Here is a 61258-nt window from a genome sequence, read left to right on the forward strand (position 1 = left end):
TGAAGACCTTCTCAAAATTCATGCTAAAAGGTATTTCTATTTAACTGTTTTAACTTTTTTTTATTCCATTATGTTCTCATTATTTAACATATACTGATTAACAAAAAAACTGGAAGGGAAATGCGGATCATTACAAAAGGAAAAAATCAACCATTCCAATGATGTATTTCAGAGTTGAGACTGTTGAAGATAAAAATTGGTTCTACACAATGGAGATCCCTGATCATTCATGGACAGACTCGGTTAGTATATTATTTTAACAATATTTCCTTTACAGTTGTAGCAATACTTAAAATACATATTATGTTACTTGTAAATACATATGCAGGTACACATATGTATTTTTACTATGTTTTTTATTATTTAACAAAGGATGTGTTAAACTTTAAATTGCATATGTATTTTATATAACATACACATGTTAAATTTAGTACACAAACAATTTAAATGTTCTAAGATTTGTGGTGTTAATTGTTGCAGCAAATTGATGTTTGCTTCTACTATTTGAGGAAGAAGTCGAAGTATGACCCCAACAAGTCTTACAAATTCAGCACAGTAGATTGCAACTTTATGAACATAATTAGGTCTGTTCATGATGTTTATTTTGTGGATGATCCAAACCTTACGGCGGGACGACAAGAGGCCCATCTTAATGAATACATCAATGGGCTCCGTATGCATGCTGTTGTGCCATGGTATACAGTGGAAGACATTTATATTTCAGTCAATATAAAGGAAAAACATCATTGGGTGCTAGTAATTTTATCCTTCTCAGAGAGGTGCATATTTTTATATGATTCATATGAATCATCTAGTCATTATCCGGCTATTCTTACTCAAATCAAGAAGTTAGCTGAGATTATCCCTTTGTGTCTCCAATCTTGTGATTTTTACAATAAGAAAGGAATTGATCTTCAAAATCATCCAAGATACAAAGAAAAAGATTACTCAGATCTGTTTGATGTGATATTTGAAGAGAATTTGCCTCAACAACCGAGTGAAAGCTTGTAATTTTTTAATTTACATATACCAAAATTTTATGTTTGTACAAGATATATTTTACTATTTAATCAAATTTTTTCTTTGTTTTTGTAGGAATTGTGGTGTCTTTATGGTTACATATGCAGATTGCCTTTCTTATGGTCATAAAATTTTTGTGACTGAGTTCGACCCCAACGCACTCTGTACAAGATATGCTGCACTTTTGTGGGACTATGGGATCCGAAAACAAGACGCAAATGCTCATAGTGATGTCGAAGCACCCTTGAGGCCTGCAAGGCAAAGTAAAATAACTAGTGCCACTGAAGTTTTTGATGTATGATGGTTGATGGATTTATTACTTTGTATAGTTGAGCAACTGATTTATGGATGTAGGTTGTCATTGTACAAACTAATTTTGATGTTTTGAAGTGGTTCTAATTATAGGTTTTAATAGTATTTATTTTTTAACTGAATGAAATTAATTCAGTTTCAAAGTTTAATTTGAGTATTTTATGCAGTACTACCTTTTACTGTTAGATTTAGTTTAAAAAAAATACATATGTAGTGTTCATATTATGCTTAAAATACATATGATGTATAAATCAAGTATTTTTAGCTTCAAAATACATATGCGATGTTAAGATTAAGCATTCCAAAAATACATCTGCACCATACCTAATATGTTTTTAATATGTTTTCATTTATTATCAATATAAATGCAAATTTGAATTAAATATAAACTTGTGTTTTTTAAGAAGTTCTATTTGTTATTGTGAGATTTAAGTTACAAAATAGATATGCAGTGTTGATATTTTGCTGAAAATACATATGCATTATAAATCAAATTTATATAACCTAAAAATACATATACATTGTCAATATTATGAATTTCAAAAAGATACACCTTGATCAAACCTAATATGTTTTTATTAATTATCATTATAAATGAGGATTAGAATTAAAGATAAATTTGAGTTTTTTATACAGTTATTCATTTTAGTGTGAGAGTTTAGTTACAAAATAAATATGCAGTGTTGATATTTTGCTAAAAAATACATATGGATTGGACATCAAATATATTTAGCCTAAAAATACATATGCAGTGTTAAGATTAAGCATTTCAAAAATACATATTGCTCATACATAATATGTATTTTGATATGTGTTCATTTAATATCATTGTAAATGAGAATTTTGATTAAAGATAAATTTGAGCTTTTTATGCATCTCTACATTAACTTTGTTAGATTTTAGTTACTAAATACATATGCAGTGTTGAAATTTACTTTAAAAATACATATGAATTAAACATCAACTGTATTTTTAGCATATTAATACATATGCAGTGCTAAGATTTTGCAATTCAAACATATATTTGCAGAATATGTCATATGTATTTAAATCTTTGAATAATTAAGAACCAAATACTTGTTTAGTTCATCAAAGTTACCAACTTTAACCTAAAATATTTATACAATGTGAAAAATACATATGAACTGTAGCATGAAAATACATATGCAGTATTCACATATTACTGTGTTCAATTGTCAAATGATGCATAAATGTATTATCTAAAATACAATAATTCATGATTATAAAAAATAAAAATAAAGTTTTAAGAAATAAAATGGAATAAGAAATGTATCATTTACGATATTTCCTACAAGAACGCCTATTTTGACCCATAGCCCCACAACCACCGCATGAGTTGATGTTCTTCTTTCCAAACATATCCCGGCCTTCTTTTCCATGATCCTTCTTTGCAGGTCTTCCTGGAGGTCTTTTGAATTTTGGAGGTAGTACTATTTTACCAAGTACACTCTCTGGAATTATCCATTCATCTATGTGTGGCAACGGGTAGATGGGAACATCATATGTCTTTAAAACAGTTTTTGGTTTAAATAAATCACAACAGTATGACCCCTTCTCAAAATTCTTTTTCTCCAACACCGCACAAGCATGGGCACATGGTATCTCATCTAGTTGAAATGCATTACATGAGCATTTTTTTCCTTGAGGAAAACAATGAAGTACTTTTGTTTATCATGTACCTTATACACATATTTTGTGGCTGGTACAACCTGATATAAAAATAAAAAGTTAAATGCAATGCTATAAAAAGATGAATTCCATATTCTATGATATGTTAGCACAGCAGCATTTTGCAAAAAAAATACATATGCAATAAAAATACATATGCAGAGTACATTTTTACTGAGCATCCAAATACATGGGCAGTGTTAATAATTTTTAATACAAAAAATACATATGCAGAATACATATGTATTTTTAAATGTTCAAATTTTTTATGTTGTATATCTTTTCATTAATTTACAACTGAATGGAAGGTATTTTCATATTTATGTTTTCATAATTATAAATTTCACAAATATAATAGGTCATACGAGTACACAAAGTCTCGTTCTCTTTAAGTATGTCATTAAACTTTCCAATGAGTGTTGTGAAGGTATATGGAGCCTGTTACCTATTTTTGCAATTTCATTTTGCAAAAAGTAATCGAACTGCCTCAAGAAATTCATGAATTGGCAGTTCTCTAGCTGAAACAAGTACTCCATTTATTGACTCCGCAATGTTTGAAGTCAAAGTCCACCCTCGGTGAACTGTTGCATAGGACCTAGCCCACTTTTCTTAACCAGTCAAATTTTAAATATTTCTTCACCCTAATATCAATTGCCTCAACTTTTTCCATTAATATGTGAAATTCTTACTTTGAATATGATTTGGCCATTGTATAAAAGATCTCTGAAAATACATCGTGTGACTTTCTGTAAAGTTTTTTCACATTTCTCCATAGATGCCACATACATGTATAATGTGGAACATCTGTGTACACATCACCAACAGCCTTTATGATGCTTGGATTCCTATCAGACACAACACACATGTTTTGTCTTTCCCCATATGCTTCCTTTAGATTCTCAAAGAACCACGTCCAGGATGCATCATTTTCAGAATCGAGCACACCATATGCTAAAGGAAATATATGACCTGTATATCTAAAAAAAATTGTGCAGTCAGATATAAATACATATACGAACTGCATATGTATTTATTTGAAATACAGGTAAATAAAACACTATATTTTATCAAAGAAATGTTATCAATTGCATATAATAAAATGTAGATGCACATCACTATCAAACATAATCAATTTTACATGTTTCATTCATGAAACTTTAAAAATATATGTAATTTTATACAGATATGTAGATATCAAGTGGAGATATGTATTTTCAAGAAATATACAGAAATATAAAAAAATACAACCAGTTATAAAATGTAATTATTATAAAATAATACTAACCTGCTCCATCCATTGTACATGCTGTTACAAATGCCCAGTATAAATTTCTCTCAGATGACTAGCATCAACAACAACGACTGATCTAAAATGATTGAATCCTGTAATGAATGCACGTAGAGCGATAAATACATACAAGAATGCATTATCATCTTTCTTCTTCATTATTATATGTGACTTCGGATAGGTAGTATTTAGTACATATAAGTATGATGGAAGTTTCCCGTAAAATGATGCTGACTTACCCCTCAACTCTTCAAACGTTCTTTCCCCAGCCCTCCACATAAAGTGTATGTCAAATCCATACTAAACTCTTCCTTCATGTCCTTTTTTATTTCCATTGGACTGTATTTTTGTTTGTGGTTTTTGAAATTTCTGTTTAACCATACCACCTATCAGCATACTAGTATCCTGCACCTTTGGATAGATCTTGTCCTTCACTGGGCTAGTATGTTGAGGTATGAATTCTCTTATTCTAAACATTCCAGATTCTCCCATGCCCGATGCACGCATTAAAAACTCGCAGTTTCTTAATTTGTAAAATAATGTATAACTCCATTAAACATGATTGAATACATTCAAAATACATATCGAAACTAATATTAAACAAGATCAGAGTGATATAGAATGTACGTACGTTTTCTTACTTGACCTTTTACTTCGCGTTTGAAACTTTTTCCTAATTGAATAGTCCTTCATGACTGACTTTAAAATAATTTTTTTCAATAAACCTGGTCTTCCTCAACATGTTTGTGATGTGGGTCTGATATAATCACCTCAACAGTATCCATCTCAAAATAATTTAATGCTTGTGCATCTTCAGAAACCACCAAAGCTTGTTCATTTGTTGTATTTATCACTGTTTGCAAGCTGTAACAGTTGGTTCTTCTTTCAGCAACACATATAGATGAACTTGCCAAGTTTCTCCCTACAACTTTCTCCAAAATGCTTACATATAAAGAAAGACAATTCATGTCTTGTATCTATTTTTTTTGTAAAATAAACACCTTTAAGCCCATATCATTATGTATTTTTATCTGCCCTGCATTAGCAGTTATTTGATATTCCACTAGAATACGTTTGTTGGTTAAATCCACACTTAAGTGAGATGCCAAAACATTGTGCAACTCAACAAATGTTGCTGATGTGCTCAATAGTATAGCATCAGTGACATATTTTTTGTAGTTTTTCCATACGTCCATCGACCAGAGTGTTTCACAAGGACTGGTATGTTTTCCATTTCTACTTGATTTAACCAAAAAAATAAATAAATATACATATTTTTCAAATGTCACTTGTTATAACACACATTTTTCAGCTTTAAACAAAAAAATTTTAAACTAAAATACAAACAAAGCAAAAGTTTTCAACCAAATAAAGAAACTACTGAATCAAACGGAAGTAAAACAGGTATACAAATATATTTTTACATATACAGTTATACTCTCAAATTCCGACAAGCACAACAAAAAAATACATTTGCAGTGTTAACATTAAGCATATCAAAAATACATATGCAGTGTTAACATTAAACTTAACAAAAATACATCTAGAGCATACCTAATTTGTATTTTGACATGTATCAATAGAATTTCATCACATTCAACAGCTGAATTCGATCATTCATTAAACTAGGATTTCAGAAAAAAATCTGACAAGGCCAACGAAAAAATACATATGCAGTGTTAACATTAAACATCAAAAAATACATTTGGAGCATACCTAATTTGTATTTTGATATGTGTCAATAGAATTTCATCACATTCAACAGCTAAATTCGATCATTCATTGAACTAGGATTTTAGAAAAAATTTCGACAAGCACAACAAAAAAATACATATGCAGTGTTAACATTAAGTATATCAAAAATACATATGCAGTGTTAAAATTAAACATAACAAAAATACATCTGGAGCATACCTAAGTTGTATTTTGATATGTGTCAATAGAATTTCATCATATTCAACAGCTGAATTCGATCATTCATTGAACTAGGATTTCAGAAAATAATTGAATAAAATTCAAATCAAAATTTGTTTAAAATATTCTACAAAGCATCACAATTTGTTCAATTGTTAAAACGATCAAAATAACAATAAACGATCCTCAAATAAATAGTCAAATACTAAAATCTTAATACATGAAACAACTTCTAAACTAAAATTTTGCAACAAATAGTTGGATTTCGAAGGTTTTTGTATATATGTTGAATTTACTCCTTCATTGATTCTAACTCGAAATTTATTTATAAATTTTTCATAAAAAATTTAACGGCGACAACAAAAAAACTAGATAGGAGCATCAGTAATGGTTGAAACAAAAAATCAAACCGAAAAACATTAATGATTATGTACCTTAAATAACAGTAATGGTTGAATTAGCAACTGACAGTTAAATTCGAACAAATTGAACTAAAGAATCTACAATTAAATTTTATTCAAATAAATTAATGCTTCCTTTCAAAACTGTTGTTGATTTCGAAGAAGATTCTGTCGAATTTGATTCAATAACAACAATGGTTGAATTTCAAAAACACGATTGAATTAGAAGAAATTGCTCACAAAAACAAACAGCAGATATTGTTTTTGCTATTTTTTTTGGATGAACTATTAATGGAGGATATTGAAAATTGAATTTTGTTTAGTGTTGTTACGCTATAACGGAAATCACGTGAATGAAGTTGTTTTAATGAAAAAGGAATCTACAAATTTAATTAATTGGTAATTATACCATATTTATCTCAACCAAGTTCAGTTATTTAAGGGAAGTAAAATTAGTTGTATATGTATTTTTATAGCAACGATTTTTAAAAATACAAAATACAAGTTGCTACAAGATGTAATTATGAAACTGTTGCTATAAAACTAACAATTAGGGCCTTAAGTATGCTATTTCTGAATTTTTCCCTTAAAAGAATCTATTGAAAGCCCACATAGAAATGATTTAAAAACAAAGCCCAAATTGAAGAAAAATTAATTTATACTTTACCGGGTAAAAATCCTTAAAATCACATTTAAGTCAAGGATTTGAAGTTTTTATAAAGATAAAACCATTAGGAAATGATGGAACAAAGATTTGAAAACTTATCCATTGAAGAAATCTCAAAAACCCGTATGAAATCGTCCAAAAACGAGCTCTCAAAGGTGAAATATGGTGAAAATGGGGCTTTTGGTCGAGAAGGGACTTAAATTTGTCCACGTAAGTAATGGCCTTCTCTAATGAGATGTTGAATTTTTGAAAAATGATCGTTTATAACAAATTAATCTTGGGGATCCCCTTTTAGGCCAATTTAACTAGTTTTCGAATGGAGGATCGAAATGACAAATAAAGGTTTAGGGCCCAGACTAATCATGCTACTAATCTAAAACTTTTATAAATGGATTTACATTATAGTGAATGTCTATCAAGATCTACCAAGATCTACTTTGATATCTATTAGGATTTGAAGCATCCATCTTTTACTCAGACTAGGAGTAAATTTTTCCTATAAATAGAGGGGTTTTGTTTATTGTATTGACAATCTTATGATCTCTCATCCCTCAAGAAAAGAAATAACAATTACTCTATCTATTCTCTCTACTCTTATTCTTTATTCTTTCTTATTTTATAACACGTTATCAGCACGAGACTCTAACAAATAAGGTGAGATTATAAAACTAAAGGTCAAGGTTAGTAATTCCTTATGTTATTTGTATTTTTCTATTAATGATATAATTATTATTGGATTTGAGGAAAACTAATTGGTTTGGAACCATTTATGTTTTAAATTTATTCCTCAAGAATAATATTATCAAAAGGGATGATAATATTTGGGTTCAAGTCCCATCGATTTATATCTAAGACGCCTTTATATCGATAAAATATTGAGTTTGAATCTCAATACACCATATTGATGATATTGTGATGGCTAAGGCAAAATAATGGGTATTGGGTGAGAAGTCATGAAATTCGACCCATTGAATATGCTCCATTTCATGAAGTGAATGTGGTAGCAATATATGATAAGTCTAAAATATGACAACTTACTTCATTCTTGAGTTGTATGTGGTAGAAGTGCATAATATGTCTGAAAGAAGACAAGTGATTAAATGCACGAATATAATAATAATCATCAAAAGTGATGATATTTTCACATCTTATATAATTATAAGATATGCTAGAGAAAAATTCTCTACATCATATGTATGCCTCAATTTGCTTCTGAAGTAGTAAAATCTTGAAAGAGGTTATAAGCTATCATAATTTTATAGGCTTAAGGCACGATTATATTCCATTCCTAGGGAATGAGAAACTTATTAATGCAAACGTGCACTTGATTGTGATTGTATCACAACTCACCTCCGAAAGAGGTTGAATAATTTTAAAATCTACTTCTAAAGTAGTAAATCTAAAATTTCTTCATGTAATAGTAAATCTGAAATTTACGAAAGAAAAAGTAAATATCATGGTAAACTTGGAGTTTACTAGAATAAAAGTTCATAAATTGATATGAACGATTATGATATCTCGAAGATGTGCATGTATTGAAGAACTAGAAGATTCTTCAAGAATTGTTTATGTCATTTGTTCTCATGACGAGTTGGTTGGACCAACTAATATTGGGATTGGATCACTTCAAATCTGAAAATTATAAAAGGTGAATAAGGGCTCGTTCACCTATCATGTGATATGTTGAAAAGATGCATCAATAAGATGATCACATATACATTCATGGTCAACCTACGTTTGACATTCATAAAGTTACTTGTTCAATATAAATTAAGCATAATTTTCAGATTGTGTAATCAAGATAATTCATCTTGATGGTGATGGTTTAGCATTGAATGTCTTCGATAAATATCTAAACCATTGTTAATGAGAACAAAACTTAATGTATTGGTCTGAAATATGATATATTGCAATAGCATTTGTATACATTAGATCAATAAATTATGATTATTTCTTCTCTCTCAATTGGTTCAAGGTCGGAAACTAATTATTCCATCTAATAATTTTGATGTGTGATATACGATTAATGAATATACCATAATGCACAACGATGAATTCCTCAAAGAAGTGGAGGATGTATGTTAGTTTTCCTAACATAAGGGGGAGATTATAAGCGCTATGAAATATGTTAGTAATTATCACCAGATCCTCATCCAAAAGATAATTCAAGTCAAATGCCGAAAGCATCTCATATTAAGCGCAAGTGCTCTTATTTTGTGTTGTTAAAGGACAGAGTCTATGCATGCGTGAAGCGTGGTAGACTAATCGGTTCCAAATGAAATAGTCCTTGAAAAATAAGAAGCAAATAATCATAATAAGAAGTCAATGAACTCTTGAAGAGCTTACAACATAACACTTCATGAACCTTATGTAAGGTTCATGTGCCTGAAAATAATGAAGTGATGAGATCTCAAAATGTTATGTCATATTGTGAACCAATACAAAATGATATATCATCAATATCTTTGACATAATATTGGCGCAATATTGTGAAAGATTACGAGGATCTGAATTCTACGTTTAATTAAGCATGCTGACGTAGAAACATTTATCAAGTGACATGAAAGGATGCATTTTGGCAAGCGTAAAACTTATTTGATTTGCAGTCCAGGCACTTGAAGATGTCACTCATAAAATGCTGAATATTGTCACTTGACAAAACTTATGTGAAAACTTTTAAGGATTCAAACTGCTTGAAGCATATAAAAGTTTTTGGGAAACTTATTTATAAGTCTTATATTGTATAAGCTTATTGCTTGAATATCATTGGAACTCTTGGAGAGTTTTCAAAGCAATAGATTATTTGCTGAAATTCAAAACATATTGAATTGGATTGGTTATGAAGCACCATATCTTAGTGCAATTGATGCACTCATGTACCTTACAAATACTACAAGACCTATAGCCTTTTCAGTCAATTTGTTAGCAAGGTATGTTTCTGCTCCTACTATGAGACATCAAAATAGGATAAAACACATGAGCTTGTTTTATTCTAAAGATTGCAGTCCCGATCTTATTGGTCATACTGATGATGAGTACTTATCTGACCCGCATAAAGCTAGATCTCAAATAGGCTATGTGTTTATATGTGGTGGTATTGCCATATCTTGAAGATATATAAAGTGGTCTATTGTAGCCACTTCATCGAATCATGTTGAGATAATAGCTATTCATGAAGCAAGCCGAGAATGTGTATGGTTGAGGTTCATGATACATATCATTCGAGAAAAATATGGTGTGAAATATGACAAGCTACCCACAATTTTATACAGAGATAATTCATCATACATAGCACATCTTAAGGGAGGATTCATAAATGGAGATAGAACGAAGCACATTTTTTCAAAGCTTTTCTACATACATGAGCTACAAAAGAATGATGATATTAATGTGCAACAGATTCGTTCAACTGACAATGTGACTGATTTATTCACCAAATCTTCTCCAATTGCAACTTTCAAGAAGATGCTGCACAAGATCGAGATGCAAAGGTCAAAGATGTTCTCATTAGAGGGAGTTAATACATGCTGTACTCTTTTTTCCTTACAAGGTTTTGTCCCACTGGGTTTCCCTTGTAAGGTTTTTAATGAGGCAGCCGAAATGCGTATTATTAGAGATGTGTACTCTTTTTCCTTCACTAGATTTTTTTTTCCTACTGGATTTTTTCTAATAAGGTTTTAACGAGGCACATTATCTACCAATTATACATTCAAGGGGGAGTGTTATAAATGTATTTACAGTGAATGTCTATCAAGATCTATCAAGATCTACTTTGATATTTATTAGGATTTGAAGCATCCGTCTTTTACTCAGACTAGGAGTAAATTTTCCATATAAATAGAGGGGTTTTGTTCATTGTATTGACAATCTCATGATCTCTCATCCTCAAGAAAAGAAATAACAATTACCCTATCTATTCTATCTACTCTTCTTCTTTATTCTTTCTTGTTTTATAACAAAATTGATATTTAAGATTTAAAACTATCAAAATCATCATTCGAGGCTCGAATCACAAAATATTGACTAAAGTCAAACTAACTACTTTTAAGGTTGTTCAATACCACAAATGCATTTAAAACACATCTATATGCATTGAAAACCGTGTCAAACATCTCAGAGCTCATAATAAAAGTAGAACAACTATTAGAAAGAATAAAATGGTCAAAACTCAAAATTTCTTAAAACCAATACGAAGTTCATTACATAAAGTTACTGAATTTGGATAAATTTGTGTCTTTGTAACACTATAGGTTATACCCTGGCTAGGTGGCTTACCTAATTAAGCTATTGTCTGATGTCTTTGCCACATTATGTGGAGCAGAATAATAAGTTGAGATGTGGAGCGGAATAATAAGTTGTGAATGGTCTAGATAGACATAAGATGCTCAAAGTAGTCATCCTCAAGCAATTTCTAATTAAAAGATTTTTTTTTCCACATGGTATTTGATATCCATATTGGAGTCTGATTAATTTGAATTCGCGTCAGAAAGTTCAGTTATGGAGGTAAAGTGCAGCCTACTCAAGGTGACTCCATATATCTGAGGCTCAAATTCGAGACCTCTTATTAAGAATGGAGGAGTACTTAATTCAAAGATTTTTATGCTAAATATATACAAACATCGAATATAAATTTTAAAACAAAAGTCTCGAATCAAAACAAGGATTAGTTTTTCTTTTAAAAAAAAAAAACTTCTTTTAAAGATAAAATAAACTTGTGTCTTCATGGGATAAAATGATATATTCTTTCCAGGGTGAGGTTATGAAGTCATGAACGTTTAATAAGGAGTAAACATACACTTTGGTTTTGGATACACAAAAAATGTCAGTAGAATACATATAGAGTATGAATGTTGACATAAAAAAGGATGATGATGCACAAAATAAATTGAAAGATAAAATCAATAGACTTATTCTCAAATTTTGTGGCTCAAAAATAAGAAGGAAAAACTACTTGTCTACCTTAGAGCAAGTACCAAGTGGAAAGTTAAAAAAGAAAAGTAAAAGAAAAGAATTTAGTAAAAGTAACATTAAAAGATTATTCAAAGTAATTGACGCGGCTTATAAAATTCATTTTCACCAAACATAGAATAGAAAATGGTTAATTTTGTGTGTACAATAAAAGATCATTCGTAGGGACAATATGACTTAGGTTGGAATAATGTTGGAATTTGCAGTGGTAGCCTTTGGTTGTCCTCTTATTCTTATCCTTCAAAATTTGCCCCCTTAGCTTCCCCAAACAACCCATGTGTTAAAAAAATAAAAAGTTGATCGGTTTATTAAAGTTTTCACTATATACATAGTTTAAGGAAGATTGAATTACAAGAGTTTATTGTACTTTGCATTACCTCACATTTCTGGAGACTATTTTTATGGTTTAAACTTATGATCTTCTGATCACATATCAACAACGTTATCAGTTACTAAAAAAAAGAAATAAATAAATTAATTGTAGTTACTGTATTTAAGAAATTTAAGCTTCTCACTTAATTGTTGTAGGAATGGTGACAAATTCCTCCAAAAATTTTCAAAGCTAATAAAACTCAAAAGTTTTAGCAATTAACTTGAAGGATCATTAGTTTTTTTTAAGAGTGGTAATAAGTTCTATGCACTTATTCTCTGTCCCTAAATCTGTAATTTGGGATAACAATGAAATTTATAGCTACGGATTAAGCGCACACAAATTTTAAGTGATCAAGGGCTAAATAGTAATTTCTTAGCTGTGAATGATTTGCTAATAAGAGCAATGGAAACTATGAATATGACAGATAATTGTAAAGTAAATAGGCAAAAGAAGAAAAGTATTTTTTATTGAATCAAAGAAAACTAAGTTGGCTAGCATCGTTATGCAGAGTTCGGAATGGATTGGCATCGTCATTTAGATGTGGTTGTATTAAAACCATGACCGATGTTGTCTCTGTTGAGCTGGATCTGACTAGATTTGATCATTTATATGTGGTTAATTATATATAATTCTTCTGAGCTTAATCAAAAGTTTTGAATTCGAGCTTGAAGTATGAAAAAATTTTGATAAAAAATATTTTTACACTTTAAACGGTCATAGATAACACGAATTCAAATAATCAAGGATCGAATAGACCTCTGATGACAAAATAATTGCATCATGCTTAGAGTATATATATGAAAAAATGACTTGAAAGTTATATTCTCGTTCGTATGTTGGGCTAATGAACGTCACCCCACTTGAAAGAGATATTAGTATCATTAATAAACATTAGTTGAAAAGAATTTTAAAACTAACACGTCGTTGATTTGGACTCTTCCTAAGAATTCTAAACTTTTTAAAGATCGTTTTAAGTTGACTTCGATTTCACTTGGGGGCGAACTTGAGCACCAAATTGAGTGCCAATAATTATTTGTAATATTACAAATAAAATTTTAAAAAAAATGGAAAAACTACCGGAATGATCAAATATCCTTATCATAACAACTATATCTCCCTCTACTTTAAATTAATAACATAATATCTCACTTCTTAACAATTTCGGATACATGTCATGGACAACCAACCGTAACCCCCGAATACATGCACATTTATATGAGATACAGGGATCTACCGCGATTTAGCTGTAACCCTCGGATACATGAATCTACTGTGATTGAACCATGTATCTGGATGTCATAACTATTTATCCGGACGCCTTAAACCATGTATCTGGACGCTTGTTTAGTGGAATAATGAGTAATATTGAATATTAGAGGTTGAGGGAGTAATTAGCTCCTATACTAATGTGTCCTGCTGTTTACTCAAAAAAAAAAAAAAAATCAACTGTATTCCATTTGTTACTAATATCTTTACATATAACAAAAAAGGAAAACGTAAGTCTACAACAAAACCGCCTAGTCTAATCATGTTCTTAGAAATATTATGTAATTCGTTGGATCAAATAATTATGTTCTTAAATTGGATATAAAAGAAATCAACAAGTCATCTTGACTATATGGTGATGTTAGGCCAAAAATATGTATAATTTGGTCATTATTTTCCGTACATTTAGTACTTCTAATCGCCTTTTATTATGGATTCTTTATTACTTAAAGTTTGATCTTGTGTTCTTGATGTGTAATATTAAAATGGAGAAGTTTGGAGTTAAAAAGTGCGGTTTGGAACTTTATAGTCTGAGTAAAAGCCCAAGGAAGCGGATCAAGATCAATTCCAGGAGTCGAAAAATGGAAAGCACTGTGCAAGTAGTGTATAACAAAATTCGTTGGCAGCTACAGGTTAGTCCAACTACATAATTCGATGCAGAAAATTACACTGTACATATAGAGTAAAACAAAATTAGTCATATATATATATATATATATATAATTGTTCAACACTCTTTACACTTGGCAACAAAGATGGCTAAAAAAAATTGCTTCAATCCTAGGTGTGACATTCTTGCATCTTTTCGAACCCCTCGTTAGAATTCCTGCTGTGAGTCTGGCAAGAGGGCCAATGCGTCACGGGTTTAACGTTCTTGAATTTGATGTTTTCTTCCCCTCTATACACATCTTCCTCTGTTAAGACTGACTCCACAAGTTCTTGTCAATGAACTTGCATAGCAATGCTGACATCTTTTTGAGTCGTAGAAATGACACATTTTATGTTTACTTGCTGGACCTTGCTGATCTATACTTGTATTTAGTAGCCCAAAATAGGTAGTGCATAAAGTTTAATGTACTGAGTATGCACATCAGCCAGTAGAACCTTTCCAAATGGTAGTGATTCAAGTTGCTACCCGAGAGCCATGGTTTGTTCGTTGAAATACCCGTTACACGGTTGACAATAGATACTATAACCGAGCTGAGGTAGTATCCAATGGCTAAAGAAGCCCATGAGAGTGATGTTGCCAATGATCTCATACTTACTGGTGCTTCTGAGAAACAGAATTCTAGTAGCCCTGCTAGTGTGAAAAGATCAGCTGATCCGAGAAACAAGTACTGAAACGCGATCCAAAAGAATGTTATAGGCAACGGTTTGGTGGAGTCGAGAAGTTCTGAGTTAGTAGCTACTCTTTTGCGTTTGATTTCAACAAGGGCTGCAATGGCCATTGCCACGATGGAGAGGAACAAACCGATGCCAATGCGTTGGAGGTGAGAGATGCCCATTTCTGTTTTGGTTACTCTACGAGCAAATGGGATGATGAAGTGGTCGTAAACTGGTGCTAGGATTATGATGAATAGGACGGGGAAAATGGGGAGTGAAGCCGGTGGGACTTTTAAAGAACCAACCTTTGTGTTCATTGAGGCTGCTTGCTGGACAGAGAATGTAGAAAGTTGAGCAAGGCAGCAGTTGAGCATGATGGTACAAGAGAAAATCGGGAGGATTTTCATCACAATCTTGACTTCTTCCACTTGTTGCACTGAGCATTGTAATGCACTACAAGCTGGTGTATCTGAAACAGCCCGATTAAGGAAGCTAAGGCTGGTTGATGGAGTCTCAATTGACCCTACCTCTTTTCTGTTTGAATTTTCGCTACATTCCTTGCCGGTTGGAATTGGAGGAGAAGGGCTTGAAGTCATACTTGCTATGGCACTAGTTGAGTTTCTTGATGCACCACAATTTAGCAAGGCAGCAATTAGAACCTAATCATTAAAATCATCATTTTAGTCTCTTAGTAAAGATATAACTCAAACATGCGTTTGTGTACATTACATTTTGAAGCTACGTTGCTTGGACCTTCCAGAAATTTTGTCGCATGCAGTTGTGTAAAGTACATTTTAGAGCTGTTTGGTTGGAAGATCCAATACACGAGCAGTATTTTTGAGGAGTCTGAGCAATATAATTTTGAAGTGCGTAAAATGTGAAACAAATTATAAAAATTTGAGGCTTTATGAAACTCTATACCTTGCTGATTGTTGTAAGAGGGCCTCCACAAGGTATCTTGTTCCTATAGAACGGCGAACCAGCAAGGAAGATTGGGATAGACAGAAATATAGCAAATGTTGAAATCCCGAATCCCCATTGCCAACCCTTATTGTCTTCCACCCAAACCACAAATGTCACTGCAATGAGAGCTCCAAAGGCGAGGCAAAACACAAAGTAATTGAAGAAAGTAGATCTTTGCTTTCTTCCTTGTGGAGTTGTTTCATCAAACTGTTCAGCACCGTGGGGTGGGAGTGATCCCTTTATACCCCCCACGCCCAATGCCACTAGGTAGAGCCCAATGAACAACATTGCAGCTTGTGCACCATGAACTTGTTCACAAGGCACATTCGGTGCTGCTTGAAGGTCGCATTTTGGTGGCTTCAACGACCCCGAACGAGCCTGTATGGTGAGCACCACTAGCCCCTGCGTTTGCATACATAATTTCAGGAAATATTCAGAAACTATCAATCAAATCTTTGTTATGACAATATAAAATGATGCATAAATTATGCTTAGAAGTTTTGTTTAAAGCTTTCAGCTTCAGTATACATTCCTCCAGTTGGGAGTAGAATAACTCGGATCAGACTAGAATCTCACTTTTAGGTAGTACAAAGGGGGAAATTGGCCCAGGGTCAAGACGTTGTCGCTGCAGTGGCAGAGTGAGAAATTTCACTTAGGGTTTCAAGAACTCATATGTACGTACATAAAGCAATTTGTGATACTTCGTATAATTTTCTATACATACATTATAATTTTTCGACGAAGAGTATTTAACTAACCACCTTTCACAGTATGTGGCTACGGCACTGGTTGTTGGCCCCCGACGGCGGACTCAAGTGCCCCAAATCGCGTGAAATGGTCTGCTGTTACACGGCTCACTAACCTTGCATGGGGATGTACGTATCTCTTATTGTTAGCAGGAATATACAGGGGAAAGATATGCACTTGTAACTATTAGTGCTAAGTCCCAAGTAGGACTAACCAGGGCGGAGCTAGAGCTTCGATTTCGGGTTTATCCAAACCTAATAGTTCCAGTTCAAATACTATATTTGCATCAAAAATTCATTCTATATGTACAAATTAATTAGTAACTTAGAACTCAATAACTTTAGTCTTGGAACCTATAAGATTCAAATCCTACCTCCGGAACTAAAAGAGTGGGCCTAAAGAGTTCACTGTTAATACATAAAAAAAGTCATGGAAAAGTTTCTCGAGCTGTCACAGGAAAAAAGAGACACTCTCCTCCTTTTAAGTCCAGTTTTTAACATTCCAAATTCATATACCAACTCTATCAAAATGAAAATTAAAATTAATGACAAAACTATGTCCACATGCAACATTCCTTTTTAACCAGAGGTTCTCAGGTTGGAGACCTACTGATATAGAATTGTTGTTGTTAGGTAACGCTACGCAAATTCAATTTTAATCGTGCAATAGAGATACCAAAAACCGAGTGGAAATTAAAAGAAAAGAACATGGCACGCAACAAAGAGAGAAATAGGTTTAACAAAGAAGGATGAAGCTTAGTGGCCCCTTATACTTTGGGCCATTAAAAATTTAACTAAATATTAGGGAAAACATTCTATGACCTTTTTAAAAATTAATAGTCCAGGCTCAAGTTTGGTATTTGGATAAATAATGTCCAGTCGACTAAACAAATGTCATTTTATGGTCATTTCCTAATCTTTTCCAATTTAGGTCATTTTGATCCATGTAGTCCATATACAATCCATATACGATACTGATACAGTCTATATACAATATTGATACAATATTCAACTTGAGCAATTCGGCCCTTTTAAAAATATTTCAATTTTTTTTTTACTATAAATTTTTAAATTGATCAAATATTCTGCTTTTTTTAAATGTTTAAAAATAATAATTAAATTATATAAAACCGATATAATTATTAAATAGAATATGAATCTATATAAGATATATGTATAGAAATTATATAGTTGTATCAAATATGTATATGTACAATATATAGAAAGTGTATACAAATTATATAATTGTTGTATAAAACGTGTAAAAAAAAGTACAGTTATTATATAAATTATGTATCAAAACTGTATAATTTCCGTATAGAATATTTATGTATAAGATTTGTATAAAACATGTAAAAAAATTGTGTAAAAAGGGTATAGAACCAGTCAGTAAATTAAAATGGCTACAAAGTGAAATTTAAATTCCATGGTCATTTTTAAGGAAATAGTTTAATTTGAAGTGCAAATGTACAGTTATTATATAAATTATGTATCAAAACTGTATAATTTCCGTATAGAATATTTATGTATAAGGTTTGTATAAAACCTGTATAAAAGTTGTGTAAAAACGGTATAGAACCAGTCAGTAAATTAAAATGACTAGAAAGTGGAATTTAAATTTCATGGTCATTTTCAAGAAAATAGTTTAATTTGAAGTATCGTTTCTGTCCTTTCCCCTAAAAATTACATAAATACATAACTAACATTTTCAATATTACAAAAAATCTCAACTCCCTAAATATATTACAAAAATTCTACATATACACAAAATGTTATGTATATGTCAGTTATATTATATATATTAATAGGGAGAGAGAGTAAAGTAATTAAAAAATAGAAGACAGTGTAATTACTTTTAAAAGATTGATAGTTATGTTATTTATACAAAATTTAAACTATTCTACTGCACCCTTCTACTTTTGACAGTTGCATTATCAAGTACTAGACATTGGAGGGCCATGCAATTTATGTTTTTTTTTATCTCAATTTATATGACATAAATATAATTTAGATAATTAATTATTAAAATAATTTTAATTTTTAATTATTATGATTAAGAATACTTTTTCTTCTATTTCAATTTAAGTGACACTGATATAATTTTGAAAGTCAACCTATGTGCCATTAATATAATTTTGATCGTCAATCAAATGTTTTATTGTGATTTATAATATTTTTTCTTCTATGTCAATTTAAGTGACACTAATTAATTTCGAAAGTCAACCTATATGGCACTAATGTAATTTCGATAGTCAATCAAATGTTTTATGTTGACATATCATTTTGTGTGCATTTTATGAAATATTATTAATTTTCTAATGTGACCATAATAATTAATTAGGAGTGATATAATAAAATCATGATTGAAGAAGCGAAGAAGACATGTCTTAAATGAATTATAACAACTAATTAGAAGTGATATAATAAAATTACTATAAAAAATATTTGTGAAAAAAAAAACATAAATGGACCTCATATAAGACATCAAGTTAATTTAAAAAATTAAATATTAATTTATTATTTTATGTCTATTCTATATTTTTTATCAAATATTATAAATTTTTAATACTTAAATAACCTATAGTAATTAATTAGGAGTGATATATTAAATTCACGATTGAAGTAGCGAAAAAGACATGTCTTAAATGACTTATAACAACTAATTGGAAGTCATATAATAAAATTAGTATAAAAAACACTCGTGAAAAAAGGAATAAATGGATCTCATATAAGACATCAAGTTAATTTAAAAAATCAAATATTAATTTATTATTTTATGCCTATTTTATATTTTTTATTATATATTATAATTTTTAATACTTAAATAACCTATAGTAATTAATTAGGGGTAATATAGTAAAAATTACTATTGAAGCAGCTGAAACAAGCAACACAAGCGGACATGTTGAAGACATGCCTGCTTATTGCCGCTTATTATTAAGTAGAATTACTATAAAAAAAATACCTGTGAAAAAGGAATAAATGGGCCTCATATAAGAAATCAAGTTAATTTAAAAAATCGTATATTAATTTATTATTTTATGTCTATTTTTTTTTATTAAATATTATAAATTTTAATACTTAAATAACCTATAGTAATTAATTAGGAATAATATAGTAAAATTACGATTGAAGCAGCTGAAGCAGGCAGCACAAGCAGGCATGTCGAAGACGTGCCTGCTTATTGCCGCTTATTATTAAGTAGAATTTTTTATTAAATATTATAAATTTTAATACTTAAATAACCTATAGTAATTAATTAGGGATAATGTAGTAAAATTACGATTGAAGCAGCTGAAGCAGGCAGCACAAACAGGCATGTCGAAGACTTACCTGCTTATTGCCGATTCTTATTAAGTAGAATTACTATAAAAAAATACTTGTGAAAAAAGGAATAAATGGGCCTCATATAAGACATCGAGTTAATTTAAAAAATTAAAAATTAATTTATTATTTTATGTTTATTTTATATTTTTTATTAAATATTATAAATTTTAATACTTAAATAACCTATAGTAATTAATTAGGGATAATATTGTAAAATTATGATTAAAGCAGCTGAAGTAGGCAGCACACGCAGGCATGTCTTCGACATGCCTGCTTTATTGCCGCTTATTATTATCTACTAGATATCAAAGGCCCATGCTAATAGATATTATTTTTTATCTTAATTTATTTGACACAAATATAATTTAGATATTCAATCATTAAAATAATTTAAATTTTTAATTATTGTGATTTATAATATATTTTCTTCTATTTCAATTTAAGTGACATTGATATAAGTTCAAGAGTCAATCGAATATTTTATATCTTTTATATTTTTAAGTGTTAAATTTGTGATTTATAATGCTTTTAGAATAATTTTTCAATAAGATATTAATACTCTCTCAGTCCTAGTTTACGTGTTTTCTCATTTTTAAATAATATATGTTACTTTATGTCTTTCTCTGTCCCAACATAATTTTGTGGCACTAATATAAATTTCGATAGTTAAACAAATATTTTATGTTAGACATATCATTTTGTGTGTATTTTATCTTTTTTATGAAATATTATTAATTTTTTAATGCTTTGATGACCATAAAAATTAATTAGGGTGATCTAATAAAATCATAATTGAAACAACCAAGCAGACACGTCTTAAATAACTTATAACAACTAATTAGAAAGGATAAAATAAAATTACTGTAAATGTAATTTTATTTATTATTTTATCTTTTTTATTGAATATAATTAAAAAATTTAATACTTAAATAACCTATACTAATTAATAAGGGATAATATAATAAAATTACGATTGAAGCAGCTGAAGCAAGCAGCACAAGCAGGCATGTCAAAGACGTGTCATCTTATCCCCACTTTCTATATTATATATATTATTTTATCTTTTTTATGAAATGTTATTAATTTTTTAATACTTTGATGACCATAAAATTAATTAGGGTGATATAATAAAATAACAATTGAAACAACGAAGCAGACATGTCTTAAATAACTTATAACAATTAATTAGAAGTGATAAAATAAAATTATTGTAAATATTATTTTATTTATTAGTTTATCTTTTTTATTGAATATTATTAAGTTTTTTAATACTTAAATGACTTATACGCAGCAGAAGCAGGCAACACCAGCAGGCATGTTGAAGACGTGCCTGCTTATTGCCGCTTATTATTAAGTAGAATTACCACAAAAAAATACTTGTGAAAAAAAATTAAATGAGCCTCATATAAGACATCAAGTTAATTTAAAAAATCAAATATTAATTTATTATTTTATGTATGTTTTATATTTTTTCATTAAATATTATAAATTTTAATACTTAAATAACCTATAGTAATTAATTAGTGGTAATATTGTAAAATTACGATTGAAGCAGCTGAAGCAAGCAGCACAAGCAGGCATGTCAAAGACGTGCCTGCTTATTGCCGCTTATCATTATCTACTAGACATTCAAGGGCCAGTGCAATATATGTTATTTTCTTATTTCAATTTATGTGACACAAATATAATTTAGATAATTAATTATTAAAGTACTTTTAATTTTTAATTATTGTGATTTATAATATTTTTTTTCTATTTCAATTTATGTGACACTGATATAATTTCGAAAGCCAACCTATGTGACACTAATATAATTTCGATAGTCAATCAAATGTTTTATTGTGATTTATAATATATTTTCTTCTATTCCAATTTAATTGACACTGATATAATTTCGAAAGTCAACCTATGTGGCACTCTATAATTTCGATAGTCAATCAAATGTTTTATTGTGATTTATAATACTTTTTCTTTTATTTCAATTTAAGTGACACTGGTATAATTTCGAAAGTCAACCTATATGGCACTATTATAATTTCGACAGTCAATCAAATGTTTTATATTGACATATCACTTTGTGTCCATTTATGAAATATTATTAATTTTCTAATGCGATCATAATAATTAATTAGGGGTCATATAATAAAATCACGATTGACGAAGCGAAGAAGACATGTCTTAAATGACTTATAACAATAATTAGAAGTAATATAATAAAATTACTATAAAAAATACTTGCGGAAAAAAGCATAAATGAGTCTCATATAAAACATCAAGTTAATTTAAAAAATTAAATATAAATTTATTATTTTATGTCTATTTTATATTTTTTATTAAATATTATAAATTTTTAATACTTAAATAACCTATACTAATTAATTAGGAGTAATATTATAAAACTATGATTGAAGCAGTTGAAGCAGGCAACACAAGCAGGTATGTCGATGACGTATCTGCTTAATTGCCGCTTATTATTAAGTAGAATTTAGTGTTATTTTCCCTTTGCCAAATGAATATAAAATTGTTCCCTACGGGCACTCTCTCATAATGGAAAGTTTATGTCTATTTAAAGAAACTAATAGCTCTGCCACATTACTAAAAATCACACACCTGTATGTTACATAGGCCACTAAAGTTAATCTTATTTTTTCACCAATTATGGTTAATATTCCCATAAAGTTAACCATAAAAAGGAAGACCCCTCTTGCTATATGTCACTTTACATGCAATTTATGCAAATCTTCTAATTTAAAATTTACAAAACTGATATGCTAATAATGAGAGTTGCAGTTTGTAAAATTATAAATGTTTCTATTTAGTCTCCATTGGTGTCATTTGCTTGGTCAGCTAAGAACATTTCAAAATTCATAAAATATATAAAGTCATGCATGACCACAAAGATTTTTTATTTTTTAAAAAAAAACATGGCCTCCATACTCCATTGAGAAAGACAGAGACATTAGAATATGCATCTTTTTTTAAATTTTAACAACCTAATAAAAATTCAGAATATTGCAAGAATTTAATGGCTTGGATTTGGAAAACAATTATAGAGAAAAAGATTTTCTGACCGTAATTTCAAGACTAGGTTAACTTTCTTTCATTTTTCTAAAGGAAAATGAAAGTCGTTTTGTTTCTAGATAATAGTATCTATTTTGAAATGTAACCAAAATTTGATTCCTAATACAACCACAAATGAATTTTAATTTTTGGCAAAATGTTGTCAAGAACTTCTCTCAAACAAACAAGACTTACGTTTAAAAAAATTACTATATCCTTTTGTAGTACTAGTTGATTGATTGTTTATGATATTTCTTGTACTTGAAATCCACGTCATAGAGCTAACAAAATTGGGTATTAGCACAAGGCAAGCCACGCCAAAAAGGAAAGAGTTGATCAAAATTTCTAAAAATTACACAAAATACACAACTTATGTTTTCAATATTACAAAAAATTTTAACTTCCTAAACATATTACAAAAATCTCAACATATACACAGAATGTTATGTATATGTCGGTTATGTTATGTATATTAATATGGAGAGAGTAAAGTAATTAAAAAATGGGAAAGGGTATAATTACTCTCAAAAAGGTAGCTATTTATGTTATTTATACTCAGAACTTTGTACTGGCCCATACCACCATTAACACCAAAGGTGATGCAACAGGGATAATAAAACAAGAGAAACCAAACTAAAAGTCACAACCAAAAAAATGATAATAATAAAGGAGAAAAAAGAAAAGAGTAAGAACATACCATGAAGTATATATTCCTCGACTACGGATAACAAATACTAGGTGAAATGGTCAAAATATGGGTAGGGTAACAGAAACACCATAAAGATGTTCTTCTGTGTTTGGTTAATACGATTTATATATATATATATATATATATATATATATATATATATAAATCAGTAACGATGGATAGAGCCTTTATTAAAGATTTAGGAAAAGTAGCAGAACCGTTATACCCCTAGTATATAGTTATTCTCTCAGTGTTTTAGCAGTACCGATGGATATATATATATATATATATATATAACATACTCCTTAACTTATCATATTTACACAAATCTTCACGCTTATAAAGTAATTACAAAATTCCAACCAATTACGTATCTTCGTTGGATGTACTGGGAGCTAATTATTTATCTCTGCAGATCCAAAATAAAAAAAATGTATCGGAAACTAATTATGTATCTTTATAAAGGAAAAAATGTATCTTCATTGGATGTATTATGTATCTCAATAGATTTAAAATCGAAAAAATGTATCGGGAGCTAAATATGTATCTTTACAAAGAAAAAAATTCTTGTCGTTGAATGTATCGGGAACTAATGATGTATCTCGACAGATCCAAATTTAAAATTTTCAGTAATTATACAAAATGTCAATTTTCTGTAATTAAACTTCAAATTATCGAAATTTGTGTTGCATTGTTTGCCCTAAAATAATTTAACGTATATATCAAATATAATTTTTCTACAAATGAGATTTAGTTTGAACACTTCCAACGACACTAATTGAAAAAAAAGGGTAGTCATATGTTGAAATGTAAGATTGCATGTGTTGATTTTTGGTAAAATTAATTTCTTTTTATTATTAATACTCCCTTCGTCCCATTTTATTCGTCCTAAATTTTTTAATTTATTGTCTCATTTTACTTGTCCTTTTTTACTTATCAAGACAAGACAAGACAATTCTTTTTCCTATTATACCCTTAGTGTAATTGATTACTCCTTATTATTAGCATTCTTGAAAAATGTTGCAAAGAGAAGTACCATTAAGAGTACATCATTAAGAATATAAATGGTGCTTTGGTATTAGTCATCCATCAATATCGAACTAACAACAAGACACAATTAAGAGGGGTAAAATGATAAAGTTACATTACAAATCATTATTTTTTTAATAGTTGTATCATCCCAATTTGAGACGGATAAAATGGAATGGAGGGAGTATTATTTTTTTTATTATTTTTTTTTTTTGCATGACATAAGAAAAAGTGAAGCATCTGCCAATGGGTGGGGAGACGCTATTACTGGTTGACAATTTGAGGCAAACAACTTGAATGCTAACAAACAAATATTGTTACATTGGTTTTCCAACAAAAAAAATTCAGATGTTGTATTTATAGTTTTTTGTCTTTTTGCTAATTACGTCCCTCATCTAATTTCTATCAATCCTTATCCCTAGCGCCGACGTAAATTCTCGTTAAAGATTGATCCATAATAATATGACATATCTACGTTCACATACTCTTGTGATCTCCGAACTCCAAACCTAAGTGATCTATCCATGATCAAAATAAAATTTGAGTGAAATTAAGTGGAGATTTAAATCGATTGATATTGAAGAGTGAGGAAATAAGTATATTATATGTATATTTTATATAAATATATACTACTTATATTATTATACATGATGTATATGTTTTATAAACTAGAATGATTCAAAGCTATTAGGCTTTAATGTTCCCCTTTTTCCCCCTCTACCTCCTCACTATTCATATGTGTCATGATCCAATAAAGAAAAATTAACTACTAATAAATAGTTTTTCTATACTGATAAATGTAAAAATTCTCAAGGGCAAGTTAACACGGTTCAAAGAATAATAATGGAACAGTCCCTTTACATTCTTTATTTAAATATTAGGTTTTTATGTAGTAGAGTCTGAACTCATATTGTACGTTTTGAGTCAATTCCGACTGTTTTCTCAAAAATCTATTATATATAGTTTTCTAACTTCTTCAGCTATTAATATGAGACTTTTATTCGCACACCCAATATAATATATATCTAACTACATTATGCGTTGTTGCGTTGAACTTTACAATTATACCAAGGCCCTGGGGGCAAACATTTCTTAGTCTATACATTGTCACCATATATCACATAGTGACAAACGTAAAGTGCGGGGAAAAAAGTAGTAAAAAAAGTTGTTAAATCCAAACGAAAAAAGGTTATGTATGTAAATAATGGGTCCCTAGAAAATACAAACTCAAACTAGATATTCTGGATGAATAATATAATGTGGGGAAGGTTGGATTCTTATAATGATCTTCCACTAAAAAAAAATTGTACCATCTAAAAATCGATTCTAATTCGACAAAGATCTTTTCATCCTATAAACTTTAGTTTTCCATGATGCCACAATTTATTTTTATTTAAATAAAAAAAATCGAATCATATCAAGTGGTCTCTTTTCAAAGTCATATGGTTCATGGGATTTCTTTTGGAATTTTAAAGAATAAGAATGACCAAGAAAAAGGTCCTTTAAGGGGTCAATATTAATTTTCCAAATTTCTTCGTTAATAAGTTTGATGTTTGGTCGTTTGATGGATTGGACAATAAGGAGGGGGGAAAGAAAAGAAAATGGAGACAAGAGAAGATAAAAAGAAAAAAAGCAACCAATTCCCAAGTATCTTTTAGTCCATAACAATTGTCAACTTGCATCACTTTGTAACCAAGTTGCATGCCCTTGTTGCAATTTTAACACCAATCATCACTATCTTTAGGATGCTTTTCCTAATAAGGTTATTGGATTGTTAATTGTATAGCTATATCCATAGAACCATTACTTTATATGAGTAATCACTAGCTCACTAGGCATGCTTTTCCTGGTTGTCCACGCAATATCGATTATTTGTATATGAGTCTCGATTAATTTAAATTTACATTAAGGCTTATTAAAAGGGACGTACTTTACTAAGATTTTTTTATTACAAGAACTCAAACTAAAAATGATGCTTAAAGATTGAGAGATTCTATCCATCATATATCCAGTATAACTCTTAAACTGTTGTTGGAATTTAATTTGAGTCCTTATTATATCTTAGTTAAGCATATTTATAACTTTTAATTAATTAAAGAATATCACCCTTCATGTTTTCTACCAATCAAACAATGTGACATATAACTTTTAATTGAAGAGTATAATCAAAGTCTTAAAGAGCAAGAAATAGGAGGAGAAAAATAATGAAAGAGCCAAAATTAAAGAGTAAACAAACATAACTTTTACTTCAAAGTAATTTGACTTTTTCTTCTATTTGTTTGTCAAAGTACTACGCTATCATTTATAACGGCTTTAAGTATATTCAAATATACGGAAAAAAACAATCTAATTAATAAAAGAAAGAGTGATTCTTAAATATAATAATAATAATAATAATAATAATAATAATAATAATAATAATAATAATAGTATTTTATAAAAAATAAGAAAGGGAGAAGGACAAAGAGGGTGAATAGGTGCATCAAATGCGTGGCAACGTTACTGGGTTTGATCACATTTCCCAAGTATGTTTCATTGAATATTGGCTACATTTGCCTTAATTTCTGCTCATTTTATGTCTCACCCAATTAAAATCCACGTGCGTCCTGTTCAGTTATAAATGTCAACATTTTTCACCCAGGCATAAATTTTATTTCTACTTCATAAAAGTAAACAATTAAAAAATTGATAATTTAGATTCATCATTTATAAATATAAAAATCTGCCATTCTTCTATGAAGACCTACTAAAAGAATGTGTCACATAAGTTGGTACTACCTCGGTCCATATTTATTGATTATTTATTTTTTTATATGCATATTAAGAAAATATAAATAAGAAAATAATTTTATTAATTTATTTTTAAAAAAAAAAATTGAAAACTTGACAAATAATTGTGAACATTTTCAAAAAGAATTAATTATAAAGGTGATATAAAAAAAATTAATTAATATTCTTTTGATTTAATAATGTATACTACAAATATGAAATAATTATTTTTAATAAGATAATCAAGTAATATGGAATATGGGATGGATGGAATACCATTTTAACGTTTCAATTAAAATGATCATGATAGCACTAAAATGTACATTAATTTAGTACCTTATTAAATGACTTATTAATTGCACCGTAGTACATAAATTTTAACTCTTACTATTTTATTATATTTTGTCAATTAAAAGGTTATTCAAATATCCCCTCACAGAGGGGAAGAAGGAAAACTAGAGAATGATTGATAAACACACACAGAAGTCACAATAGTTTCAGTGGATTGGTAAGTATTTTTTTTACCAGGGGTATCATGTTCGAGCTTTGAATATGAATAATTACCTTTGCTTTTATCTTAGTAAATGAAACTTTTAGATGTAAATTTGAATTTAGTTAAATCTCAATATAAATATATTAATTAATAGAGAAATGAAAATGGAAATGGAAAGTTTACCAGAAATTCGATGAGTGCGCTGATGAGATAGATATAATAAGTAGTACAGAAGGCATCAGATAAGAATCCACCAAGAAGTGCCAATAGAAATGCAGTGCCCATAAAATTTGTCACAGAATTTGCTGACTTTGATGGTGAAAAATGCATGTACTCTGAAAAGTAGAGTACCAAGTTGCTTGCATTTGCCAAATATGCTAAATTCTCCAACACCTCCACCACTGTTATTTTCACCCAAAATAAAAAAACACAAATCAAATTCTCTAAATTTCACATGTAAGAAAAAAAGATAATTTGGTGTGCTAAGCTTTCGTTATGAATAGGATCAGAAGAAGGGTCGGACTACAAAAGTTAATTTTTTCTATATTTTTGCAAGAGATTGTTATCACAGCTCGAACCCTTGACCTTCTTATCCTATGACATCAATTTTACCAGCTACATGACGGCTCTTTTGAAAATTTTACATGCAAGAATGAGCCAAAAAACTTGAAAAAGATAACAATTTATATAAAAATTTTCCAAGAAGATGGTTTTTTAGGTTTTACCCAATACGAACGAGGCAGCACGTAATCCACCATGTCTATTAGTAAGTGCAGGCCTATTTTTCCAATCAACATAGCCATTCCAAGTGCTTAACTGGCTTTGGCACTCTGTATCCTGCAATACAAAACAGAGTGATGAATACATGAAAGAAAAAATGACAATTTTTTTTTTTTGGTTTTTTTAAAGTAGGTAAAGGAAAAGAGAAAGAAAGAGGAAAGTACCATTATTTTTCTATTTGTATGGTTTGTGTGAGCTTTAATCTAAACTTGGGTTATAAGAGGTTTAAGTTGAGAGGTTAAGAGAGTGGGGGAATCTTAGGAATTCAAAGGACTGAGATAGAAAGGAGAGTTATCAAAGTTGGGGGTATTTAAAGAGTTGAAGAGAATATATGGACCTTTTTAGGGATTGTTTGGTAGAGTATATTAAAAAAAAGAATTATGTATTAATCTTGCGTATAATGTATCTTGTTTGATATATATTTTTAGTTTATGTATAATTAATGTAATTTATTATGTATTGAGGTGTGTATTGTTAATACTTCAAAAGAAATTAATAATGCAATGAATTCTAATGTATGCACTAACATGAATAAAAATGTAATTACCCCTTAAAAATTTTCTCACATCACTTTTATCATATTTAATTTGTGGAGGGTATTTTTATAAATAATATTTTTTAAAAGAAAAATATGTAATGTATTTTATTTTTAATACATAGAATCAAACATTGCATAAGAAAAGTCTCAATATAACTAATGCTAGCATAATTAATACTTCTATTACTAATGCAAGCATTATAAATACACCATATTTCACATTATTTTAACCAACCAAACTACCTCTTACTGTGAGAAACTTATAAAGCATCAAGGTTGTGATACAGTGGATGACATATTCCTTAATTAGGGATTTTGCTTTTAAGCTTTGAATATCAAATTTTTTTTTGTTAAGGAGCAATTTCCCCGCATAGAATCTATGTGACATAAATCCAGACTAGTTAGACTCCCTACAACTATCGAGCAATGAATAAGAAATCAAAAAAATACAAAACCAATTAAAAAGCATTTGGAAAAAAGCAAAGGCTAAAGATATGGAGCTAGAATTTTTAATTTACACATTCTAAGTTATAATTCCTTTTTTGTTTATTTGACTTAGAATGTAATATTTATACTTGTTGATAAGTGTTAAAATTTAAAATATAAATATAAAAAATTGAGTCAAAATTAGTGAATTTTTTCGAGTTAAGGCTGATTTGGCTCTAACAAAAGATTCAACAATTATCTATCCACACCCAAAGGAGTCGTTTGGTTTGAAAACAAGTTATACCGAAATTAGTTATGTTATAAATAATACTGAGATTAGTTGTCATGGGATAAGTTATCCTGAGATTATTTTTTAGTGGTTGCTTGATTTGTGGTATTAAAAATAATATGTAGTACATTGTTGTAAAAATATATTGTTTGTTTACTAAAATACCCTTCACTTTAGTTAACTTAATTATTTTTATGTTTGTATTCCTATAATTTTTCTCTCTCTCTTTTTTTTTTCAAGAGAGAGACAATTATTTTCTATTATTTGAAGTTTCAAAATTATTTTTCTTTTTTTAAAGAAAAAGAAACATGAATAGTTTTAATTGGGAATTTGGGACTTCAATCTGGTGAAGGTATAAAATCCTACTTAATCCTAAGTTCTAATTTTTTTTTTACTTAATCCTAAGTTCTAATTTTTTTTTTACTTAATCCTAAGTTCTATTATTTATAGTAGTGTAATATTTATTTTAAAATATTTAAATATAAATGTGTGAATCAATACTCAAAGTATTATATAATGTGATGATGATTGAGTGCACCTTTTTAAGTGAAGTTAGATATTTAAATCTTATAATCTCTCTTTTTTTTTCTTCCTAAAATTGGGGGAACCTTTCTTAACGGTTATTGATAATACTTATTGCATTTTAATTAATTTTATACTTTATCCTTCAAAATTTTCAAGTATGTTACATTGAAAAATTCTAATTCTTTTTATCACTATAATTTTTTATATAATTGAATCAAATGAGTATATTAAAATTAGTAGTAGTGGATGATATAACATAAAATCAATGGGTTCAAGCGATTTCAATATTTCTGACACGATATATATATATTAAACGATAAAAATTAATTTTGGATCTATAACTTTAAAAGTTTAACTGATTCAATGATAAGAACCTTAAGATCAAATCGGTCACATTTATATCTTAGATCTACCTTTTCATAGTAAAGCATCCCTCCTTCCAAAATTCTAATACGTCTATGCTACCTATATGTTTTTATGTAATGTAATAATATATTTGATAAATTAGTTGAGTGAAGTACATGCATAGTAATTTGGTCATCGTAGTAAAAAATGAATTATTTTCTCAGAAAATTTGTGTGTTAATGTTGCTCGACCTAAAATTGATTATTAAGTTTACAAGATATTAAATCAACATAGTTGCTCATATGATAATTTAAAGATAATATTTCAGAAAGTAGAGGCGATGATAAAATAAAATAAATAACCAAGTAGAAATGGAAGCGAGCATTAGGCGAAGGATGATTTAACCAAAGTATGTCTATATTAATATATGTGACTATGATCACTTCTTTGATATAGAAAAATAATTAGAGCCAAAATCATAATTTCGCTAAAATTTAACTACTCACTGTACCCCAAGTTAAACCAAATTTTTTGATTAAAAAAATTAGCACCAAAATTATATTCCCGCTAAATATTAGCTATCATTTGTGAAGAATTTTTTTCTAGTTAAATATTTCTAGTATGCATATTAATTATTAATGTGAGACAAAGAATTTGAGGGTAATTATGTCCTTTTATCATTTTATCCCAAGAATAAATAATGATGGAATTATTATCCCATCAAATGCGTGGATAACTTATTCCGAAATTATTTATTAGTCCCAAACTAAGTTATTCCGAATGTTGTCAATCAAAAATGCATTAAAAATTTTATTGTAAAATTATTATTTTATTTTAAAATTATTTGTTTTTGTACCTCAAACCAAACTACCCAAAGAGTATATCAAATCAATATAAAGTATATGACAGAGATCTTTTATATACTTAAATGATTAAGTAAAATAGAGAAAAGACATCACTACATCATTAAAGTTATTTCGAATTTTTAAAAAGACACTGAAAGTTTGCGGGAATTTTATTGTATAAATAACATAAATACTAATCTTGTAAAAGTAATTATATTATCTCCCACTTTTGTAATTACTTTAATCTCTTTTCCTATTAATATACATAACATAGCCGACATATACATACCATTATATGTATATATGAAATTTTTGTAATATGTTTGGGGGTTGAAATTTTTTGTAATATTGAAAACATAAATTGTGTATTTTTATAATTTTTTGAATTTTATTACCGTACGAAACTAGTTACTATCCAATTAAATACTCCATTTGACCCATTTTTTCTGCAACTTTAGACTCATGTATTGCGTGTGTGATTCACTCTCTTTTAAAATATTATAATTAATTTAATTAATCAACCTGTTTAATAAAGATCAGATTTATCCAATCAGACCCACCTATTTAAAATATTTCTTCTCCATTCTCTCCCTTCAACCAATTATCCAGTTGGCTGGGAGTGAATGTTCAACTCCAGGAGGTACATGCTACCATCTTGCTGATAAAGAGGAAGAAGTGGAAAAAGTTTAAAAAGGAGATTGTGGCTGCAACCTATGATACAAAATATCTGGTTAGTTAGGAATGAAAAATTTTCAAAAATCATAATGTGAATGTGTGAGTTCTTATTTCAGCAAATACAATCAGTCATTAAGGAGAGAGTTACTATGTTCATATTTATTTTGACCAACAAGACTAAATGAACTTATAGCTTATAGGTCATCATACATTTTATAATGTGTCTTTTAATTATTATAGACATGTGAAATATATTAAAATATATTTTAATCTTGTAATTTTAAATATATTGCATGAAAATACAAAAATAAAGTATTTTAAATAAAGATATTGAAATGAACTAGAAAAAAAAGGTAAAATAAATAATTGGATTCGTGTATTTTTTTCGTATGCTAAAGAAATAAGATATTTGCGTGCTAAAGTATGTATGTATACAGGAAGACATTTCTTTGTGTTATTTCTTTTACACCGACCACTAATTGAGCCAACAAATATTCTTTTTTTGAGAATTTTTTTAGGTTTCATGCCTTATAAAGTTTTAAAATAGTACTACTCCTTTAGGTACACATTTGTAGTGCTTTCTAGCTAATTAAGATTTAATAACCTTTTTTTAGTTGTTTTCAAAGTTCTAAATATTTCTTTATAAAATCCAATTAAAAAAATAAGATTAAATCACAATTAGTACAAAATTTTCAGAAAAAGTTTAGATGAAAATACATGAAAAAAATTCACGATATTCAAAATTAAGAAACAATATGGAACAAACTAAATAACCATTATCATGCCTCATTTTAATGCTCAATTAACTTGAAGCATCTAACTACAAAAAAGCAAATAAGATCTATTACAAAAATAACAACTAACATCCTAATGATCTATATTTAAATTGTCAGAATCTTTTATGAAGATTCGAATTAATTATTATACTGCATTTATATTATTGGATGGAATTCGCTATTTAAGAGAAGAAATCAATTAAGAAAAAACACTATAAAAAGTTAAGTTACAAGCCAAACAATTAATAAATAAAAATCAAATCTCCTAAAAAAATAATCCCATGAATAATCCTCAGAAAGTAGTATACGTAGTTTTTTAACCATAAAGCATTATTGAAAAAGATCTTTAATTAATAAGATAACTAATTATTATGCATTCAGAATGACCTATCAATTTTTCATAATGAAATGCGATGATCCAAATAATTTATCCAAAATTATGAATAAGTCAATTTCATTACTAATTATCATGAATTTCAAATGACCAAACTATCTAAATAATCTGTCCAAAATTGTAAATAACTCAATTTCAAATCACTAATTGCATATGAAATACTACAAACAAAATTCACAAAGAAAATTCTCAATTTATAATTGTTTATCAAAAAATACATCATTTATTATTATAAATTTTAAAATCAGTCTAAAATTTTAGAAAACATACCTCTGAACAAATTCACTTCAGGAATCTGCAATTTTGATAAAGAATATGAATAATATATCTATGGTGGAAAACAAATGAGAAAGTAATAAGACAAAACATTAAGATCTACTATAAAAAAAATAGTAAAGAAAGAAAACCTAGAAATACAAAAGTGATAAAGTTCATAAATGAGATTGTGCAGTAATAATTTTTATATATATAGGAGATCCTAAACCAAAAAGGAATTAAAAAAGTAAATATTGTCTAAACCAAAAAGGAATTAAAAAAAATAAATATTGTCTAAACCAAAAAGGAATTAAAAAAAGTAAATATTATAGATTCCAACACCTAAAAAAAAAGAAAAACTAAAACATGAAATTTTTTTAAAGAAAAAGACAAATAGACTATTTAGAAAAAACATCACGTAAATAAAAAAATATAAAATTTTGTAAAGTAAGCATTGTAACGTGATTTGGATAAATATGGTAATTTAAGAATAAATAATAATTTTGGAACTTATGCTCTTAAAATATATTATAGTATTTATATGATTATAAGAGTTTTTACTAATAATAAAAAGAGAATCTGAATCTCTATTTTGGATCACCTGGTTTTAAAAATTTAATAATCAAAATTTAGCATATTTAATTTATTAGGATTCCATATATATTCTATTGGTTATTTGTTTCCATATATTTCAAAAGTCCTTATTTTCTATCCCATATATTTTGGGAGTGTTTAATTTCTATTCATATACTTTTGGAAGTCCTTAATTTGATTAAATAATAAATTTATTTTTTAAAAAAATATGAAAAGACAATTTTGTCTATTGCAGAGACTTTTAATGAAGGGTAAAAGTTCAAATCACTTTTTTAAGGGTCTTCACACTTTTAATATATTATAGATATAGATTATAGATTATAGATTTTGTTACTGTTTCAGATATACATTTGTATTTTTTTGTCTACGATGAGTCACACCTGTATTTCTAAATACATATGAAGATATATAGTATAATTTTACTTTTTACTGTTTAAGATATGTTTTTATATTTTCTTATTTATTATCAGTCTAATATGTATTTCGAACATACATATGAAAATATATATGTATTTTTAAATGGTAATATACATATGAGTCAGATATGTCTTCTGTAAATACATATGCAGATATATATGTATTTTTTGTAATGTAATATGTATTCTACAAAAAAAAATCATATGCAGATTATGTATTTCGTACTGATCTTGACAACCATTCAAATTACAAAGATAATGATAAGTTGGAGTTTTTTTATGTGTGTTATGTGAAAGATTTGCCTCAACAACCTAGTGATAACTTTTAAGTACTACAATATGAATATAAATAGAACATATTTGTGAGTCTATTTAGAATGCATACTAATTCATTATTTTATGTATATGCAGAAATTATGGATTGTATATGTAGGGGCAGCTCAACCCTTTGGGAAAAAAGGCAACAGCCTAAGGCCCCCAAAATTTGAGGGCCTCATTTTTTATTAATAATAATAAATTATAAATTATAAATTTTAAAAATATATTAAATACTATTTATAGAAAAATAATTTTTTTATATAAAAAATTTTAGATGGAGTTTGATATATCTAGTCCAGAATATTATGTGTCAAGAAATTAATGCATTGATTTTTTTATTAAATAATAAAAATTATTAGAAGAAATCGATTATATTATTTTGCGGAGAAATTTTGACTTTTTGAGAGTCGCCACTTAATTTTGAACAAGAATTAAGAAACCTTTTAGAGAGTTACTTCAAACGATTCAAAACAGGAAAATCGTTTTAATTTAGAGATTCTAGATAAGCAGTTTCTATTAACGTTTTAGGAAGGTGTTAGGCACCTAAAACGTCCGCTAACTTGCGGTTATCCGGAATGTTTGAAAATCGTCTTTGACTAACATTGAAGTAAAAATTATTATTTTTTGAAAAGAAAGCAATTTTAGAAATATTTTGGTGTTTATGCAAAACCAGTTTTTAGCGACTTAACTAAGGATTTTACTAGGTTCACAAAACACATAAGGAAAACAAACATAGGGAACAGGGAGAAGGGAAGGACGTAAGGGATTTAAGCCATTGGCCCAAACCAATAAAACCTGTCCTAGTCTAGTTGAGCCTTCGACCCATTTCACCTGTCCTAATCTAGTTTTCGAACCTTTGGCTCGAATCTTGCTCCACCTGTATTAAGTACAACTTTGGCTTCGAGGCCCAAAAGGAATGAATAATGAAAAGAAATAAATAAAGACAACAATAAAGGACTAAATAAATAAATAAACAAAACAAATGAAAAACGGGATTTTCAAGTCCTTTGGCCATTTCAAAGATGGCTTTTAACTCATTTCTTCTTCCTTCAACTCCTTGCCTTTGGTATACCATAAGGTCGTTTTTGGAGGCTTCGGAATTGATTTGAAAAGGTGGGCCATGTGGGTCCTATTATGAAATGCGAGGAGAAAAATGTCCATTTGGACTCCAAGGCGGGTTCCTGTTCTTCGGCAGCAAAACGAGACCTTCGAGCTAATGTCGGATTCCAACACTACCAGGAATCAGTCCTCAACTCGAAAATGTCGATTAACCGCCGACCTTTTTCGACGATAAATATTTTTACTAGAAAAGGGGTTTGCTTGAATGCTCCATTTTCAGCCTTCAAGACCTCCCAAAAATTTCCCCACAATTTCCAACTCCAAAATCCCCAGGATTTCCAATGAAACCATTGAGTTTCAAAGAAAATAAAAGCTAATTTTGCTAGAGAAACTGGTATACTCTAAAGAAATTCTTCTCCTATCTTCTTTTAGAATTTTCAACACCCTCTTCTTGAACTGGCCTGGTTTCACTACCTAAAATAGCCCTTTTATAGAGAAATTACCTAGGGCTTCCTTTGGGGTAAATTAGGGATTTTCGATGGAGATATTTTTTAAATTCAAAATTTGAATCTTCCCCTCTTCGATTTTCATCCCCAAAATGTGCTTTTTTTTTATTTTTGAGAGAATTTCATAATCCGTGGACCAATCTTATTTGGGTAAAACGGATTTCCCCCAAAACCATTGGAAAAAGCCAAATACGTATGAAATCGTACCAATATTCTCGAGATTCACGAAATTAGGACATTGGGGTGAGCCAACTCACCCATTTCTAGAAGCTTCGAGGTCCTTCTTCGTCTTACTATCGTGTGGAATGTGTGAAGAATACCACAAATAGGTTGATTATAGGTCGATTTGGAGCTGGTCGGGTTGGATTCGTCGAATTTGGGTTGATTTTGCTGTTTACTGAGCTGGGAATTGTTGTTGTACGTTGTTGGATGGTGTTGTACGTGTAGGTTCTTGAAGAAAAGGGGAGAAAGGTTATGGGACTAGGTCGGGTCGGTGGGATTTTGGGCCTGGGTTGGTGGGTGTAATTGTTAAGAATTTGGGGGTTATTTCAAATATTACCCCCAATTAAAAAATTAGGATTTGGACAAAATTAATCAATATTTCAATCCAATTAAAAATTAGATTGCTCACATTGCATTGCAAATATGACCAATTAATTTCAATTAGGATCAAATTAATAATTTGACTAAATTGAATCAAAATTCGATAAAAATCAATACCTTGTTTGATCTCGAGCTTCTTGATTTAATAAAATTACACAAATATTTATCCAAATAAATTAATTTTTGAGAGTAAAATTATATTTAAATTAAAATTTTAATCATTTGAATTTATTTTTGATATAAACCTTGATTAAAATATGATATTTTGTAAAATAAGCATTTAAGTAATAAAATAATAAAATTTCGTATAATTGAACACGATAATATATAATCGCTACTTAAATGATCAATTTACCCAAATAAATACTTTGAAAATCCTTTATTCAGATAAAATAAATATTGTAATTTTATTTGAAAATCGAAGAAACTCCGAATTAAATTTACTTATGGAGGTCAAAAATTAGGAGCCAACAACTTCCCCTCCCTTTGGGTAGGGTGGATGCAAGTAACCCTAGGCAAAGGGAGGTTGACGTTACTAATTTTTGTCCGACCACAAATTCAAATTCGAAAGAGATTGATTTTCACACGAGTTTTGGAGTTATGGACGAACCTTGGTATCGGGTTTCCTACATATCCCAGGTTACATGAGGATCAGGCCACTTGTAGTTCATAAGCTTGATTTAAAGCATGATTTTTTAAAAAATTCACCAGCTATCTCGATTTTGGAGTTTTTGATGAAACAGAAAAGCTAGGGAATGAAGGGATTTGGGGGGGGGGGGGGGGATTGGAACATAGTCGAGTTTTCTACATAGAGCCCAGCCTACATATTCCCAAGACTCAGGGAATGAGACTACTTGTAGTTCGAATCAATTGGTAGAAAAAATAGTCTTTTATTTCAGACGATCTTTGGCTCAAGACAAGTTGATCGAGTTGCGGAAAAGAGGCTTGTAACCTTTTATCCATGAACGTGGAGATCTTCACATCCATAGGTAAGAATTTACCTGGGCATAATTTCCAAAACTCTAAGTGTGTTGCCACCTGAATGTTACCCTCGACATGAGTTTAGAAATATCCCAAAGGTGAAGCTGAAATCAGGATATCCTTAAATACCCACATGTCTTTTAACAGGGGTGTGGTTGGATGGTGGTGGTGATCGTCCTTTAGCTTGCGTTCAAAGAGTTTGATGTCCCTCTTTAGACTATGTCCTGTTTTGCTGCTAAGAAAGAGTTCCACGTTGCACTGCATCCTATCTGAAGTCGTCCACACCTGTGGTTTTGATTTGAGATTTTCATCCTCTCGGATGCTCTTGATAATGCTTCAAGCAAAAAGTGTTAGTGCTAAACATAATTCACGAAAGAGGTATGTAGTTTTTTACCATATCTCTACGTGGGTTATGACCTGAAAAACGGAGTCATCTCTTCATGTACCTATTTAGAATGAAATAACTGGCAATAACAAACACAACAACCCTCTTGGTTGTTGTATAATTATGACATTTGTCGATTGGATATGTCTTCAAAGTGGGGTGACCCTTTTGGACACCGACGATACTTTATGCACGGTCCCTACAATCGTGTAATCTTGTACTGGTGTGGCAACCCTTTTGGTTACCTATATCACTTATTGTACATGGAATGACAACCTCTCCGGTTATAGCCAATGATCGATTAATAAATTTTTTTAGATTGTCAATCTTTGGATAATCCTGTGTATTATTTGATATTGGATACGAGGCGACTTACAAATATCCTTTGAATTGCTAGCTTTTAGGTAATCCTGCACATTATCTGACCTTGGATAAGAGATGGCTTACAGATATCCCTCCAATCGCTAGCTTTTAGGTGTTCCTGTACACCATCCGACCTTGTAAATAATATGAATTATAAATATTACTCAGATTGCTAGTCCTTGGGTAATCCTGGACATAATCGATCTTAGATATGACGCGGCTTATAGAGAACCCTTGGATGTATCAATTTGATAATCTCACATATTCTTCGATAAGGATTTAATTGCGACTTATGGATAACCTCCAAACTATCAATTTTTGGGAGATCTTGCACACTATCCGGTTAGGATGTTGTTGTGGATTACAGATGACCTACAGGCTATCAACTCATAGGTGATCTTGCACACTATCCTATTCCAAATAATATAACTTATAGATGACCCTCAAGTTGTGAATTTCTAGGAAATCTTATATATCATTCATCTTTAGTCACCGACTTAAAGGCGTCCCTTTAAATCGTGTGCTCTTGATGCATTCAGATGCTAATTCATAAAATGATGAGATATCCTCGATGCCAGCATTTATGTCTTGCGTGTCAACAGATATAAAATGATTATGATATCCTCGACACCAATGTTTCTGTCTAGCGCGTCAACAGATATTGAATGATGATGGTATCCTCGACACTAGTATTTCTGTCTAACGCATTAACAGATATTGAATAATGATGATATCCTCGACACCAGCGTTTCTATCTAGCGCATTATGTGATATTGAATGATGATGATATCCTCGACGCCAGTGTTTGTATCTAGCGTGTCAACAAATATTGAATGATGATGATACCCTCGACACTAGCATTTCTGTCTAGCGTGTCAACAGATATTAAATAATGATAATATCCTCGACGCTACTGTTTCTGTCTAGCGCGTCAATAGATATTGAATGATGACAATACCCTCGACGCCAGCATTTCTATCCAGCGCATCAACAGATACTGAATGATGATGATATGCAATGGCCCTCTTAGCAATGATATGCAATGGCCCTCTTGGCAATGATATGCAATGACCCTCTCGGCAATGATATGCAATGGCCCTCTTGGCAATGATATGCAATAGTCCTTCCGGTAGTTTAGAGACAGTTTCACCTGAATTCATTTATCAGCGTCTTGCTGTCTACATGTACTTGTACTCAACGTAGATGATTAGTTACACAAAGTCACTTTTGCTAGTGACCATTTTTCAGAAAAAGTCTAAATACAATATTTGTAAAGAAGACAAGACACTTTTGTTTGTCCTCCATGATCTCAAAAAATGAGATGGACAATTCGAAAGGTCATCGATAAATGGGTGTTGAGCCCATTTTTGGTCTACCAAAAGTACCTTTATTAAGCATTATATGCTCTGTCATGGATCCCGCCTTGCTTGGGGATTTTTTGAAAGAAACACTTATTTTTGTATATCGATCCCTGCATCCACAAAAAATGATTAGTTTGAATGAAACTACTCCGTGTTGACCTCCTTCGATCCTTGTTTTTTCCTCGCCATCTTTCAGGTACTTCATCATGTTGGGACTTCCACCCCTGACTCCCCGTCTTAATTGATGTCTAGCCAATCACTAAGTAAAAGTTTATATAGATTTTTGAAAGCACTCTTAATTTTTAGAAAATAGTTTCGAGAACTCCTGCAAAACTTTAAAAAATCTCTGCCAGTCATGTCATGTGCTAGCTCAGCGACCGTCTTTCTCTTGATTCTTACAATGTCCAATGTTTGACGGAGGATATCTTGGGATTCATCATTGTCGAGGCTCTTTACTGAAAGTCTTATCAAAGACGGAGATTCAGTCTTTCTAGACTTTATCACAGGTGGTGATTCTCAAATCTTAACTTCGACCTCTAGTGCTGGAGAATTTGAAATATATTCCAGTATTTGGTAGAAATTTTAAGGCCTCCCTCAAAATTTCTACCCTTGTTTAGAGTCGTCTGAGTTGATATCATCTCGAGTGGATCTGAAGTCTTTGCTGATCTTCATCCTCTTTGTTGGATATTGATCTTTTCTTGTGAATTTTTGAGATTCCTTCTCAAAAATTCTGCCCCAGTTTCCATTTTCTAGGGTTATATGACCGGGCCGTTGGGGCGCCTACGTATCCCGTTGAAGCAGGAATCAGGTCAAATATAGTTCAATACTACGCTAAGGATATATAGAAAAATCTAATGGGTTGAGCGAAGCCAGCATAGGCCGCCTACGTATCTCATTCTTGAGAATTCAGGTCATCACATAGTTCATACATAGAGTGAAAGGATAAATTTTCCTAAGGAGTTGACCGAAGCCGACATAGGTCGCCTACGTATCTCATTCTTGAGAATTCAAGTCATCACGTAGTTCATACATAAAGGAAAATGGGTTCTAGGCAATTACACATCATAAAAAACATTATTACATGGTAATTACAGAAAAACTAAGAACCATAAAACTAGAACCTCCTTCAAATATAGTATCTTTTTACCGCATCAGAATTGATTAGTTTGGTTCACTCCTGGACATCCATCTAAGATAAAATCAGAGCCCCTCCAGATAGTACCTTGCGAACTATGTAAAAACCTTGCCAATTTGGAGCAAACTTACCCTTGTACTCTTCTTGGTGAGGGAGTATGCGTTTGAGAACTAATTGCCCAACTTCAAATGTTCGAGCTCTCACTTTCTTGTTGAAAGCACGAATCATCCTGTGCTGATATGACTGACCATGACATACGACAACCATTCTCTTTTCATCAATCAACATGATTTGTTCACAACGAGCGCAAACCCATTCTTCGTTACTTAGTCCAGCTTCATGAATAATCCTCAGGGAAGGTATTTCAACCTCAGCAGGTATCACAGCTTCATTCCCATAAACAAGCAAATAGGGAGTCGCCCCGGTGGAGGTTCGAACTGTTGTACGATATCCTAGAAAAGCATAAGGTAATATCTCATGCCATGACCCATCATTTTCGACCATCTTTCTCAAGATCTTCTTGATATTCTTGTTGGCTGCTTCCATGGCTCCATTCATTTAGGGATGATATGTAGTCGAGTTGCGATGCACGACAAATTTCATTCATCAAGTGACTGTTCAAGTTTGCCCCATTATCAGTAATGATTGATTCTAGAATTTCGAATCGACAAATCAAGTTATTCCTGATGAAATCTACAACCACTTTCTTAGTGACGGCTTTATATGAAGCATCTTCAACCCACTTAGTGAAGTAGTCAATAGCAAACAAAATAAATCTATGCCCATTCGATGTCGATGGTTCTATTGGTTCGATAACATCCATGCCCCAAGATATGAAAGGCCAAGGTGAATTCATTGCATGAAGCCCGTGTGGAGGCATTCAAATCAAATCTCCATGTGTCTGACATTTTAGACATCTCTGCACATATTTACCATAATCATTCTCCATAGTCATCCAGAAGTAGCCGGTTCTCAGGATCTTTCTAGCAAGGAAAAACCCATTTATGTGGGGCCTGCAAACTCTCGTGTGTACTTCTTTTATCAATTTATTGGCTTCTGCAACATCGACGGTTCTTACAAAATCCTAAATCAGGCGTCCTCCCAAAAAGAATTTCCCCACTTGGAAAGTAGTTCTTTGCCAAACGCCGAATTGTTTTCTTTCAGTTGTTGCTGGCCTCTTCAGGATATATTCCAGATTCTAAATACCTTTTAATTTCATAGTACCATGGCTTTCCGTCGGCTTCTCTTCAACGCATGCACAATGCACAGGTTGCTCCTTCTAGCTTATTTCCAAAGGATCAATGTAGCTCTTATCTGGGTGCCGAATCATAGAGGATATAGTGGACAAAGCATCAGCAAACTCATTTTGTATCCTTGGGATATATCTGAAATCAACTTCTTCAAATTTTCTACATAATTCCTGTACCAGCTCAACATAAGGAGTAATCTTGGAATTTTTTACTACACATTCTCCCCTTACCTGATGAATCAGCAAATCTGAATCCCCGATGACTAGCAATTCACGAACACCCATATCAAGTGCCAATTTGAGACTCAGGATGCAAGCTTCATAGTCGGCCATGTAGGTGCATGGGAAACGTAATTTAGCAGTTACTAGATAATGTTGACCCGTTTCTGAGACCAACACTGCTCCGATTCTTGAACCTTTAAAGTTGACCGCTCCATCAAAGAATAACCGCCATCCAAGGTAAATTTCTGTAATGTCTTCTCCCACGAATAGAATTTCCTCATATGGGAAGTAAGTTTGAAATGGTTCATATTTATCATCAACTGGATTCTCTGCCAAATAATCTATCAAAGCTTGCCCCTTGATTGCCTTTTGAGTTACGTACACGATGTCAAACTTGCTCAGCAATATTTTCCATTTGGCTAGATTTCTTGTGGGCATGGCCTTCTGGAATATATTCTTCAATGGATCCATTATTGAGATGAGGTATGTCGTGTACGAAGATAGATAATGCCTTAACTTTTGTGCGGCCCAAGTCAAAGTGCAACATGTCCTTTCTACAAGAGTGTAACGGGTTTCATATGGCGTAAACTTTTTAATCAAGTAGTAAATGGCTTTATCTTTCCTACCGGTCTCATCATGTTGCCCGAGGACACATCCAAAAGCATTTTCTGAGACTGACAGGTAAAGCAGTAATGACATTCCTTCTCTTGGCGAAACCAAAACCAGCGGTGCAGACAGATATTCCTTGATGCGTTCAAAAGTCCTCTGACATTCTTTTGTCCACTTATTCAATGCATTTTTCTTCAACTTCCTTCTTGGTCCTCGGCGGGGGCAAGTTCTGAATCGTCTTCATTTTTTATGGGTCTAGCTCGATGCCTCTTCTGCTGACTATGAATCCTAGCAACTTCCCTGATGGCACACTAAAAGCACACTTAGCAGGATTTAACTTCAAACTGTACTTTCTTAATCTGTTGAAGAATTTCTCCAGATGGGTCAGATGATCCGAACTCTCATGGGATTTGATAATTACATCATCCACGTACACCTCGATCTCTTTATGGATCATATCATGGAAAATCATCGTCATAGCCCTCATATATGTTTCACCCGCATTTTTGAGACCAAATGGCATTACCCTATAATGATAAACACCCCAAGGCGTAATAAAAGCCGTCTTTTCTGAATCTTCCTTATCCATCAACATTTGATGATACCTGGTGAAACAATCAATGAATAACTGCATTTCATGCTTCGCACAGTTATCGATGAGGATGTGGATATTGGGCAATGGAAAATTATCTTTAAGACTGGCTCTATTTAAGTCTCTATAGTCAATACAAATTTGAATCTTGTCATATTTCTTCGGCACTGGGACGATGTTGGCTAGCCACATCGGATATTTTGTGACCTCCACAACCTTAGACGGGATTTTTTTTATCACTTCTTCCTTGATCTTTAGACTTAAGTCTGGCTTGAATTTTCGCATTTTTTACTTGACTGGATCAAAATCTGGATTTATCAACAACTTATGCGACACAATACTGGTGCTCAATCCTGGCATATTATCATAGGACCAAGCAAACACATCAATATATTCCTACAACAGGTGAATGAGCTCTCTCTTTTGTGCTTCCGCCAGGTGGACACTGGCACTTGTTTCTTTGATTTCATCATGATCTCCGAGGTTGACTATTTCAGTTTTCTCAAGGTTAGGATTTTCTCGGTTCTCAAACTCCTCTATATCTTCGACTAATTGTTCCTCATCACCATCCTTCCAATCATCACCATTTCCTTCATTTTGTTCGTTTAAGCTTTGACATGACATGATATTGGCAGATTTTAAGTTACTGTTACTGTAATGGACAAACAAACCAAGTTAAATGATAACAAAATAATAATAAAATATACGAATAGGAGTGTTTCAGGAGTAATAAAATTTTAAAATGAATGAAGGCCTTTTCAATGAAATTTGCAAGATAATTACAAAACCATGGCTCATGACTCGCGCAAATACAAGTCCATGCCTTTTTGAAAGAAGTAAAATATGAAAAGAAAATTTGAGATGTAAAGGGTGGATCGCGGGGCCTCATCCGGATCATCATCAATTTTAAAACTATTAGTAATTGCCCTTTCATCTACCACGACGGGCGATGGGTTATGAGTGGAGTGGAGGTCCAGTTTTACAAGACCTCCCCTGGCGCAATCTGCTTCATCCCGCTGGACTCTGGGAAATCTTCTGGTACTGCATTGCATCCCTCGAACAAATATCCTATCCCATCCCCAAGACCATCATCATTCAAAAACTCACCTACAGGAAACGATTGGTACAGGAATGGCAAGGTCCTAAGCAGACTCTTCTCTGATTTATATTCAACCCTATCCTCCTCGATAGGCTGATATCCTAACCTATACTTAGAGGGTTTCTCTGGGATCATAATAGGTTCAATAATTCCTTTTAGATTCTTACCCAAACCTCGACCAGGTTCGAACCCATTTCTTAATATCACCGTTGCAATCATTTTATAGACAGAAAGTATTGGCACTTTGGCATCAGATCCTTTTCCACAACATTTAAAATTTCCACTGTATAGAAACTACTACCCTTTGGAACATCTTCAATCACCGACACATAACCATTGGGACGATTCGCTCGGCTTCCTTCACCTTGGATGACTACTTCATGATCCTCCCAAATGAACTTCAATAATTGAAGAAGGGGTGATAAAACGGCATTTGCACCATGTATCCATGGTCTTCCCAAGAGAAGGTTGTAGCTAGGATGAATATCCATAACATGAAACTTAGTTTTGAACTCAGCAGGTCTTATTTGGATGTACAAATCAATTTCTCCTATGGTATCTCTCTGCCCTCCATCAAATGCTCTCATATTTACTTGGCTTTAATGAATTTTTCCCAAATCATATCCCATTTAAACCAACTTGGAGAGGGTACAAATATTCACACTAGACCCGTCATCTATCAATACCTGATTAATTGCATAATTTTGACAAATGACAGTGACGTGCAAGGCTTTGTTGTGCATCGCTTCTTCAAATGGAAATTCTTCATCACTGAATGTTATGCGATGATTCTCCATAGTATTTCCTATCATCGCAGCCAGGTTCTCAACACTCATACCTGCGGGAACATATGCTTCATCCAAGACCTTCGATAAAGCTTGTCGGTGGTATTGCGAACTCATTAATAGTGCCAATATAGAGATTTGGGCTGGCGTCTTCTCTAAATATTTGACAATTGAATAATATTTGGGTTGAATACGCCTATAAAATCCCTCAGCCTCCCCTTCAGTGATTGGCCTTTCTGTGAATCTTTTTTATTAGTCAATTCTTCAGGGATGTAGCATCATCCCGATCACGTCATCCCGTGGGCAGCAATGGTCTGTATAATAAATTCCTTCCTTGGGGGAGTGTACACTTGGATCGAGGCCGTCATCACTATATATGGGGCTTTCTCATTGAAACTTAAGGCAGCCACAACTCTCTCTATCTTTTCCACCTCTTCCTCCCTTTTGTACTTTTCTGAATTCACCTTAGTAATAGTCTTGCCAGATGCCCATTCTTCTTCTATTTCAATTATGTTAACTATAGGTCCCCCATGATTAGGCAATAGGTTGCTATTGACATTTGGCGTCGGTGAGTGAAGCGTGATGACCTTTTGATCAATCAGATCTTGGATATTATGTTTTACGGTAATAAAGTCTTCAGTACTGTGCCCTGCTACTCCTGAATGATCGGCATAATTTTGATCAGGATAATAAAATCAGGAGTTGGGATTGATAGGCTTTCACTGTATCAGTTGCAAATGACCGTTATTCTTCAATCTTTCGAATAATTGAGTGCGACTTTCAGCTAGTGGTGTGAAGTTTTGGGGAGGTTTCTTTTTGTAGTTTGGACGTGAGGGGTTATAATGGCTTTGGTATGCAGGAGGAGGTACTTGATGATAATTTAGAGGTGCTTGGATATTTGTCCAATTATTTGGAAAAGTGGATTGGACATGAGACTGATAATTTGGAGGTGGAACTTAGTATTGGGGAAAGATATTTGGCTGTGAATCTTGGTATTGGGATTAGATGTTTAGGATTGGAGTTTGGTACTGAGTTTGGACATTTGAAAGTGGAGCTTGGTAGTGGGGGTGGGCGTAGAACACATGTTGAAGGCTTGGTGACAATAGAGAAGAGAAAGCATTCCGAGAGTTGAACCTCTTTTTTGTTTTTGCAGCAGAACCAGCAGAAATCATTCCTACATCCTCCTTTTTCTTATTCAAACATATGGCAGTCCCGAACGATGTTGGGGTCTTGGCAATTTTCCTTATCCGAATACCTTCTTTCAATGATTCTTCTATTTTTACCAAATCTGAAAAGGTCTCCCTGACAGCGGACACCATCCTGGTATAATATTCTCCTTCTTGAGCGCGAGAGAATACAAATACCATTTCTTTCTCGAACATGGGGGGTTACACTTTGGCAGCTTTCTTCCTCCAATGAAAGGCATTGTCTCAAAAACTCTTGTCACTCTTTTATTTGATTCGATCTAGTGAATACTGGTCTGAGACTATTTCAATTTTGAATGTGAACCTATCGAGGAAACCCTTGTCCAATGCTTTCTAACTTGTCCATTTTTTCGGCTGTTGAGACATGAACCACTCTAAGGCTTCACCGCTTAAATTTCGGCTGAATAGGCGCATCGATAACGCCTGGTTTTTCCTGATCCCCACTAGTTGCTCACAGTACCTCCTCAGATGGGCCATTGGATTTTTGGCACCATCAAACACCTCAAACTTGGGGACCTTGTACACTTCTAGTAGATCTACTCCAGGGTGAACACATAAGTCATTGTACCCTAAACCGTCGTGGTCCCTCACTCTATAATATTCTTTGATCCTCATAATCTCTTCATTCATAGCTAGCAACTTCATTTCATGCTCGGTTCTCCACTCTTTCTCCTTCCTTTTGTAATGGTCCATCTCGGGATTAAGAAAGAGATTATAGATGTTAGTGGATATGATGGCATGGGGGGGATTTGGAAGAAAGGCTTGATTTTGCAGATGAAAGAAAGTTTGTTGGTAGGTGGGGAGGACGTTTTGAAATTTAGAAAGGTTTTGTGGAATTTGCGAGTAGTTTGGTGGCATATGAGAAGGATTTTGCAAATTTGGAAACGAATTTGGTAGATTTGGGGATACATTCAATAGAAGATTCGGGGATGGATTTTGTGGATTTGGGATTGAATCTTGTGGATTTGGACATGAATTTTGTTGATTTGGAAATGGGTTCTGGGGATTTGGGAATGGATTCGGAGATGGGTTTTGTGGTGTTAGAGATGGATTTTGTGGATGGTAAGCATCTGGGTTATTTTCACGATTGGTATTTTGGACAAGTGGAGAGGCAGAGACGGACGATATGTTATTTGGCTGATCCTTGAGAATAGGCGTACTGAGGGAAGGGATTTGGAGTGGAGTCCCGTGTTCTCCTGGAGCGGGAACTTTAACAGTGATGGCCTGGTGAACCAAATTTCGAGTATGATTTATTTCCTCCTGAAGCATTTCAACCTTTCTTGCAAATTTTGTGATCATCTCACTTTGTTCCGCTATTAGATTGTCCCTGATGGTCAATGCATTTTCTTTATCATTTCCAGTCTTTATTGAATGATGGTCAGAGGATGGAATTTTTTTCGCTTTTGACCGGGTGAAGTAGGGTTGTTCTGCCAGCTTATATCAACACGGAGTAGTTTCTATTATCTCTAAAGTAAAACAACTTAAAGGCAGATGTGTTAGTTTCCGTATGTGATAAGTAATGCAAAATATTTGACAAGAAATGACCACGTAGAGTTGTTTGAGTCATAGCCAAATTCATCCATAGGAGCATAGCGGATAAACTTGCTTTTGATCCAAAAAAACACACATAAGCACATAATACAATTATATTACACAAAATATTATAATAATGCGTATCCTAACTAAGGTGACCCTTTTTGAGGCAAGAGTTCAGGCCTAACGATTTTTGAAGAAAAAATTTGCTTCCTTAAAGTCAATCCATTATTCCCCAAGTTATATATAGACACGAAATAGGTCATAAATGCCTACAAAAAATGACAGAAGGGGGATACAATCTTTAGGGCAAAAGGGAAATAACATGATAGAAGATAAGTTCCCGCACAGGGGAAATAGAAAAACTAGCTACCGGAGGCTTCTTCGTCTGCCTTTGCCTTCTTTGCCTTGTTCACTTCCTATGCTATTTGATACCTATTCATGATCAAATGACTCCCGTATAACTGTGTCTTGCTGTCGTAAGTCATTTTTTCTATACTATCGAGTTGAGTGGCCCTGCTATCATCCAAATCGATTAAACACTACCTAGCATCATCAGCCTCTTGCCTAGCTCTTTTCAACTCTTTCCTCAACATACGTATTGTCAAAGCATCTTCTACATGCATCTGTCGGTGCGCGATTTCACTTTTCTGAAACTCATCCTGAAGCCTGTGGAGTCGGATCTGATGCTTGGATTCTACATCCGCGACCCGAGTGGGCACGTTCGGCCCTGGAATCAATGCTTTGGCAAGGCTCTTTTTTAACCACTCCTTGTAAGTGTCGCTGACTTCCGGTTCATACCCTATATAAAAAGAGACTTCCATCCACTTTCTTCTTCTCCATCCGTATATCATGTAGTCTTTAAGCGGGGGCTCGCTTTCATCATATTCGGTAAAAAATTTGAGCATCAAATCGATTTGAGACGTCTCCTGCTTGATCTTGAATTACCTAAGAAATCTGCCAGGATTGTAGGGACGGGTTCCCCTGAGAACCGGAAGTACTAGAAAAGGCCACTCGCCCCCTCGAATAATATATTTCCCTGAATGAAGATAGTTAAGGGACCATTGGACATCGTCATCCCTTAATTCTCCAAGAGTCTTAAACCAAAAGTCATGAGATGCTTCTCTTTTAAACCTGTGTAAAAACAACCACATGTCCTGCAATTTTAGCAGATTGCACCTTGTTTTATGGTCAGGTTGTGCCGTTCTAGGATTTTTCACCAAATGCATCATCATCCACCATTGTAATATAAGGTTGCAGCCTTGAAAGAAACAATTCTCGACTTGACATCTTCCCAAAGCTCGATATATGTCGGCGACAATCATGGGAGCTAAGTTGTAGAATACCTTTTTAGAATTGTACTCCATTCCAAAGAAGAGTGCATGGGTCACTGAGACAACCCTCGGATGAATTGTGTCATTTCCCCCTGTGGGAACACAATGGCTCCAAGTAGGCCTACCGTAAACGCAAAGGCTCTCGTTTTCTTCCATTTTGCTTCTGACTCAAATTTATGCCCAAATTTGTGAAAAACATTGAATCTTTCGAACCGATAATACAACTCACGAAAAGTGATATTTGCTCCATCACGTTCTCCTAGCCAGGTGTCGTCGTCAGTTAAAAATACCTCCTTGATCTTTTGACGATTCCACACAATCGGGACTAAAATGTTCTTATCAGGTGTCTCCCTTCTCTTAAAATATATTTCCGTACTCTCGTAACAAATCAATACCTCTTCAATGGTAGGAGTCAATTCAACATCACTGAAGCGAAACACCATATTCTGATCATCCCAAAAAGTTGTTAGTACATGGATCATTTCGGGCCAAGCGTCCATTTTGATAAAAAAAATGCCCTATGTGTGTTCTAATAATCTTTTTCACTTCTGCACTCATGTGGTCCCACCATAGTTTCAAGAAATCGACAGGTTTACTAACCATCTTGAACTTTTCGTGGGAATGTAGTTGAGCCATATCCAACATGAAAGCAAATAAATATAAGCCTTCCCCCGACCCCAAAGGATAATGGATTGAATTTAGACAAGCATGTATTTTTTTTCAACACATAAATATGATTCATCTGTAATTGACTCGGGGTCAATAGACGTAGGGAAGGTTTTCTAATGGGCCCAATACTAGGCTCATGCCTAAAATAGGGTTTTGGTTTCGTTCTATCCTCGGTGTCTAGAGTGGGTTTGAACACCGGTTCTCAAGCGGACAACTTGAGTTTGAAAATACGAACAGCCATAAGACGGCTCACGCACTAATAAACCGTTCGTATTTCCAACACATTTTTGGAAGTGAACAACAGGGGTCGGGACATCCACGAAACCCCGAAATAGTTAAATAATGCAGGAATATGTCGTGAGATGCGATAATTGAACTTTACAGAATCAAAACACATAAACACATAAACAATTAATCAAAATACAAAAATCAAACATTTGGTTAGAACCTGATTAAAATTCCCCAGCAGATTCATCATTTCTATTTTGCGGAGAAATTTTGACTTTTTGATAGTCGCTACTTAATTTTGAACATGAATTAAGAAACCTTTAGAGAGTTACAAAGCAGGAAAATCATTTTAATTTAGAGATTCTAGATAAACGATTTCTATTAATGTTTTAGGAAGGTGTTAGGCAACTAAAATGTCCGCTAACTTGCGGTTATCCAGACTGTTTGAAAATCGTCTTTGACTAACTTTGAAGTAAAAATTATTATTTTTCGAAAAGAAAGCAATTTTAAAAATATTTTGGTGTTTATGCAAAACCAGTTTTTAGCGACTTCACTAAGGACTTAACTATGTTCGCAAAGCACATAAGGAAAACAAACATAGGAAACAGGGGGAAGGGGGAAGTAAGGGATTTAGGCCATTGGCCCAAACCAATAAAACCTGTCCTAGTTTAGTTGAGCCTTCGACCCATTTCACCTGTCCTAATCTAGTTTTCGAATCTTTGGCCCGAATCTTGCTCCACCTGTATTAAATACAACTTTGGCTTCGAGGCCCAAAAGGATTGAATAATGAAAAGAAAAAAATAAAGACAACAATAAATGACAAAATAAATAAATAAACAAAACAAATGAAAAAGGGGATTTTCAAGTCCCTTGGCCGTTTCAAAGATGGCTTTTAACTCATTTCTTCTTCCTTCGACTCCTTGCCTTCGGTATACCATAAGGTCGCTTTTGGAGGCTTCGAAATTGATTCAAAAAGGTGGGCCATGTGGGCCCTATTATGAAATACGAGGAGAAAAATGTCCATTTGGACTCCAAGGAGGGTTCCTGTTCTTTGGCGGCAAAACGAGACCTTCGAGCTAAAGTCGAATTCCAACACCACCAGGAATCAGTCCTCAACTCGACAACGTCGATTAACCACCGACCTTTTTCAAAGATAAAGATTTTTACTAGAAAGGGGGTTTGCTTGAGTGCTCCATTTTCAGCCTTAAAGACCTCCCAAAATTTTTCCCACAATTTCCAACTCCAAAATCCATGAAACCACTGACTTTCAAAGAATAGAAAAGCTAATTTTGCTAGAGAAACTGGTATACTCTAAAGAAATTCTTCTCCTTTCTTCTTTTAGAATTTTCAACACCCTCTTCTTGAACCGGCCTGCTTTCACTACCTAAAACAGCCCTTTTATAGAGAAATCGGCTAGGGCTTTCTTTGGGGTAAATTAGGGATTTTTGATGGAGATAATTTTTAAATTCAAAATTCGAATCTTCCCCTCTTCGGTTTTCATCCCCAAAATGTACCCCCCTTTTTTTTTATTTTTGAGAGGAATTCATAATCCGTGGACCAATCTCATTTGGGTAAAATGGATTTCCCCTAAAACCATTGGAAAAAAGCCAAATACGTACGAAATCGTACCAATATTTTCGAGATTCACAGAATTAGGACGTTGGGGTAAGCCAAATCACCCATTTCTAGAAGCTTCGAGGTCCTTCTTTGTGGTACTATCGCGTGGAACGCGTGAAAAATACCACAAATAGGTTGGTAACAGGTCGATTTGGAGCTGGTCGGGTTGGATTCGTAGGATTCAGGTTGATTTTGCTATTTACTGAACTGGGAATTATTGTTGTATGTTGTTGGATGGTGCTGTATGCATAGGTTCTTGAAGAAAAGGGGAGAAAGGTTATGGGACTGGGCCGGGTCGGAGGGATTTTAGGCCTGGGTTGGTGGGTATAATTGTTAAGAATTTGGGGGTTATTTAAAATATAACCCCTAATTAAAAAATTAGGATTTGGCCAAAATTAATCAATATTTCAATCCAATTAAAAATTAGATTGGTCACATTGCATTGCAAATATGACCAATTAATTTCAATTAGGATCAAATTAATAATTTGACTAAATTGAATCAAAATTCAATACGAATTAATACCTTGTTTGATCTCGAGCTTCTTGATTTAATAAAATTACACAAATATTTATCCAAATAAATTAATTTTTGAGAGTAAAATTATATTCAAATCGAAATTAATCATTTGAATTTATTTCCGATATAAATCTTGATTAAAATATGATATTTTATAAAATAAGCATTTAAGTAATAAAATAATAAAATTTCGTATAATTGAACACGATAATATATAATCGCTACTCAAATGATCAATTTACTCAAATAAATACTTTGAAAATCCTTTATTCAGATAAAATAAACGTTGTAATTTTATTTGAAAAATGAAGAAACTCCGAATTAAACTTACTTATGGAGGTCAAAAATTAGGTGTCAACATATATAATTTTAAAAATAGACTTTACAAAAATAATTATTTTTTCTTAAAAACGTAAGGCCTTCGTTCGATTATGGCCTTAGGCCATGGATTCACTTGAGCCGCCCCTATGTATATGGTGACATATATTGAGTGCCTTACTTATGGTGAAGGCGTTCCTTCGGTTGACTTTAAGTTCGACTTGCTTCACACAAGATATGGTTCAATTATGTGGGATTATGGTTTTAGAAAATAAGAAGTTGATGCACAAAGTGATGACGAAGCACCAATGAGGCCTGCTAGGAAAACCAGGATAATAGAAGACACCGAAATTCTAGAGGTTTGATATTTTTTTTCTGTATTTTGTATTTGACAACATATAACTGTAGGATGACGGTGACGTAGTTGAGTAGTTGTTAAGTTTAATATCTTACTTTCAGGTTGCATGTGGAAAGTTATTTAGTACTTGACAGTTATATTTTGACTATTGATGCTCAATCAAATTAAATTGAAGGTTTTCAATTTTAGTTTTACGTTTAATATTCAGTTTCTAATAGCTGAATTTATAATTACGCATGTATTAATAGGTGATTACACATTTTTATGTCCAGATCTTTCATATATATTACTTAGTTGAACAGATGTATATTTGTATTTAAAGAATCAATACCAAATACATTTATGTAACTGCAAATGTATTAGTTACCTGTAATGTAATTATATCTATTTTTGTAAATGCATATGTATTCATATGTGTATTTGTTATTTATATGTATGTTTGTGATTAAATGTCCAGAATATGTATTTTAAATATGACTCATATGTTTATATATACATATAAGCCAGATATATATTTTTGTAAATACATATGCAGATATATATGTATGTTTTGTACTGTAAATACATATGCAGATCTGCATGTATATTTTTTGAATATATATATGTGATAAAGATATTTGTCTTTTAAAAATAAAAAAATAGAGATAGAAGAGTAAAAGAAAATAAAAAAATGAAAAAGACGAAAAGCGAAAAAGAAAAATTCAAAAAAAAAAAAGTGAAAAGGGGAAAAAAAGAAGAAGAAAGAGAAATAAAAGTTAGAAAAAGAAGATAAAAAAAAAAAGAAAAAAAAAAAAAAAAAAAAAAAGAAAACAAAAATAGGAAAAGAAAAAAAAAGAGAAAGGAAAAAAATAAGAAAATGAAAAATAAAAAACAATAAAGGAAAAACAAAAAAAGAGAAATAGAAGAGAAAAAATAAAGTGAAAAAAAATAAAAAATAAATTTAAAAAATAAAACTATAAAAAAAGATGAAAAAAAAGTTAGAGATATAAGAGACTGAAAGAGAGAAAAAAACAATAATGATGCTTTATTTTGAATTTTTGAAGATTATGAAGATAATAATCTTCAGATTTGAGTTTGATTTGGAAAAAAATTTACTAATTTAAATAAGAGTAATTTATGGAAAAGGGAATCTACTGCTTTAAATAAAAGTAATTTATGGAAAAAAAAAATTACTGCTTTAAATACATGGAATAATTATTCCTATATTTAACTTAACTTATTTGAGTAAAAGAAGGGAAGTAAATATTGTTTGTATGTGTATTTTTGTAGAAACACTTTTATAAAATATAAAATACAAGTTGCTATTTCAGGTAATTATGAAACAGCTGCTATGGAATTTCTAATTATGAGTTTAAGTTTGCTACTTATAAAATATTTTCATATTTAATTTGATTGTAACTAGTTTTGTGGGTAATAACCCCCCTCCCCCTCCCCCCCACCCCACATAAAGTTTAAGGAATACTTTATGTCTTTTCTCAATAAAATATGACTATTTTTTTTAAAAAAAATTCAATAGGTGTACGCGCCTTGCGCGTTTACCTCACTTTAATGAGTTCAAACATTACACTAAATAAGATATTTGTTTAAATAATAAAAGTGAATAATAATTAAATTTAATATCTTTTGAGTATGTAAAGATGGAGAATTTATTTATTAAACCAAATTTTTATCAAAAATATTTTTAAAAGTTGATCGACATTCATCTACCATCTATAAATTGCAACAAAATAGTACAATGACAGAGACATCAAAATAATATAATTAAATCTAATCTTTATACAGAAAAAATTTCTCAAAGTCGTCTGACTCTCATCTATCACTTGTAAACAATAACAAAATAATACGACAATAGAGATATCAAAATAATACAACTAAACCTAATCTTTACATAAAAAAAATTCTCAAAGACGAGCAACATTTATCTATCACCTGTAAACTGCAACAAAATAATATGATAAAAGTTATATCAAAAAAATACAATTAAACTTAAATTTTACACTCAAAAATTTCTCAAAGCCGGTAGAGATTCATCTCCGAACTATAAACTACCATAAAATAATAAACTAATAGAGATAATGGCGGAGCCAGGATTTTCAGCAATGGGGTTCACAAGTGAACATACGATCTAACCAAAGGAGGTTCGACATCTATTATATATACATAAAAAATAATATCATGTATATATAGTATAATTTTTCGTCAAATGGGGTTTGGATGAATCCCGTAACTTACATGTAGCTCCGCCCCTGAATAGAGATATTACGATAATACAATTAAACCTAACATTTACTTAAAAAGAATTTCAAAGCCGACTCACATTCATCCAGCATCTGTAAATTAAAATAAAACAATAAGATAATAAAGATATCAAAATAATACAATTAAACCTAACCTTTACACAAGAAATTCTTCAAAGCCAACCGACAGTCATCTACAACCTGTAAACTATAAAACAAAAATATAATAGTGATCACAAAGCTTCGAATTTGATCCAACTAATTCTTGTTTGAGCGAAAATTTTGACCCTAAAAAATGACTTTGAATGAAAACAAAGAAGATATATATATTTAGGGTTGGGCATTCGATTTGTTCGATTTGATAGTTTAATATCGATTTGGTTTTTCAATTTTCAGATTGATAAAAATGACAACCGTAACCAAATCAAAATGAATTCGGTTCGGTTCGGTTTCTACAAATTTGGTTTGGTTATTTTGAATTTTTATTTTGGTTTTGAAGATTAAAGTAGTGAACCTCTCTTTGTTATGATTGGACATTTAAAATTAATGATTTAAAAAAAAATTCAAACTATTTTTCATTTTCAGATATAAATAACTCAACATGGATGAAACTAAATGATATAACCATAAGTTTTACATAATATATAACTTTATTATGCATAAGTTTGCATAAACAGTCGGAACTCGGAAGAGTGGTCGCTGCCGGAAAGACCACAGTCGGCACTGCAGGCTATAGCCCACAATGGTTGTCTGGTCGCCGGCTCTGGTGTTGTTGTACAGACGACGATCTCGCCGGTGGTCTATGGTTTGATCGATTGTTCGACTATTGGACTGATGTATGCTGTTAGTTGTATGTGGCATGATATTACTTATTAGTTATTAGAGTTGCTATTATATATTTATATTATATTATTATATATTAAATATTATATATATAATAAAATATATATATTATTAATTATTTATAGAATTTTGGTTAATCAGTTTATCCGAATTATTCTTTTGAAAAATCAAAAACCAAATTGTTTAACCAAATTTGAAAAATTGAAAACCAAAATCTATCCGAAAAACTGAAAAACCAAACCGAAATTAAAATTTTGATTTAATATTTCGGTTTAAACCAAAGTATGCACAACCTTATATATATATATATATACACACACACACACACACACATGTTGAATTCTATTATGCTGACAAAAACTGTGAAGAAGTTGAGGGTTAGAAAATCAAGCATCCACCAATCTAGACATGCAATCAAATCAAGTTAGATGAGAATCAATCATATTCTCCCAATAGGCAAATTGGATTGTTCTCTAGTTTAATGTACATCTCAATATTTATAGAAGTATTTTCTTAATAGAGTTCTATTTTAGGAGTATTTTTTTAACTGAACAATAGAAAGAAAAATATTAATTAATTTTCCTACTATAATTTTAGTAGTCCTATATATTTTTGGAAGTCTAGTAGAAAGGAAAATATTAATTAATCCTCCTACGATATATTATTGGAGTCTCATATATTTTAGGAAGTCTAGTTAATATAATAAAAAATAATTAAATAATAAATTTAAAAAAATTGTGAAAAGACAGTTTTATCTAAAAAAGAGTCTTTTAATGAAGAGCAAAAAGTTCACATCACTTTTCTAAGGTTTTCACACTTTTAATATATTATAGATATAAATTATAGATTATATATATAGATATAAATTGTAGATATACATGATTTCGACAAAAGAAGTGTTAGCTCGAACATATTATATGTACAAATATGTAATAAGAAACTTAAAAGAATTAAATAGGACCAATATAAGTGAGAAATAACATTTTAAAAAACAAAAACAAAAATTGTAGCAGGAATAATCATCAATACCAAATTAAAGATTTCTCTTATAAAAATCGATTCAATATATTATTACGCTCCTTACTTCTCTTTTCACCCTAATTTGTGTTAATTACCTTAAAATAATTGATGTCTTCCCTCACTTCTCTCCTTTCCTATTATTTATGTTTTAAGAATTTTATCAATTGATCTAATTATATTTATGCACTATAGAAGCACAGAAAAACAAACGGCTTGAAACAAATCAAAGACATAAAATTTAACCATATTCTAATTTATCAAATTTGGGTAAAAATTTAAAATTTTGAGGCATAGCCCATCCATGATTAGTATGCACTTCTTTTGATAAATCCGAATATAGGCAGCAACAATAGTCTCTCTTAATGCTCCATCTCCAAAATATGTGTAAAAATATAAGCATCCTCTGATCCATCAGAATATCTATTTTAATGATGAATTAAACGATGTTGTTACATAACAATAAATTTAATAATACGATATAATAAAATTTAAGCAACAGTTAAAACAATTATTATATTTTAACTATTAACATAATACTATATAAAGGAACACAATACATAACAACCACTCAAACACAAACAATTACAAATGACCTAAGTTAATCATCAGTTTGGAGCACCATTAAAAATTGAAAACATAATGAAAAGTAAGTTGTAAGAAAAAGTTAACTAAAGAGATGACAAAATAAAAGAAAAAATTAACTAATCCTACCTCTATTTCCTGTGACAATTTAACGTGCACACAAAGCAACTTTTTTTTTAGAGGAAATATTTATAAACCAAAAAAAGAATTTGATTTTAACTTTTTATATAATTTGTATTAGGATTCCATCAACCAAACGAGAAAAGAAGCCTCTTGTGTTAATTAAAAAAAGACTCATAACATATTTTATTTTGCCAAAAGAAAATATATATAACAATTTTTGTTTTGCAATCATTTTGTTACATGTATTTTTTTTCCAAAAATATGATTCCTACGATTGAGACTCCTACCAAGTGTTACTTTGCCAAAAAATATTAATGGCACTTGTTTATTTTCCATAAATTAGGCTGTTTTTTTCCCAGTTTTGTTAGACTACTCTTGTAATGTAGTATGCTAAAATAAAATTATTTTTATTTTTTATTTGTTGAAAATAGTGAAAAGATTATTTTGTTTAAATTAGAGACTTTTAATGAATTAAACTTTGGTACTTCTTAAATTTTTCTTATTTTAACGTTTTTATATTTATTTCTAGATTTTTCAAATCTTCTTAAAATAAATTTTAGCTGATTTGGAATTCTTAAACTTATTAGTTCTGATGACTCCTAACAAGGAAAGGTTTTATCATAAATATATTTAATTAATTTTTAACTCTAAAATATTAGGAAAAAATAAGAAAAAGATGATTTTGTCTAAAACAAAGACTTTTAATGAAGGGCAAAAAGTTCAAACGACATTTATAAGGTTCTTCAATTTTTTAATATAGTATAGATATAGATTATAGATTATAGATATAGATAATTTATAATCTATAATATATTAAAAGTGTGAAGACCTTTAGAAAAGTGATTCGAACTTTTTGCTTTACATTAAGACACCCTGCAACAGACAAAATTATTTTTCAGCTATTTTTTTTCAATTATTATTTTATTAAATCAAACACTCCTAAAATATTTGAGAAAACCTTGATAAAATAGATATATGAAAAGATTAAGAATCCTAAACTACATAAAATATATGAATCCTAAAATATATGAAAATAAATTAACAGTCCTAAAATAAGATATGTAAAGAATCACATTAAGTTCTTTTTTACCCTTTTCAACGTTTTCTTTTGATTGCAAATAGGTTCGTCTGGAGTTTTAAGATTCTATATTTGATGCCTTTTTTAAAAAAAAAAAATTGCCTTCAAAATAAGTTCGTCTTTTTTTATGGTTACTTTAAATTAGGCTTAACAAAATTGAAGATACTTTAACTTCTAAGATGATTTTAGGAAAAATTATCCGGATTAGTCATTATTGAGCTTTTATTATCACTTAAAGCCTAATTTTTAATTAATTACAATTAATAGCCCCCTCTTGCCTATTAATTATTCCTAATTACAATTTATAGCTTTTCTCATGTATTTTTTCTCTTTTTCTATTTTCTATTATTCTCTTCTTTTTTTCTTTTTTCAATTTTTTTTATTCCGTTTTTGTTTTCCTTTTTTTGTTGCTTTCTCTTTATTTTTTATTTTTTCTCTTTTTTCTTTCTTCTTTTATTTTTTATTCATTTTATCCTTTTTATTTTTTTCCTTTTCATTTTTCTCCTTCTTTTTTTTTTAAAATTTTTTCTCTATTTTCTATTACTCTCCTCCTTTTTTTTGTATTTTTCTCTCATTTTTCTCCTTTTTTTTTCTTTTTAATTTTTCTCCTTCTTTTCATTTGCGTGAACTAGCAAACACAAATATAAGTGCAAACTATAAAATACAAATACAAATGTGAACTATAACATACAAATACAAGTGCGAACTATAAAATACAAATTCAAATGCGAACTATAACATATAAATACAAGTGTGAACTATACAATACAAATACAAATGTGAACTATAACATATAAATACAAGTGTGAACTATCATTTGTATTTTTTAATTATTGAAAAGGAAAGATTGATTTTCTTTCTACGAATACTTATTTGTATTTATTGATACTAGTTGTATTTATTTATACAAATAAATACAACTCAAATTTTTATAAAAATACAACATATACAAATACATATTGTATTTATATTTGTAAAATCATTTGTTTCATTTGTTTTTCATTGTATGTGTATCAAGTGATATTTGTTTATTTACAAATATGAATGATAATTTTGATATACGAATACAAAAATGGTACATTTGTATCAAATGATACATTACATATTTATATATTTTAGAATCACAAAAATACAATTAATGTATTTACTTGTTTGTATACAAATACAAATGAT

The 61258-nt window shown here is 31.0% G+C and overlaps 2 protein-coding genes across 2 annotated transcripts; both read right to left on the reverse strand.

Annotated features, from left to right (window-relative positions):
• Positions 1-14576: 14576 nt before the first annotated feature.
• Positions 14577-29368, reverse strand: LOC107848208 (protein NRT1/ PTR FAMILY 4.6). Its single transcript, XM_016692912.2, has 5 exons — positions 29241-29368; positions 29022-29133; positions 28480-28697; positions 16143-16586; positions 14577-15880 (listed from the first exon to the last, which is right to left on the reverse strand). The coding sequence occupies exons 1-5, from the start codon at positions 29241-29243 to the stop codon at positions 14903-14905; spliced, it is 1755 nt and encodes a 584-aa protein (XP_016548398.1). The 5' UTR covers positions 29244-29368; the 3' UTR covers positions 14577-14902.
• A 12551-nt stretch (positions 29369-41919) lies between these two features.
• LOC107846570 lies at positions 41920-42411 on the reverse strand. The gene has a single exon (XM_016690927.2). It carries the CDS (start codon positions 42409-42411, stop codon positions 41920-41922), a length of 492 nt encoding a protein of 163 aa, XP_016546413.2.
• Positions 42412-61258: the final 18847 nt, after the last annotated feature.

This window comes from Capsicum annuum, chromosome 11, assembly GCF_002878395.1.
Source record: "Capsicum annuum cultivar UCD-10X-F1 chromosome 11, UCD10Xv1.1, whole genome shotgun sequence".
Lineage (NCBI taxonomy): Eukaryota > Viridiplantae > Streptophyta > Magnoliopsida > Solanales > Solanaceae > Capsicum > Capsicum annuum.

Coding starts and splice junctions, on each gene's coding strand:
- LOC107848208 (XM_016692912.2), bottom strand. Junction 28,698..29,021: donor TGCTGCCTCGTTCGTATTGG/GTAAAACCTAAA, acceptor TGAAAATAACAG/TGGTGGAGGTGTTGGAGAAT. Junction 15,881..16,142: donor CTCTTACAACAATCAGCAAG/GTATAGAGTTTC, acceptor TTTAATGATTAG/GTTCTAATTGCTGCCTTGCT.
- LOC107846570 (XM_016690927.2), bottom strand. CDS start 42,411: ATGGAAGCAGCCAACAAGAATATCAAGAAGATCTTGAGAAAGATGGTC.